The following is a 72,089-nucleotide window of genomic DNA, read 5'->3' as shown; positions in this document are numbered from 1 at the left end:
CTCCGTCTTCTTCTTCCTTCTCCTCTTCCATGCTTGGCCTTGGTCCTTGGATCCTCCATGGTCATCACGGTTGTTCCTGAGTATATGCAAGGTCCATGCATGAGGTAGTAACCATGTCTCATATGTGGAAAGTGTCGGTTCGAAGAGGACTGAGTTCACCTTGTGTCCCATGGCGTATGGTCGAGGTCTTATCGTATGTCCTTTTGGGGCTTGGGGAGTAGTCGAAGTGTACATGGGGATGATCGTGGGATGCACCGCATCATCTCCGCCCCCTTGGGAAAGATCCGACCTCAGATCGTGATCCTCATCACCATGGAAACGGTTGTTGTGGACGGACTTGTAGTTGGACGGAGTTGAAGACATTGCGCAATCCAAGTACTCCAAGGTGTCGCCGGAGTGGTATACATGCAAGAAGAGCAAACACAAACGACACTCGGAAATACAATGGTTAGCGCACACAAGGTGTCCATCAAATAAGCATGAGTTCGTCCAAAGGAATTGTTCATGAAAATGCATGAGATGCTTATCCAAATGATGTAAAATGACATGTAAAGCATTCATGGGAGCAAAAGCATTCATTGTGCACACAAATGTATTGTGGATGTGATCAATGCAACCACGGTGCAAAATGATGTCATAGTGAGACGGTTTATCAATAGCATGAATATGGCAATGTATGCTCAATAAGATTATGTTATCATGCAATTGATGGTAGGCAATGTGATCATTATGTATGAATATGCCATCAAGAAAGATCACGACAAATTTGCTATGGAAATGCACAAGCTCATATATCATGGATGACATAGAAATACAAGATGCAACAAGGCAATCATAAGGTGAGTCAATCCATGCATAAGATGCAAATTTGCTATGGGTATGATATGTCCATCGAGCATGACATAGGGAACACAATCAACAAATATGTATGTGTTGGTGCAATGTGTCAAAGGAGTGTTGATGTACCAATGCTCAATGTCGTGGCACTCCTCAACGTGAAGGTCCATAGGGTCCATCTCCAATGTTGGTCCTCCATCCAATATATGTAGCATGTAGACAAGAAGAAGGAGACAACAATGAAAGCATGGCCCATCCAATATGCATATTTTAAGATGGCTCAAAGAGAAGGAATTCACCTTTAGGAGTTTCTCAAGGATGATGGAGTTGCGCATCTTGAATGCCTTCACATAACCTATATGTCTCGTTATGGTACCGCCTTGTGAATCCTTCAAAATGAAAGAACATGACAAACACTCGGAAAAACAAATGAGGTTGGTGCAAACGCAACACCTATCATTCGTGTGGTAAGATACCCAACAAGTGTATGCATCATGCTCATCATAAGAAAGGACAAGGGAGCATTTCATAGTATGGAGGCATATGATGCGATAACAACCAAATACAATAGGCTCAATGAAACAAGTATTCTTCACAAGTAATATGTTCAAGTCTCCACGATCAATAAGCATAGCAAGTTGGCACTCAATACAGGTGATATGAGAGATGCAACTAATGGAGGCAAGCGACAAATATCAAGATATATCACGTGAGAGGCATGAATATATATGTCATCAACCCAAGAAAGCGAGTAAGAGTGGAACATGGGTGATGCATCATAGCAAGTAATCGTAGTGATGAAGTCAAGCAAGCTAGTAGTGCGAAGATGCAATGTACTAGGAGGAATCATGGCAAGCATGTCATGTGTGCAAATAGTGGGCATGAATAAAGCACATGACATATCACAAGTATGGAAGTAAGATATGAGCAAAATAGCATCAATGTATTGGCGAGAAGCCATAGGTAAATAGCAATGGGACATCATGACTCTCCCAACACAACAAGCATGAATAGCATGAGGCACATGATAAACATGGTAATAGCAACAAGGATCTCCACCAAGCATGCAAATACACATAGGAGTAGCATAATGGTGAATCATGGGTAAGTGCAAGCAAGGGTCACAATTGCATGGCAAAGGCATAGAAGCAAGCATAACATGCAAAGTGAACACGGGAAAATGAGCATAAGATGACAAATGGTAAATAGCCCATAGCCGTGTGAGAGCCAAGTAAAAGAAATGCGCGTAATCCTTGTGCGAAAGGAATGGCGGGGATGATAGTCCACGGGATCCCAAATCATCGTTGCTCTCAAGAGCTCGTTTCGTCAACTCATGGGATTGTGAGGTTGACGGTTGTTCATGAGTACCTACACAAAACAAAAGCAAAGGGAAAATTGTGTGTGTGTGGTATATGTACACATCATCCATCATGATGCATACGTGCATGTGTTGGTTAGCACAAAATAGCCAATGCTCAAATAAATGAGATGCGTGATATAGAAACATGTCATCCATCATGATAGGTTTGTTGTTATGTATAGCATAATGGATACTCAAATTGTGTAATGCATCATGAAAAATATCTAGAGCATTGTTATTCATGGAATGCATATGGTGCACGCAATTATGGGAATCATGCAAAGTATGGAATGTATCAAAATCTCCTAATATGTATGAGGAAACTATGGGGGTCTCCTCATGAGCATTAGTAGAAACATCACATGGGGAACATTGACAACATCCAAAACAATGCATATTTGGAATAATGTGATCATGGCATGGCATAGTAGATGAATTGCGCAAATCATGTAAAGGAAGCATGGCAATATCATCACATGAAAAACAAAAGCCAATGACCATCATCTCGTCATCTATGCCATAAGTGCAAATGGGATTTATTTTGATGGGGCATGCATAGTTACTATGTTGAGCTTGAAATGATGCGATATGGGAGATCTCACTCATAGCATATGACAAGTTCAATGGATTGTCAAACAGGATGTGACCAATAGAATTTTCACTTGATATCCTATGGAGCATAGCATCACAACTAGGCAACTCAACATGCTCATCATCATAGTCATCATAAATTGGTAAGTCATGACATGAAGGAGTCGCACTAGCATGAAGCATGGGAATAGGTGTGTCAACATCATGCAAGCAATCACTGGTGAGATAGTCCACTAGTGGGACAAGAAAAACATTGTCACCTATGTTACCTTTGGAGCGTTGCTCATGTGTTGTAGGTCAGGTTGCAACTTGATGGTACCATGTGGGGGGTGCATCTTCTTCCACCATGGCCATCGTCGTCTCCATTGGAGGTATGGACTCGTCGAGGGTAGGCATGTTGTCATGTAGGAGACCTAGCACCAAAGAAGAAAACACACTAGGAGTAGAGGTTAAGTCGTTAGAAATCATAGTGGCTTCACGTGCCGTGTCAACTACCTCACTCACTAAGTGTTGTGGCTCACTCACTCCCAATATGATGCTCTCACTCATATGGTTGGTGGAGTCACTCAAAAGGCTCTCAACCTCACATAGGATGCGTGGCATGCTCTCAAGTGTGGGGCTAGTGGTGGTCACACTCATCCACTCATAGGAAATGCACTCAATGTCACATATGGTGGAGTCACTCATATCACTCATGATGGGGTGGCTCTCCTCACATGGCAATTGGGGCATTTCTTCATTTGTGGGTGTCGGAGAGGTGTAGGTGCAAACGTCTCCATGCTCAACTCCTATCGCTGCCTTGGTTGAAGGGATAGTCCCATGCTCAACCTTCTTGTCACCGTCTTGTGGTTGGAGGCCCATATGATGTGGCACCTCGTAGCTCGTCTCCATGACCGAAGGGAATTTCCCATGCTCGGCCATCTTCCTTGAGGGGCTTCCGAAGATGGAAGAGTCACCCTCGCTCGTAGGTGGTCGCCTTGTTGTTGAAGATGTCAATGTAGGCGAACTCACGGGAAGTAGGCGAAGATGCCGTACGTCCAAAGGCGAAGATGCCTTGAGAACACTTGGCGAAGATGCTGAAGTGGTTGGTGTAGCCGTAGCTCCGTCGCGGTGGTGCTCGTCTCGCGGTCTTCTCTTTTGCTCATGAAGCTTGGACTTGCCGTGAAGTAGGGCTTGTTCGGACTTGTGTGTTTGCGCTTGTGGAGCATCTTCATGTTGATGGTGTCGTTGTCGCACTTGAGCTCGTAGTAGATGTCGTTCGTCGTCGTCGTGCACATGATGCTTGGAGGTGACTTGCCCTTCATGACGATGTGGATCACGAACGTGATGGTGGTCGCCATGGAGATGTGGACGTGGACGACTTGCGCTTACATCTTGTTTGCGCTCCGAAGATGATCGAGTTGCTCGCCGCCGCCTTGAGGATGATGAAGGGGAAGAAGACTTGTAGTCGGCCACCATGTCTCGTAGTTGATCCTTTAGCTCGCCCAACTTGGTGTCGATGTAGTCCCTTTTCCTTGCTTCGGAGTGGTGTATGTCGATGGCGAGGTTGTCGAGGCGCTCTCGCAAGGTAGATTGTGTGCCTTGCATTTGTCGTTGTAGATCGAAGATAGACGCTTTGGTGATGTAGTTGTTCACTCCGTCGTTGTTGTCGAAGACCGGGGATGAAATGCCTTGCCTATCCATCACAAGACTCGAGCAAATATGAGTGGGAGAAAGAGAAGAACTTATATCAAATGTACCTTGACCGATGTTGAAAATGAATCAATGATCAGGCAATGTGTAACAAGGAAATAGCACAATTGGTACTAATTCTTGTCGGTTTCTCACACCTACACAAATAAGGCTTATGGTGGAGCTCGGTGAGGATAGTGGCACAAAAATTTGATGCAAAATGTTAGCAAGAGTCAATAATGTTGAAAGAGATTCACAAATTCACAAGCGAAACAAGTAGACCAATAGCAATGAAAGGCACACGGAAACACACACACGGATAGATAAATGGGGTCGTGCAACCAAGGAATGAGCTCAAAATGTGGAATCCACGGAAAACGCTCGTGTTGCACAACTCAAGAGAGACGCTAGCACAATTGCTCTATAGGCGGATACGACACTTGTGCACAACCTATAAGATGCAAAATGTATCAACTTGTTATCCCAAGTATGATATATATGTATGATGTTCCAGTGGTATGATCCAAGATGATCGGATATGACAATCTTATACAATGTGGTATGATGCTATGGCACTTGCTTACAAGCTTCTTTGCTCTCTCTTTTTGCTTAAAAGCTTATTTTTTTTCTTTTTTTTGATTTGGCCACAATGCGAAATGCACAAACCAAGATAGCAATTGTGTATATGCGGGAACAATCTTGCGACACAAGGGATGATATGATACCAAGACGATATGGTATGTATGCAATGGAAGGGTGGATCACTAATGTGCACAAGTAACGTTGCCGGCAATACTCAAATGGCTAGTCTCGATAGGCAAGTGACGCAAAATGGCTAGGGGTTATCAATGCAATTGCAAGGGGAATATACAATGATGTCGTCGAGGTTACCGTCCGTGTCGATGATGAGAGGCGGTGTTGTCGATGTCGACCCGTTCCTAATTAGCCGAAACACCTTAGGAAACGGAAAAAAACCGCGAACTCAAAATCTCAATGACAAAAGTCAAATGGTGGTAGCAGAAAGCGGTGGTAGTTATTGCACTTGGCAATGCGGAAGTGGAATGATGGGTGATGCGAGTCAATGTTGAAGTGACTCTCCCTAAGTAGCCGAAACACCTTAGGAGACACAAGCCACCACTCAAACAAGCTCAAACAAATTCATGTTAAGTTGGGGCGGGAGTGTATGGTGGGTAAGCCTATGCGGCAGTGGCGGTGGTGGTTGATGAAGAAGCAACCGTCCCTAAGTAGCTGAAACACCTTAGGAGACTCGAATCACTACTCAAGCAACCACATATACAATGAGGAACAAAATGGGTTAGGTTGCGGAAGTCGGTGATGGTAATGCAGATGATATGGTGGTGGCCCTAGGCAAAGATGCCAAAATTCAGAAAATTTGATGGAGTCAAATGATGTTGGTGGTATTTTTGTGGGAAGGGGGATGTCAATAGCTTCAAAACGAGCTAAAGAACGTAAAACGGAGTTCGGATGAATTAGATATGGCCAAAACAAAATTTCAGCCGAGTCAGTGTCAGGGTTAACCGGACATCCGGGAGGAGGTCCGGATGATCCGGGTGTTTGGCCGGATGATCCGGGTTCGTCAAGTCCGGTTCTGTTTTTCGGGTGCGTGGGTTATCCGGACGTCCGGGGGGCGTCCAGCTGATCCGGGGGATGTCTGGATGATCCGAGCAAGTCAAACTGCTCGGGATTTCCTCTCGGGGATGAATTTTTGGGCGGAAATGGGGTGACTTTCGGGGCAAAATTGAGGAGATTTCGTGGATGGAAGGTGGGGAAACTTGGGGACATGCTAGATCCACTCGAAACCAAGCAAATCCATGGATCAAAATCAACAAAACTTCATCAAAACCAACAAATCACAAAAAAATTTGGGGCTATTTTTGGTGGGGATTTTCGAATTTAGGACGAAATCAAGCAAAAGAAGGCTAGAAAAAAATGGGGGAGGCTCCGAAATCGTGATCAACGTGGCTCATGATACCAAGATGATGTAGGGTGGAACCCTAGATGGACGATCTTTCACGAAAGGAGCGGATCCCTACAAAGAACGTGATGAACACGAGGGAAAACACGGGGGAAACACGAGGGGAACACGAGATAAATCACTCGACCAACAAGAATAGATCACACATGCGCTAGATCGATGAACACAAAGGTAAGATACAAGGTCCAAGGTCAACAAAGGACGATACAAAGGTAACCGGTTCTTCTCCTAGAGGAGGTCTTGATGGGGCCACCCAAGAGGGGGTCTTGAATCCGCTTGGAAGGATCTTCTCCGATGGAGGCACGTCTCCGAGGAGAAGCTAACCAAGTGGATGAGCAAAGCTCTCACACAAACATGAGCTAATCCTTTGCTGACCCTCAAATGGAGGAGGAGGGGGTCTATATATAGTGCTAAGCCACGAAGGGGTAAGTGAGAGGCGAAGGGGTACACGGGCCTCGGCCCAAGTCATGCGCGCAGGCAAGGTCCGGATGATCCGGGTGGTGGCCCGGATGATCCGGGTGTCGGGGGTACGGATGATCCGGGTGGCCGTCCGGATGATCCGGCTTCATCGAGCATGCTTCGGGTGTCTTCGGGCACATTACCCGGATCATCCAGGTGGGGGTCCGGATCGTCCGGGCTTGGTCCGGATCGTCCGGCTGGGGATCCGGATGATCCGGGCAAGTCCTGTCTTGCTCCGTCTTCTTCTTCCTTCTCCTCTTCCATGCTTGGCCTTGGTCCTTGGATCCTCCATGGTCATCACGGTTGTTCCTGAGTATATGCAAGGTCCATGCATGAGGTAGTAACCATGTCTCATATGTGGAAAGTGTAGGTTCGAAGAGGACTGAGTTCACCTTGTGTCCCATGGTGTATGGTCGAGGTCTTATCGTATGTCCTTTTGGGGCTTGGGGAATAGTCGAAGTGTACATGGGGATGATCGTGGGATGCACCGCATCACCAACTCCGGCGCCAGCTCCGGCAGCGAGCCGGATCTCTTAGACTGGGATGGCCTCGTCAAGGAGGAGGACGTCAGATCTAGCAATGACACGCCCGATGGTGAGGAGTTCGCCCTCCGCATCTCCATCGAGCGGTCGCGCATCGAAACTAAAGAAGCACGAGCTCTGTCGCATCTGCCAGCTCCTCCGTATCCCGCCGACGTAATGCCGGCGGCGACAAACCGTCCCGCGCCCGCCTAGCCCATTCCACGCCGCTCCAGATCCGAAGCAGGGCAGGCGTGTCCCCTTCCCCTCTAGCGGCTGCACCGCGCAGGCAGCTTTGGGCGCACGTGGCCGCAGCTCTCGTGTGCATGTGCATGCCGGAGTCGGAGGCGAAGGCGGCTCGACGCGAGCGGCAGCACGAGGCGACGATGGAGCTCGACTCTTCCGGCCAACGCGTACGGCCCATCCCCCTCGACCCGGAGGAGGCCCTCCTCCGCGAGGTCATGTGGTGCTCGCTGACCACGGCGGAGACCAGCGCGCGACCCCTCCAGCGCAAGAACGCGAAGGCGCTCCGCCTCGACATCGAGGCATCCAAGCGCCTCGCGAGGAAGAAGGACTCCGCCAAGGCGAAGGCGGCCCGACACGCGGAGGAATAGTAGCGCCTCCTCCGCCGCCTCTCCAGCTACATCTCCTCTTCGGAGGAGAGCGGCACCACCACGGACGACGACGATGGTCCTCCCGCCGCAAAAGCCTACATGCAGGAGATGGATTGCCGCGCCGCCGACCGCAAGGGCGAGGGCTCGGTTAGGAAGTGGTGAATTCCGGCCACCCCACACTGCTATGTTAATATTTGTAGGGTTTTTTATGTTTTAGGTTGAATTTGAACTCCGTCAACCCTTTTGGATGAACTTTGTGGGTGTCCGAAAACCGAAATGGTATGTTCTGTGCTATCTCGTATGATCTATTCCCTCCGTTCCTAAATATTTGTCTTTCTAGATATTTCAACAAGTGACTACATGCAGAGCAAAATGAGTGAATCTACACTCTAAAATATGTTTATATACATCCGTATGTGGTAGTCCATTTCAAATCTCTAAAAAGATAAATATTTAGGAACGGAGGGAGTAGGTAATTTGCATGTATTTGTATTAAAAAGGGGGCGGCTGCACCGCCCACGCAGCTTTGGGCGCACGTGCCCGCAGCTCTCTTGTGCATGTGCATGCCGGAGTCGGAGGCGAAGGCGGCTCGACGCGAGCGGCAGCGGGAGGCGACGATGGAGCTCGACTCTTCCAGCCAACACGTACGGCCCATCCCCCTCGACCCGGAGGAGGCCCTCCTCCGCGAGGTCATGTGGTGCTCGCTGACCACGGCAGAGACCGGCGCGCGACGCCTCCAGCGCAAGAACACGAAGGCGCTCTGCCTCGACATCGAGGCATCCAAGCGCCTCGCGAGGAAGAAGGACTCCGCCAAGGCGAAGGCGGCCCGACACGCGAAGGAATAGTAGCGCCTCCTCCGCCGCCTCTCCAGCTACATCTCCTCGTCGGAGGAGAGCGGCACCACCACAGACGACGACGACGACGGTCCTCCCGCCGCGGAAGCCTACATGGAGGAGATGGACTGCCGCGCCGCCGACCGCAAGGGCGAGGGCCCGGTTAGGAAGTGGTGAATTCCGGCCACCCCGCACTGCTATGTTAATATTTGTAGGGGTTTTTTATGTTTTAGGTTGAATTTGAACTCCGTCAACCCTTTTGGATGAACTTTGTGGGTGTCCGGAAACCGAAATGATATGTTCTATGCTATCTCGTATGATCTATTCCCTCCGTTCCTAAATATTTTTCTTTCTAGAGATTTCAACAAGTGACTACATGCGAAGCAAAATGAGTGAATCTACACTCTAAAATATGTCTATATACATCCGTATGTGGTAGTCCATTTCAAATCTCTAAAAAGACAAATATTTAGGAATGGAGGGAGTACGTAATTTGCATGTATTTGTATGAAAAAGGGGCGGCTGCACCGCCCAGGCAGCTTTGGGCGCACGTGCCCGCAGCTCTCGTGTGCATGTGCATGCCGGAGTCGGAGGTGAAGGCGGATCGACGCGAGCGGCAGCGGGAGGCGACGATGGAGCTCAACTCTTCCCGCCAACGCGTACGGCCCATCCCCCTCGACCCGGAGGAAGCCCTCCTCCGCGAGGTCATGTGGTGCTCGCTGACCACGGCGGAGACCGGCGCGCGACGCCTCCAACGCAAGAACGCGAAGGCGCTCCGCCTCGACATCGAGGCATCCAAGCGCCTCGCGAGGAAGAAGGACTTTGCCAAGGCGAAGGCGGCCCGACACGCGAAGGAATAGTAGCGCCTCCTCCACCGCCTCTCCAGCTACATCTCCTCGTCGGAGGAGAGCGGCACCACCACGGACGACGACGACGGTCCTCCCGCCGCGGAAGCCTACATGGAGGAGATGGACTGCCGCGCCGCCGACCGCAAGGGCGAGGGCCGGTTAGGAAGTGGTGAATTCCGGCCACCCCGCACTGCTATGTTAATATTTGTAGCTTTTTTAAAATGTTTTAGGTTGAATTTGAACTCCGTCAACCCTTTTGGATGAACTTTGTGGGTGTCCGAAAACCGAAATGATATGTTCTATGCTATCTCGTATGATCTATTCCCTCTGTTCCTAAATATTTGTCTTTCTAGAGATTTTAACAAGTGACTACATGCGGAGCAAAATGAGTGAGTCTACATTCTAAAATATGTCTATATACATCCGTATGTGGTAGTCCATTTCAAATCTCTAAAAAGACAAATATTTAAGAACGGTAGGTAATTTGCATGTATTTGTATGAAAAAGGGGTAGAACATTTGAGGTCCGTGATTGTGGGGAGTACAAAATTATAACTGCCCAGGTACTGCCAGCGGACATGCCCGGATGAGCCCGCGGGCGTTTGAGAGCCGCAATTTGCCAATCCTGATTGTAGATGCTCTTAGTGAACCAATAATTAACTGGCACAGGTACATATCCATGTTTAAACAAGAATCAACCCAGCTAGAGACAACTTACAGTCTACACAACTTTAGATTTGTAGGTGGCCAGTCAGATAGACCTAGGTAGCACGCGGTCTACTAGTATCGATTCCCATGCACTAGTAGCAGTTAACCTTGATTAAAAGAGAATCATTCAAGTGTCACCCTAATCTAATCCATGTGCATCTAATCGATCCATGGGGAGGTGCTCAGTTCATGCCTGTTAACAACATTTTGTAGTAGTATACGGTTAGCTGCTTCGTGTCAAACCGCTGGCTGGCTGTCGACGGCATAAACAACCCCCTCCAATCACTTCCATCCATCTTCTTCCCCTCCGCTGTAAATTCCATTCCATATAGGGCGCAGCACAAACTGGATCCAAACAAGATTCCTTCCACATCCAAAAGGCTGCGAGGGCTATATATAAAAAGCGCGGCACCCACCGGAGCTCTCGCCTTGCCTCAATCACTTTACCAAGATAACCCACCACCGGCCGTACCCAATCGGTAATGGAGCACCACCAGCGGCTGCTGCATTTGTCGCCACACCAAGAGCACCTCATGATCGGCCCGGGGTTCTTCGACGTTGACCCGATGCACTTCCACGGCGACGACGCCGGCTTCGCGGTGCAGCCGGCCGCTGACGATGGCGCCTGGATGGAGGACCTCATGCATCTCGGCGACGAGCTGTTCGGCGGTGGAGGTGGCGGCGGCGCCGGGGACGACAACGACATGGTGGGCGCTGCTGCTGCTGACCAGGCATGGCGGCAGGAATGCGAGGGCGCGTCCCCGGACGACCACCCCTGCAGCTACGACGACGTGATCAGCCCTGTCTCCGGGGAGCAAGGCGCGGGCTTCGAGCCCAGCCGCGACGACAGCGACCTGTCGGGGACGAGGAAGAGGCGGGACCGCTCCAAGACCATCGTGTCGGAGCGCAAGAGGAGGTTCCGGATGAAGGAGAAGCTATACGAGCTCAGGGCTCTCGTCCCCAACATCACAAAGGTTAGTACTACTCTAGTTCCTACTGTACTTCTAATTTGTATCCTCTCATGTCGTGATCGATAGAAACAGTTTGTTACACGAGATGCCAATTCTTACTGGGAGCGCGCGTCTCTTTCCTCTGTACGTACGTGCAGATGGACAAGGCTTCCATCATCGCCGACGCAGTGGCGTACGTCAAGAACCTGCAGTCGCACGCCAGGAAGCTCAAGGAGGACGTGGCGACGCTCGAGGCGCGGCCGGGGTTGGCCGGCCGGCGGCAGCAGCAGCAGCAGCAGAAGCAGGGCCGGCGGCAGGGGCAGCACGGCCGCAACGGCGGCGACGACGAGGGGAACAGCGGCAGCTCCAGAGGGGGCGGCGGCGCGCGGGTGACGCTAGTGAGCGCGGCCCAGGTGGGCGAGGGCCGGTTCTTCGTGACGGTGGAGTGCGAGCGGCGGGACGGCGTGGCGGCGCCTCTGTGCGCGGCCGTCGAGGCCCTGGCCGGCTTCCTGGTGGAGAGCTCCAACCTCGGCTGCTCGTCGGACCGCGTCGTGTCAACTCTCACACTCAAGGTACTACTCCTTAGTTACAAGCAACGACTCCCATGAAATAATCATTATTCATTTCTGCGACAAGTAATTTCGAACAGAGAAAGTATTTCTATACTACTTGCATAGGAACTTGCTCTCGATTGATTCCTCCAGAAACTGTGGCGCTCTCTCTGTGCATTGGAATTAATTCCAGAGCTCCAAACGAGTGATACTTAGTTGTACTGATGTGGTATCGCCGTGCGTGTGTGCAGGTTTGTGAAACAAGGGAGGACGTGATGATCAGCGATCGCACGGTGAAGCTGTGGGTGATGGCGGCGCTGCTCAGCGAGGGCTTCCGGCCAGAAGCCACGTCGGAGATCTGCTAAGCCAGCCAGCCAGCTGTCGTCATTCCATGTGTTGTTAGTAGTGTGGCGTGTGGCGTGTCCTCTGGTTTGTCCCTGTCCGTCCGATCCGTAACAGATGGCTGCTCAAGGTCAAGGATACAGAAAGTGGCCGAGTTGTGTACCGCTGCTGTGCTTCAGTCGACCAGGGCCGTCGCCCGGCCCGCATGGCTGCTCAAACGGCGCCGTTAAATGTATGAAGCAATTGACGGTAACAAACGCTAGCTATGGCCGCCTGTGATGCACTATCTTTCAACTATGCCGTGCCATGAACAGACACTCGTACACATTTTTGCCCGTGGTATATATGCAGTGCACGCAAGAAGAATTAGCACTGGCATATACCACTACTACTACTGTACCCAGTTACACTCACTCTGTAACTCGTTTGCTCGCATTCAAGCACGTACGCATCGTCAAGTACTCGATCGAGACTGTGACACAGATTATAAACTAGGACTGCAAAGTTCACTTTGGTAGGGACTCAATAGTAAGGGTAAGCGAATAAGTAGGTTCTGTCTTTTATAATTTCCATGTTGTAACTTCCTGGTTCTGACTTCTGAGTTATATTAGCCCTTGTATAATGCAGAGCATTTTTTAACACGGTATAAACACAGACGCTTGTATTTATGCACATACACTTATTCATATGAACGCACGCATGCACACCCTACCCCTGTAAGAACCTCTAAGCCGGTACATTATCTTCAGATTGACAAAGTCGCTGTAGACCCCTTCATGAACGCACGTCACAGAAGAACTGAAATAAATGCAGGAAAATATGGCCATCGATGCCAAGTCTAGGACTTGAACCCTGATGAGTTGGTCCCACCACAAGGAACCTAACGAACTGAGTTACGCTCAGTTCGCACAATGCAAGGTATCTAGAGAGGTGTCTCCGAAAGGGAAAAAATGGTTTATTTTTCAAGCACCTGTCTAAGCACCTTGCATTCTTCGGATGCTCCGGTCACTTAGCTTGTAGTAGGACCAATCTAGCTAGGGCTGTTTTTGGTGCTACTACTATTTGACATATCTTTAATTTACTCTAATGTTATGTGTGTTTCTATCGAGAAGCTACATGAAGCTTGAAGGACAGAAGTCATTATTATACCCCATCCCATAGGGGATCAAACATAATGTCTGAAGCTATTTGTATCTAACTGAACCCAAATATTTTTTCAACGGAAAGCGGCAATCTCACCTATGTCTAGGCATATATGATGACTTTGTTAATCTTGAAATACCTAACTCGGGTCTTCAATTGGCGTTGTGTGAGTATCACTATTATAGAATCGCTTATCAATGACGGACCCAAAACGTTCATTACTGAAAAGCAAGCAACTCGTCGCTAATAATTTGTCATTGATAACTTGTTACCAGTGACGATTGGCTTCTTATCGAGGAATAATGATTCGTCAATCTTATGATCTGAGTTAGTCATGGAGAAAAAAGGGGAGGGGCGGATGTGGTCTGAAGGGATCTCCTATGCGATGATGTTTTTTAGAGCATGCAAACTGTATGCCATGGCTTTAGAGCAACTCCAACGCACCGATCAATTTTGTCCACACGCGTCCATTTGGGTCGCGGCAGACAGAAAAGTCGGTCCAACGCGCCGGCCCAAACAGACGTGTGTCCGCTTTTCGTCCGCCTGCCAACCCATTTGTGGTCCACTTTTTAGCCTGATTTGCGTCGACGCGGACATGAGACAGACGCGCGCGCCGCACGCCAACTACTCCCCCTAGCCCGCCATTCGGTGACAAAGCATCCATCATTCCCTCCACTTTCCCAAAAACCCTCCCGCCCGCGCGCGCTCCCGGCCACTCGCCATGGACGACGCCCTCGATGCCGCCGCCGGCCTCGCCTCGTCCGGCCTTGCCTCTGCCCCCTCCGGCAAAAGCAAGCCCCGCGCCCCTCACAAGATCCTCGTTCCGCCCAAGAAGAAGAAGCAGCTGACACCGGAGGAGCGGGCTGTGCAGTCGGCCAAGATGAAGGGCCGGAGGCACGCGGCGGACGCAAGGGGCGAAGCAGCGGCCGCCACCGCCGCGCAGCAGGAGGACACCAACGCCCGCGTCGCAGCGGCAACGAGGGAGGCCCTGATCTACCTAAGGTTAAACTCTGGCCAACACGGGCTCGTCAACTCCGCCGTGGCCGCTACCAGCACCGGCTCGTCCGCTTTCCTCAGATGGTGCTGTCGGAGTCGCCCCGCATGTCGGCGACGCACCCGATTCCCGGTTTCCACGTCTACCCGCAAGCCTCCCGACTCTCCGGGAAATGCTCTGTTGGGGAACGTTGCATGGAAAACAAAAAACATATACGCACACGCAAGATCTATCCATGGAGATGTATAGCTACGAGAGGGGGAGAGCATCTACATACCCTTGTAGATCGCTAAGCGGAAGCGTTTATCAACGCGGTTGATGTAGTCGTACACCTTCAAGATCCATCCCGATCAAGTACCGAACGTACGGCACCTCCGTGTTCAGCATACGTTCAACTCGATGACGTCCTCCCCTTCTCGATCCAGCAAGAGAGGCGAAGTAGTAGATGAGTTCCGGCAACACAACGGGGTAGTGACGGTGGTGGTGAAAACTATTTCCGCAGGGCTTCGCCAAGCACAACGGATGTAGAATGGAGGACGAACTAGAACTAGAGGGAGAGGGGGCGCCGACACACGGCTTGGTGAATTGTGGTGTCCCCCAGGGGCTAGCCCTGCTCCTCTATTTATATGTTGAGCCCTGGGGTCGTTTCTTGGAGAAAGAGCCTCCTGAAAGTCGGTTTGAAATGCAAGGAAGAGTTCTTCTCGGTTTCCAGTACCAGACACCATGGGCCTTGGCTTCTGGCCCAAAGCCAGACGCCAGGGTCCCTAGCGTCTGGTCCCTGACCTCCGCAAAACTTCCTTTTGCACCGACCTAAAGCCCCGTGAGCCTTACCCCTTAGCCCAACCATATCGTCGTATATATCAATCTTTACCTTCGGACCATTCCGGAGCTCCTCGTCATGTCCGTGATCTCATCCGGGACTCCGAACAACATTCGGTCACCAACATACATAACTCATATAATATTATATCCTGAACGAACGTTAAGCGTGCAGGCTCTACGGGTTCGAGAATGATGTCGACATGACCGATACGCTTCTCCGGTCAATAACCAATAGTGGGACCTGGATGCCCATATTGGTTCCTACATATTCTACGAAGATCTTTATCGGTTGAACCTTTATGACAACATACGTAGTTCCCCTTTGTCCGTCGGTATGTTACTTGCCCGAAATTCGATCGCCGGTATCTCCATACCTAGTTCAATCTCGTTACCGGCAAGTCTCTTTACTCGTTTCATAATACATCATCTCGTAACTAACTCCTTAGTCACTTTGCTTGCAAGCTTCTTGTGATGTTGTATTACCGAGAGGGCCCAGAGATACCTCTCTGTCATACGGAGTGACAAATCCCAATCTTGATTCACACCAACTCAGCAGACACCTTCGGAGATACCTGTAGAGCATCTTTATGATCACCTATTTACGTTGTGACGTTTGATAGCACACAAGGTATTCCTCCGGTATTCAGGAGTTGCATGATCTCATGGTCGAAGGAATATGTATTTGACATTAAGAAAGCAGTAGCAATAAACTGAACGATCATATGCTAAGCTAACGGATGGGTCTTGTCCATCACATCATTCTTCTAATGATGTGGTCCCGTTATCAAATGACAACTCATGTCTATGGTCACAAAACCTTAACCATCTTTTGATCAACGAGCTAGTCTAGTAGAGGCTTACTAGGGACTTGGTATTTGCTTATGTATTCACACATGTAGTTAAGTTTTCGGTCAATACAATTCTAGCATGAATAATAAACCATTACCATGATTAAGGAAATATAATAATGACCACTTTATTATTGCCTCTAGGGCATATTTCCAACATGCTCGCCGGAGGTGAGCGTGGTGACTCCTTCCACGCCTACGCCAGTGCCCATTGACCTCAGTGCCACGCCGGTGGCCGGTGCCTCGTAATCCGGAGGGACCAGGAAATGCACGCGGGAGATGCCAGCCGACGTGCTCCCGGCATGCAACCTGTTCGACACAATGCCGGTGGCCGCCGACGACGACACGGCCAACCGTTTCATGCGGAGCATCATCTTCGAGGGTGGTGCGGTGGCCGCTAGCGCCGCTGGCAGTGCCGCCGCGGTTGGCTACGATCTCGATGAGACCCAAAGTCAGGACGGCCGAGGGCCGTTCACGCCGGCGACCTATGATCACGTCGGCGACCTATGATCAAGCAGGCATGAACTTTGGGCGGCGGCATGGCCGGCCGCTGGCATGATCTATGGTCGCGGACCTTTTAAATTTGTACGCGGACATGAAATGGGTCGCTTGCTTTGGGCGCACGGCCAACCCAAAAAGAAAGGGCAGACGTCGAGCGAGCGGTCAACCCAAACGGACAAAAAGCGGATAAAATCACCATCCGTTTGGGTCGGCGCGTTGGAGTTGCTCTTATAGAAGGCAGAGGTCAAAATACGAATATCAGTCTTTTTTTGCGAAAAAGCGTCCGATCTATTCATCTTCAATCATGGCAATACAACGAACACCAGAAATAAAAATTACATTCAGATCCGTAGACCACCTAGCGATGACTACATGCACTGAACCGAGCCGAAGACGCGCCGCCGTCATCACCCCTCCATCGCCGGAGTCGGGCACAACTTGTTGTAGTAGACAGTCGGGAAGTCGTCGTGCTAAGACCCCATAGGACCAACGCACCAGAACAGCAACCGCCGCCGATGAAGAATAACGTAGGTCGGAAGAATCCATCCCTAAGACACACGAACATAGATGAACAACGATGAGATCCGAGCAAATCCACCAAACATAGATCCACCGGAGACACACCTCCACACGCCCACCAACGATACTGGATGCACCGCCGGAACGGGGGCTACACGAGGAGACCTTTATTCCATCTTCAGGGAGCCGCCGCCATCTCGCCTTCCTGAGCAGGACACAAGCCCTAACAAGACTGAAAAAACGACTAAAACGAAGCCCTCCCGCCGGCCCTTGGCAGGATCCACCGCGCCACCATGGCCCTAGGGCCAACGGAGATGAGGCGGCACCGGCGAGAGGCAGAAACCCTAGCTTTCTTTCTTGGAGGGGGAGCGATTTCGTGCTGGACACATCTATCTACTCCCTTTGTCGGCGAGTATCAGTCTTTAGGGCCACTTGCCGATCCGAGTGAAAACCTGGGGTGTTATGTTGTCGTCGTTCGCTTTTTTTCTCTTTTAATAATTTGATTGTATGCATCCTTGATATCCTAAGTAGCTCTTGAGACCATGTTAATGGATAAATTGGATGTAACTGGTATCTTCCTTTTTATATTAATATATTTCTTTTTTATCCAAAAGAAGAAGAAAAGGCAGGCAGTGTGGCTGACATAGTTTGTACTATAACACATCCAATGCGTAGCGCATCGAGTCTTTGTTTAACGCCAGTTGAACTCTACAAATCCTCCTTTTTCCCCCGAAAACATAGGTACAATATGTATGCACAGCCCTACAAAAATTCAACAAAATTTTACCCGCAGCTCCAAGAAACAAAAAAAAAACAGACTATGAATGCTAACTAATTTGGGCTGGAGTATTCATTTTGCCCATTAACACTGCCAGCCCTGCCTTTGTACTTTTGGTTTCTAGAGTTCTGGACTGGATTTGGATTTGAGTTTTCGTAAAATGTCAAATACATGTTGTATCTATATTACGTCAGGCGCACCGATTATGTTTTGTAGTTAGCACAGAAGACCCATACAACAATGTTCAAAAGCGCTGATTATTCCCACGAGCGATCACTTATTATCAGCTTCTCAGTATGTCAATTTGTGAATTGATAAAATTCCAAGATTACTCAAATCTGAAAAGAACTCCAAAAAAATAAAAACAGTTTAATCTGATTAATCGAACACAAATTTAAATTATACTCCCTGACATCTTATATTATGGGACGGAGGGACTAGCATTTTATTTGTGTTATAATAATACCAATGTACACCATTAAAACATTTCTAGTGCTTTTGAGCCTTTCACCAATGTAAACCATTAAAATACACTGTACACATTCAATCTTTGTGAAGAGAAGGCTTCGAATTAAGTTTTAGAAAAAGAAGAATTCGAATTAGATCTACAACATGCTCTGCTACACATGACACATAACAACTTCAGAGCAATAACTAGCAACTGCCTTTACGCTACAAATAACCAAGATTGACAAGGTCTCCAAGATATCAAATCTATCAGATGAAGAAAATAAATACTAGGCTGATCTTGGTGCCAGTTTATCTAACCAAGATAGGATTATCGCAGCTCCTTTCTCCCACGAGCAATCTAACATCATATCATGTGCTACCCCTTTCACACAGACAGGTTGCACGTTGTAAAATCTTGCAGTTTCAGAAAGCCCTTCCGCATCCTAGATAAAGGAAATGTTTAGAGCATGAGAAACGAAATATTTCTTTTGTATGTGCGAGAGATTTGTTTGGGGGTTGGGTTCACTCACAACAATGAAATCATTGCTTGCACCCATGACAAGGATTTCTAATGTACCATCTGTGGCAGAAGGTACAGGCAATGATGCATTGAGCTTCCTCAAGTCAAATAGTGGCAACTTTGAGCTTTCCTTCATTAGATTTTGGTACCTAAAACATGATGTCGTAGATTGTTGATGAAAGGAAAGAGGCATTTAGACTGCAAATTGCTTATGTAAGCTGGAGATGGTATGCGAACAATAAATACCTCAGGACAAGTTCATCATCCATTTGTGATGAGAAAAATGTTTCTTTGCAGAGAGGCAATGAATTTGCATATGCTTTTGCGGCCAAGCTGAGTGTAACCTGATAGCAAGATGAATAAAACTTCATGTATGCGCATGAACAAATTCACGTGACACAAACAAAGTATTCAATACTGATGGCTTGAAGAGAGACATGAATAGGTCATTCATAGTTTGAAGCAAAGAAATGGTTGCATGTAGTACATGAAGTGTATGATACGTACATGCAGAAGCAAAGAAAGTCAACAAGTATGGATGGGGTAATTCAGGTCTAATAAACAGTGGATCAGCAAACGTATCCAGACTCCACCAAGGAGAATTGGGAGAGTTAGAATAGGCATAAGGAGTTCAAGCCAATTGTACAAGGAGAAGAAATGACTGCCAACAAGCATGGTGATTCATAGAGCATTGCGAAAGTGAAACTTCACTAAGTTTGTTCAGTGCTTGATGCTATAATTAGCAAGCCCTCCATATTAAGAAAAAATTGGATTTGCTCAAAAGGGAATTGATTGATGATTGCATGATAAGTGAATGTTCAAGCCTTCAAGGCATTTCACACCTGGCAAGTGAAAACAAAGTATAACACCCACCACAGGTGATAGAGTAAATGCTAAACTAAAAAAATGTAGATACAAGGCATCTCAGTATCGCACTGAAATTCAGATGGCTGAATGATAAAACTCGAAGGAAAAGGATAAATTATAGTTCAGTTTTACCTTGATAGCAGCAATTGGTTTAGTCAAAAGGTAACGCCATACTAATCCACTGGAGAATGATACAAAGGAGTTAGATCACAATGATAGTAAGTTATAAATAAGATGGTAAATGTGTAGCAAACAACAATAGGAACACCTGTTTCCCGAGGGAGGTACAGAACAGACAAGAACAGCGCCAGAAAGCTTTGGATGAAAAGGTTCTGAACCTATAATAGAAAAGGTGGCATGTAGTGACTTTACCATAGATGAAGACAAACATTACTTTTTCCTTCAGAATAATGAGACTAATTATTCATTAGCAAAATGTGGATGCTAATATACTGAACATCCAAAAAAGAGTGAAATCAGATATGCTGTTGGGCTGATAAAGGACTAAACTTTACTCTACCAATTAACATGAATACTATGACCAATGAGTAGTTGTAAGAAAACACAACATTGATACATACAAGGTCCTCAAAGAAAATAACTTTTGCACGTCTCAAGGAAGACCAGAAGGTCAGAAAAGTGCATCCATTTTGCTATTATTACGACTTAGCATGCAAAAAAGGATATTTGGAAATTAAAATAATAGTATTTGAAAATGAATGTGGCACTTCAAGATAAAAGTTCACAGAAATTTTGATAAATGGATGAATATTTCTTTCCTTAAAATCATAACAAATTAATAGCTGAAGTTAATTTGGAAGTGCTAAAAGTGTTAAGGTTATTATGTTTGAAGTTAAACAGTGTGTTTGGACTCTCCAGGATACATGCTAACTCAACTTATGCGCTCCACCTCTTAGTTTAACAAAAATGGCGTATCATATTAGATGAAAAATACTACTCCTCTGATTCATATTACTTGTCGCTCAAACGGATGTATCTAGACGTATTTTAGTGCTAGATACATCCATTTGAGCGACAAGTAATATGGATCGGAGGGAGTATCAATACTTTGGAATGGATAAATTCATTCCAAAGGCTTATTTTTACACAGATAAAATTTGGCACAACCAAGGACCCATGGTTTCCATCCTTCTCAGCAATCAGACTTCTTGAGATTCGTGACATCAATCACAGTTAAACCACGTCCTTCTAATCATTGGACAAGAATAATTTCAAGGTGACTCGCTGTTCATCCAGAGAAATCCCTAACCCCTATCAGAGCCAGAGCATGATTAAACAATCTATGGTCCTCTCTCCTTTCCATCTCCCTCTTATGCTTATGTCACGCAACCTGGTAAGAAAATAGAACACAACTAGTCCTTTGGCAGAACATTGTACACATGTTCACTGTTTAGCCATTCAAAAAACAGTACCCCAACATACAGTAATTAACTTTCAGACTGCTGCAAAATCTGCTAATGTCCATGTGGTTTGATGATCCACCACAGGTACCGTGGCAGATAAGAAATGAAGCAAGCTTCTGCTGCGCCCTATAGAACTGAGAATCACACCCCCTTACCCACTAAGGAGCAAGACTAGAGTTATGGAGATGCAGAAATAATACTTGGATTGAAGAAGGATAACAGCACTTGGTTGAAATCCTTTTTGATTTGGTATTTTCAGGGAAAAGGTTATCTGTTTGTGTGCTAGGCTCAACTCGAGAACTTGTGTACTAGAATTTTTATTTTTTTTTTAGAAAAGAACTTTATGTAAAAAAAATCATCTATGCCAAAGGATCGGTTCTTTATGTAATACCCCCTCTGTTGATTTGTGTAAGGTGTCCAGTTTTTTCCAGCTTTACCTTTGATCAGCAATTAACAATTGGTTCAACAGTATGCGCATTATGTGATACATAATTGGTACCTTTGGATTTGTATTCAAAAGTATTTTCATATAGCTGTATTTCGTAACTATGAACAAAGTATTTACAAGAAGTTTATGGTGAAGGTTCAACTTTGCAAAGCATGGGCACCTTATATTTTCTGGTAGAGGGAGTAAGACCTAGCTTTTGTTAGCATGTCTAAACCATGGGTATGGATCGTGGTATCATGTAATACTACGACTCTACCAGCACCCTATAATACTGATCTTAAGATGGACCACAATCTGAAAGGATCTTGATCGGACTGTGATCCAACTCGTGACATTGTTAGAATCATGACACGGTTCGAATTGTGCATAACCCACACTGAGGACAAAAACAACCTTGACAACGGCTCAAAAGCGGCATTGAGCCCTCCCCAAATGGGCCATCGTCTTTGGTTCTGCAGAAAATGCTTGTAAACAAGTTGTCATCTTTGTATGTGGCAATGTTACTTAAACTTTTGAAGTCTATTACTCCAGTTGTCCTGCCTCAGCATGTTATCTGGCTGCATGAAGCAGTGGGATGCATGCATGCATAAATTGATGTTCAAAGCCGAATGAGCTTCTAGTAGCACAGATGCTCAATGGTGCACTCGATGATGCGACCTAACTTAACATGAAATCCCAGAGGCCTTCTAATACACTATAGTTGCCAGTTTATGCTATCTTCCCATGTGCATGCTTTTGAATTAATTATTACTTTCAGCATCAGTAATCACATATTATATTAGGAAGTTACTCCGTTTGTCTACATAATTGGGTTGGATAATCCACTTTAGGTATTGTCTTACAATATTTCAATTGGTTATACTTACAAATAAAACACCATAATATTGTGATAATATGGTACAGTCTATGATCCAATACTGCTGGTAAGAAAACCATACTACCCAGTATGCTTTAACTTATAACCTTGAACCTTGGTTGAAAGTACATCTTTATGCGGTTAACAATTCTACGAATGTTAGCAAAGAAGATAGTCGTTCACTTGGTCAATTCCTTTCCAAGCATCACATTTATTTGTTAACACGAGGTTGGGAAGAAGTACAAACATGCTGAGCATGGCAAGAACGCTCCAGAGTAACATCCATAATGCAAGAGTTTTCCTGAGATCTTCGGCGCTGTGCACGGTTCACCGTGACGAGGTACAAGCGGCGGCGCCACCACATCGCACTATCCGCCTCGTCGGCAGGGATCTAACGGAGGTGGGCATGTCATTATGGAGCGAAGGCCAGAGGCTCTACGCACTCATATTGTATGAAACTTCTTGGTAATGGCGGTGATGTATGAAGACTGGATGGGCTAGATCGGAAGAAGTTTGCGTGTCGGACGATTGGAGCTTAGCAGCAGTAATCTCGGCGAGTGGGCGGCGACACTGACAGACTTTGTTCTTGGTGGTCTCAGTTCCGGGATGAAAGCCCTAGGTCTTGTACCTGGCAATGGCGGCCTCATAGTCGTTTCCTTGTTGAAGGCATTGTTTGGAGATTGGACCTTCTTCAGGGTGAAAACCCAGGATCTGACTAGGATGGTCGGACCGGACGATGATGGTGTTTGTGCACTATAACCTTCCTGAAGGCGTCGTTTTTGGAGAATCTTTTTCGGAGTCTAGGTGTTGCCACCATTGGTGGTGCTCTTGTTGTTGCGAGTCTCTCTTTGTTTTGACGAAGCTTTCGTTTTTTCCTTTTTTTTTCATTTTTTTGCTGTGTGCATCCATCATGTCTAGACTTGCTCTGTATATGATGTTGTTGCAGAGGCCGGGTGTAATTGATATCATCTTGATATTAATATATTCCCTTTATCGAAAAAATAATGCAAGAGTTTACCATTGGTGAGAGCATACCTTGTAGGCATGATATATATTGCTGCACAATCAAGCCTCCAAATGAATGTCCAATTAGTATGGGTGGGACAGGAACCTCCTTTCGGATGAAATCAGCAATATCGCCAGTATGTGTCTACTGCAAGTCAATCACACACTGGGCTGACTCTTGTGAGATAATAAAGAAATGCAGTATGATACAACCATTGCTGAAGTGTTACAGTGAGCAATGCTGTTAGTTGCAGGAAGTGCTGCATTACTTGCAACTTTGTGGATGATTTATGTTACACATACAGGGTCGCAGAATAACATAAATTACTCTGAATGCACCTCAGTTTCGCCAAATTACCTCAAGCGTGCCAGCCACTGTGTCAGATGGAATGCTGCTTTCACCCTGCAAGAGATCATAAGTCAATTAAAGTGTGATACCTCAGTAAGAAATACTACATTATATATGTCTTGTAAAATGCTCACAATTGCTGCAAGTCCACTTCATAAAATCATCACCACTGTTTGACAACCCAAACACACTATGTTGCGTAGGTTATAGAGCATTTTAATTGGCTATGCAACAGCATTCATCATCAAATTGTCTTTTTTTTTGCGGAACATCATCAAATTATCTGAATTCATCTCCAGCCACATTTGCTTTTCCGAAAACTTGTTGCATTTTTGGTTTCTGGAATGCGCAGGCTCACTAGCGTTAGCCCCACCAGCACCGGGGCAATTCAACAAGAAGCCCAGATGCATGCCTGACTAAATACCTGTGCGCGGAGGCTGAGGGCGAAGCAGGGGAATCCGGCGTGCGAGAAGAAGGGCAGCCAGCGCTCCGCCCAGCACCAGGCCGCGTGGAAGCTCCCATGCACGAACACCAGCGGCGGCCGCTCGCTCCTTCCCGGGGTCGGGGGCGGAGAAGGCGGTTGCTGGGCTATGACCTCGAGGTCGAGGCCGCAGGGCAGGCGGTGGGAGCGGCGGGACTGGCCCTCCTGGAGCGTGTAGGTGCACGCCGCGCGGAGAGGCCTGGTCCTCCTCGTCATCGTCGTGGTTGGCGACGCCCGCGCTGGCATTGTTGGCGAGATGGAGAGGCGGGGAAGGGTGAGCACGGACGCGGAGGTGGCCATGGGTGGCATTTGGTGAGGATTGGGATGATGCAAGGAAAAAATCTATTTTTAGCCCGGAATTGGTAGAGGTCAGCGGAAATGAACCCCAAACTGAAAATTCCTGTGTTTGCACCCTAATCTATTTGATCTCAGTCCAAATCAAACCTTGGGATCTTGTGTCAAACAGGGATTGTCGACGTGGCAAAGCGTTGCCAGGATTGGTTGGCGCGCGAGATAGAATTGAACTGGGTCGGCCCACTGAGGCCCGTCCGGCGGCCCTTTGGAGGCCCAGGAGGCAGAGCACCCCTACATCGACCATTTCAACAGGCCCCTCGGCAGTCCACCTTGAGCTCTCTGTGTCCTCCTGCCTTCCACTTCTCTCGCGCGGCAACAATGAAGACTGGCGACTGATCGACGGGACGGCGACGGTCGTGACGGCGCGACGGCGCGAACAACTGAAGGTAATCACCTCGGTGCCCTCCTCGTTTGATGTCCGTATTTTAGCCTGTGATTGCACCACTATGGTTAGGATTTTACCAAGATTTTGGGTGGTTTTGCGGGCCAAAGGATATGATTTTTGTGTGATTTAGCTGTAGATTTTGTTCGTACACGGCAAAGATAGGTTAATTTGGTTCGCCTTATTTGTGTATTTCAGTGAAATCATGGACCCAGGTGAGATTTTGAATGTCCGTTTCCATTTGGGTGGCCAGTTCGTCCGAATTGGTCCTAATTTGCAATATGTTGGGGGAGAAGAAGCTATGTCAGAGATAGAAAGGAACAAATTGTCGCCGCAGGAAGTGAAGGGCTATGGCACTGAAGGAATGAAGTTCTATTTTCTGGTTCCTCGTTCAGAACTTCTCAATGGCCTGATGTTTCTGAATGATGACAGCAAGTGTGTGCAGATGGCAAATTTTGATGTGTTGGTGTAGTTGCAGATGTGTTTGTGGAGTACCATGGAGAAGAAGATAGTGCTCACAGTAGCAGTGGGAGTGACTTTGAGGATGAGATTGTGGCATTGACAGATTCTAAACCTGATCTTGTCATCACTGTTGCTGAACCTGCTGAGTCTGAGAATGATGTGCTCATCACTGATGAAACAGGTGTGGTCACAGAAGTTATGAGCAGCCCATTGAAGCATAGAACAATCAGTGCAAGGCCAAGTGAAAATGCAGTTGCTGCAGGGCATGAAAATGTCGATCTACATCCAAATGTCAGTCAAATTGCAGTTTCTCAAGTGTTTGATCCAACTCAACATACAGTTGATGCACTAAATCAAAACCAGGTTGGAGGTGCAGTTGCTAGTGGTAACAAATCAGGTTTCGATTCAGAGAGTGATTTTGAGTGCATTCCACATACTGATGACAGTGGATAAGATTCAGAGGTGGTGGAGCTAAGGAGGCATGCTAGAAAGTTCAAGAAAAGAATGAAACAGAGCAAGAGCTGGATTGGAAGAGATGCATCAGGTCCAGTACCAATTGAGCTTGTTGCCAACATGGAGCAACAAAAAGCAGGAGAAGAAGAGGATTGGAAGTATGATTCTTCTGATGAGGATTACAGTTATGAGGAAGTTCCAATGGAGAGGTGGTTAAGAGAAAGAGCAAGTTTTCAAGGTATAACAATGACAATGAGATACCACATGTTGCATTATCCATGGTTTTCAGAAGCAAGAACCATCTTTGCAAAGCTTTGAGAAGGTATGGTCTTGTTACTAAGAGGAGTATCAGGTTCATGAAATCAGAAAGTGGCGGAGTTAGGGCCAAGTGTGGATGGGATGGATGCCCTTGGCTCATCTATGCAACAAAAAGATCAAGAACATCCAGATTCCAAGTGAGTACTTTCAATGATGAGCATGAATGTGCACAGAATAGGTGCAACAAGCTTGTGGCTGCTAAGTTGATTGCACAGAGGTATGCTCACTTCACACTAGCTAATCCTATGCGGAAAATAGAAAGCATGAAAGTCATTGTATTGCAAGACATGTTTGTTGATGTTTTAACCTCAAAGTGCAAACATGCAAAGTCAATTGTGATGGGCAGATTGATGAGTAGTATGAAGAATGAGTATACCAGAGTGTTTGATTACCAATTGGAGTTTCTTAGGAGCAATCCTGGAAGTGTTGTTGTTCTGTGTCTGGATCAACAAACATGGACCAAAATATATTTCAGAGTTTCTATGTTTGCTTCAATGCAATGAAGTGAGGATTCAAGGCTAGATGCAGGAAAGTGATAGGCCTTGATGGATGCTTCTTGAAAGCGGCAGTGAAGGGTGAGCTCTTGTGTGCCATAGGTAGGCATGCTAACAATTGGATGTATCCACTAGCTTGGGTTGTATTTGAGCAGGAAACCAAAGAAACTTGGAAATGGTTTGTTGGGCTACTCATCAAGGATCTTGACATCAACAACAATGGAGCTGGTTGGGTGTTTATCTCTGATCAACAAAAGGGCCTAATCAATGCCATGAAGGACTATCTTCCAGCTGTAGAGCACAAGATGTGCGCTAGGCACGTATATGCTAACTGGAGGAAGAAGCACAAAGCTCATGACTGGCAGAAAAAATTGGGTTGTTGCCAAAGCTTCCAATAAGCAAGATTTCAGCTATTACAGCGCCAAGCTTGCACAAGAGACACCTGAAGGGGATAAGGACATGATGAGGACATAACTAGTGCATTGAGCAAGGGCTTTTTTCTAGTGGATCAAATTATGAGTCAGTTGACAATAATCTCTGTGAGTCATTCAACCATGCCATTGATGATGCTAAATTCTATCCAATTATTTCTATGCAAGAGAAGATTAGGAAGAAAATATTGGTGAGAATTCAAGAACAGAGGGAGAAGGGTGAGAATATGACATGGAAAATATGCCCTCGCATCTTTAAAAAGATCAAGAAGTCTATTGCTTGGACACAATATCTTGAGGTGATCTGGAATGGGGAAAATGGGTTTGAAGTGAAGCATATCAATGGAAAGGGAAGACAGTACACTGTTGATCTTGTAAAAAGGATATGCTCCTGTGGCTATTTCGCTGGTTGATGGTAGCTGGAACTACGTCGGTATTTCCCCGGAGAGGGAGGGATGATGTAGCACAGCGACAGTAGAGTATTTCCCTCAGTTATGAAACCAAGGTATCGAACCAGTAGGAGAACCAAGCAACACAACGTAAACAGCACCTGCACACAAATAACAACACCTCGCAACCCGATGTGTAAAAGGGGTTGTCAATCCCTTTCTGGTAACGGCGCCAGAAATTGGCAATTTGACGGGAGAAAGTTGTAATAGATTGAAATAATAGATCGCAAATAAATAAAAGTGCTGCAAAGTATTTTTGTATTTTTGGTTTAATAGATCTGAATAAAAATGCAAAGGAAAAGTAGATCGCAAGGCAAATATATGAGAAGAAATACCCGGGGGCCGTAGGTTTCACTAGTGGCTTCTCTCGAGAAAAATAGCAAATGGTGGGTAAACAAATTACTGTTGGGCAATTGATAGAACTTCAAATACTCATGACGATATCCAGGCAATAATCATTACATAGGCATCACGTCCAAGATTAGTAGACCGACTCCTGCATGCATCTACTACTATTACTCCACACATCGACCGCTATCCAGCATGCATCTAGTGTATTAAGTTCATGGAAAACGGAGTAATGCAATAAGAACGATGACATGATGTAGAAAATATCTGTTTATGGCGGTAGATATAGATCCCGTCTTTTTATCCTTAGTAGCAACGATACATACGTGTCGTTTCCCCTTCTGTCACTGGGATCGAGCACCGTAAGATCGAACCCACTACCGGGCACCTCTTCCCATTGCAAGACAAATAGATCAAGTTGGCCAAACAAAACCCAAATATCGGAGAAGAAATACGAGGCTATAAGAGATCATGCATATAAGAGATCAAAGAAACTCAAATAACTTTCATGGATATAAAAAGATATGACTGACCATAAACTCAAAGTTCATCAGATCCCAACAAACACACCGCAAAAGAGTTACATCATATGGATCTCCAAGAGACCACTCACGCATCATCGGAGAGGCACCAATGGAAGTGGTGAACCCCTCTGTGATGGTGTCTAGATTGGATCTCGTGGTTCTGGACTCTGCGGCGGCTGGATGAATATTTCGACGCCTCTTCTAGGGTTTCTGGAATATTGTGGTATTTATAGAGCAAAGAGGCGGTCCGGGGGGCACCCGAGGTGGGCACAACCCACCAGGGCGCGCCTGGGCCTCCTGGCGCGCCCTGGTGGGTTGTGCCCCCCTCGGGGCACCCCCCAGGTGCAACCAGGGCCCATTGCCTTCCTTCTGGCCCATAAAAAATCATCGTCGAGTTTCGTGGCATTTGGACTCCGTTTGATATTGATTTCCTGCGATGTAAAAAACATGGGAAAACAGCAACTGGCACTTGGCACTATGTCAATAGGTTAGTACCAAAAAATGATATAAAATGATTATAAAATAATTATAAAACCTCCAAGATTGATAATAAAACAGCATGGAACAATCAAAAATTATAGACACATTGCAGACGTATCAGCATCCCCAAGCTTAACTCCTACTCGTCCTCGAGTAGGTAAGTGATAAAAACAGAATTTTTGATGTGGAGTGTTGTTCATCAAGTCACATCATATTCTTTTCTTTGTAGCATGGACATTTGGACTTTTATGTGATTCAAAGCAATAGTCTAGTTTTGACATAATAATTTAGATACTCAAGCATATCAACAAGCAACCATGTCTTTCAAAATATCAATGCTAAAATAAGTTATCCCTAGCCCATCATGCTCAAACATTGATCCATTCATGAAACACACTCGAATATTAGCTACACCCAATACTTAAGCATGATCATATTGCCTCCTAGTTGGTGCTTTTTGTAAGAGAAGATGGAGACTCAAAATAAAAATAAAAATTGCATAAAGTAAAAGAAAGGCCCTTCGCAGAGGGAAGTAGGGATTTGTAGAGGTGCCAGAGCTCAAAGCGAAAAAAATTGAGATAAAAACATTTTGGAAGGTGTATCCATCCCACCAACGAAAATGACTTAGAGCTACGAACACTTTCCATGCTGGATATGCCATAGGCGGTTCCCAAACAGAAAATAAAGGTTATTCCTTTTTCCACCATTCTTCCACTTTCCATGGCTAGCCGTATCCACGGGTGCCCTCCATACCAACACTTTCCAAGGAATTTATTATTTGACAACATAAAGTAAATAGTTTTTTTTTGCATTTCGGGACTGGGCATCCCTAAGACCTTTGCCTTACTCTCGTGCAATGACAAGTGAATAAACACTCATCTTGAGAATAACACATCTAGCATGGAAAATATTAGCCACCCGTTACCGTTCCGCGAGCGAAACAAACACACAAAAGAGAAGTTCATTTTGAAAATTAGAGATGGCACATGCAAATTTGCTTAGAACGGCAAAAGAATACCTCATATAGGTAGATATAGTGGACTCATGTGGCAAAACTGGTTTAAAGGATTTTGGATGCACAAGTAGAGGTCATACTTAGTGCAAAATGAAGGCTAGCAAAAGATTGGGAAGCGACCAACCAAGAAACGAATAATATCATAAGCAAGCATTAAGCATAATTAACACCGAATAATGCACCACAAGTAGGATATAATTTTCACTTCATGATTATTGACTTTCGTGCATGCATAGGGAATCACAAACCTTACACCAATGTTCTTACTAGAGCACAATTACTCATCAACATAACTCACATATCACATCATCATATCTCAAAACTATTGCTAAGAATCAAGTTTATTTTGTACAATGATCTTCATGACATTTTCTTTATCTTTATCCTTCTTGGATATCTATCACTTTGGGACTAATTTTTATGTGTTGCTTTTCATAAGCTCAAACAAATATAAGTGAAGATCATGAGCATAACAAATTTTTCTTTCTCTCAAAATAATTTAAGTGAAGCAAGAGATAATTTCTTCAAGATTTACTAACTCTCAAATAAATCTAAGTGAAGCAAGAGTGCATTTCTTCAAAAATACTAAGCACACCGTGCTCAAAAAGATATAAGTGAAGCACTAGAGCAAGTCCTAGCTCATAAAAGATTTAAGTGAAGCATAGAGAGCAATTCTAACAAGTCATGATATAATTTTGGCTCTCTCAAATAGGCGTGTCCAGCAAGGATTGATGACTTAAAACACAAAATAAAACAAGCAAAGACACATATCATACAAGACGCTCCAAGCAAAACACATATCATGTGACGAATAAAAATATAGCCTCGAGTAAAATACCGATAGTTTTTGGAAGAAAGTGGGGATGCCAATCGGGGGCATCCCCAAGCTTAGTTGGTTGATCATTCTTGGATATAGCTTGGGATGCTGGGGCATCCCCAAGCTTAGGCTCTTACATCCTTCCTTCATCCATCGTAAGATAACCCAAAACTTGAAAACTTCAATCACACAAAACTCAACAAAACCTTCGTGAGATCCGTTAGTGTAAGAAAAATAAATCACTACTATAAGTGTTGTATCAAACCAATTCATATTTTGCTTTTGTATTATATATACTGTATTCCAGCTTTTCTATGGAAAAAACTCATCGAAGAAAACCATAGAGCCATCAAAATAAGCACACAACACAAAGAAAACAGAATCTGTCAAAACAGAACAGTCTGTAGCAATCTGACTTTAGCGAATACTTATGGAACTCGAAAAATTCTACCAAATTAGGAAGACCAGGGTAATTTGTATATTAATCTTCTGCAAAAAGAATCAGGGCAAAATCTATTTTCTGTGATTTATGAAAATTATTTTCGTGAGCGCAAAGTTTCTGTCTTTTTCAGCAAGATCAAACAACTATCACCCAAGAAGATCCTAAAAGCTTTACTTGGCACAAACACTAATTAAAACATAAAGAACACAATCATAACAGTATTATAATTGTGTAAACACTCAAGAACAGAAAGCAAAAAGCAAAAAAGAAATTTTATTCATTGGGTTGCCTCCCAACAAGCGCTATAGTTTTACGCCCTTAGCTAGGCATAAAGCTAGGATCTAAGTTTTGTCAACCGAAGTTTTGGCAACTTCTGTAAGGGTTTTCTCAAACCCGGGAGGCTCTTTACTCTTCCCTAAATTCTCTGAAAAAGAAACCATCTTAAGATCCAAAATATCCAATCGCTTGTTGCAAAGAGTAATCAAGGTATTCATGCGATTGATACTACCATTGAGGTGCTTGAGGGGTTCATTATATTTCTGTATTTCAACCATATGTTTATGCAAATCACCAAGTTTGTCCAACATTTGAACTCCCTCAGGGGTAAAAGAAAACCCCTTCTTTTGAGGAGGAATTCCCAAAATTCACTCTAAGATTTCATAGGCAACATTAGTATCAGGCTCAATAAAATTTCCTTTAGCGGCAAAGTCCAGAAGTTGTCTATGATGCAAAGCCAATCCTATGTAAAAATTACGAAGCAAAACTTTAGCACCCCCCTTTAGATTGGAAACACGATATTATTCCATAAGCCTATACTAGGCATCTTTCAAATTTTCTCCTTGTCTTTGCTTGAAGTAAAGGACTTCAAAATCTGGTGACAAAGGATGAGTAGGGACGCTAGCCATCGGGACTAGAGATAAGAGATCGGTGAAAAAGAGAGGCGAATAAAACGGAATTTTTTTGTGAAGTGGGGGAGAGGAAAACAAGAGGGAAATGGTAAATAATGTAAATTGCAAGGAGATGAGATTTGTGATTAGGAACCTGGTTATGTTGAAGATCCTCCCTGGCAACGGCGCCAGAAATTCTCCTTGATGGTAGCTGGAACTATGTCGGTATTTCCCCGAAGAGGGAGGGATGATGTAGCACAGCGACGGTAGAGTATTTCCCTCAGTTATGAAACCAAGGTATCGAACCAGTAGGAGAACCAAGCAACACAACATAAACAGCACCTGCACACAAATAACAACACCTCGCAACCCGACGTGTAAAAGGGGTTGTCAATCCCTTTCGGGTAACGGCGCCAGAAATTGGCAAGTTGACGGGAGAAAGTTGTAATAGATTGAAATAATAGATCGCAAATAAATAAAAGTGCAGCAAAGTATTTTTGTATTTTTGGTTTAATAGATCTGAATAAAAATGCAAAGGAAAAGTAGATCGCAAGGCAAATATATGAGAAGAAAGACCCAGGGGCCGTAGGTTTCACTAGTGGCTTCTCTCGAGAAAAATAGCAAATGGTGGGTAAACAAATTACTGTTGGGCAATTGATAGAACTTCCAATACTCATGACGATATCCAGGCAATGATCATTACATAGGCATCACGCCCAATATTAATAGACCGACTCCCGCCTGCATCTACTACTATTACTCCACACATCGACCGCTATCCAGCGAGCATCTAGTGTATTAAGTTCATGGAAAACGGAGTAATGCAATAAGAACGATGACATGATGTAGACAAGATCCGTTTATGGCGGTAGATATAGATCCCGTCTTTTTATCCTTAGTAGCAACGATACATACGTGTCGTTTCCCCTTCTGTCACTGGGATCGAGCACCGTAAGATCGAACCCACTACCGGACACCTCTTCCCATTGCAAGACAAATAGATCAAGTTGGCCAAACAAAACCCAAATATCGGAGAAGAAATACAAGGCTATAAGAGATCATGCATATAAGAGATCAAAGAAACTCAAATAACTTTCATGGATATAAAAAGATATGACTGATCATAAACTCAAAGTTCATCAGATCCCAACAAACACACCGCAAAAGAGTTACATCATATGGATCTCCAAGATACCACTGTATTGAGAATTCAGCGAGAGAGAGAGAGAGAGAGAGAGAGAGAGAGAGAGAGAGAAAACCATCAAGATACTAACTAAGGACCCCGAAGGTCTACAAAGAACTACTCACGCATCATCAGAGAGGCACCAATGGAAGTGGTGAACCCCTCCGTGATGGTGTCTAGATTGGATCTGGTGGTTCTGGACTCTGCGGCGGCTGGATGAATATTTTGACGCCTCTTCTATTGTTTCTGGAATATTGTGGTATTTATAGAGCAAAGAGGCGGTCCGGGGGGCACCCGAGGTGGGCACAACCCACCAGGGCGCGCCTGGGCCTCCTGGCGTGCCTTGGTGGGTTGTGCCCCCCCTCGGGGCACCCCCCAGGTGCAACCAGGGCCCATTGCCTTCCTTCTGGCCCATAAAAAATCATCGTGGAGTTTCGTGGCATTTGGACTCCGTTTGATATTGATTTCCTGCGGTGTAAAAAACATTGAAAAAGAGCAATTGGCACTTGGCACTATGTCAATAGGTTAGTACCAAAAATGATATAAAATGACTATAAAATGATTATAAAACATCCAAGATTTATAATAAAATAGCATGGAACAATAAAAAATTATAGATACGTTGGAGACGTATCACTGGTCTCCCTTGGCACCATGCCATTAGCGCTATCTACAAGTGTAAGAAGAAAATTGAATATTACATTCATCCTTGCTACTCTGTTGAGGTGTTCAAAAAAAATGAGCCTTGCTTGCAGCCTATAGAAGGGAAGGAGATGTGGCCTGTGTCTGCAAATCCTAGGCCTGAAGCTCCTGGATATGTGAGAATGCCAGGAAGGTCTAAGAAAAATGATAGGAAAAGAAAAGAAACAAAAGCTCCTAAGGGGAAGCAAATGAGCAAGCATGGAACCATAATAAAATGCTCTATGTGTGGAAATCCTTGACACAACAAGTTAGGATGCAAGAAGAATCTTGAGAAAGGCAAGAAGAATGCACATCTCACCAAAACCAGCAAGAAAAAGAGCACAACTTAGGTATTCCATGCTTTCACATGATTTCATATTTTAAATGCTTTTAGATTATTACAGATGATTTTCAATGCTTTTAGATGATTACAAGTGCTCTCAGTTGATTTACATGATTACTGGATGATTGTAGTTGATTTTAAATGCTTACACATGATTACTTGGTATATTTCCTCACTAGTCTCTCTATTTTATGTCTTCAAAAAATTCCAGCAAGCATCTGGCTCTGGCTTTGCATCTCAACCACAACCACAACCAGCAGCTAGAACTAGTGCATCTGGCACGGCATCTCAAGCTCAAGCACAAGCACCAGCTAGAACCACTTCAGTTCCACAAGTCTCTACACCTGGTGCCAATGCCAATAGGTTCAAGCCTCCAAGAAAGAGAGCTGCAACAGCTGAAGTCGGATCATCTTCTTTAGTGAGAGGAACTAGAACAAAGAGGGGAATAAGAAAGGCTGCATCCTAAGTGCCAAGCTACCAATACTTCACTTGTAGTGGAAACTACTAGTTATGGCTCCAACTTGCCTGTTCTAGTACTTTTGTTGATGTTGTAGTGTTGAAAACACTTTTAATGTAATGGTGCAAACATCTATTTTGTGAATGCCTGGAAACAGACATGTGTCAGGTTTTCCTACATGCTGCAAACTCTTTTGCTGTGAACATGCCCAGTTTTATGTGTGCGATTCATTTGGTATGGATGATATATGCCCAGATTTATGTGTCTACTTTGTTAAGTTCGTATCTGTGTCTATGAATAACATATGCCAGCTTTTGTTTGCCTGTTTGATTTGAGTTAGATGGATCTAGCAAACAAATGCATAAGATCCAGTAAACATTAACTAAGAAAGCACTAACTTAAGACAAACTCATTTGCAATGATTACATAATTCAAACTATTTGAAAAGATTCAAACCATTTAGCACAAACTCAAACTCATTGCATACATCAGATAACTTAACTGATCCATTACACATTAACCAAGCACTAACTTAACTTGTCCAGTACACATTGCAACTAAACCAAGCACTCCATTGCAACTAGATTGCTTACAAAGTCATCACTGCATTAATATCTTGCCTATAACTAAACCAAGCACAAATATAGTGAAAACAAGCAGCACATTCTCATATTTGGCCCTAATCCCAGATATCTCTTCATTCTTCTCTCTCAGTTGATCTTGCAGAGATAGAAGCATGGCCTCCCTTGTTGCTTGATCTTCACTAGGAGCCACCATTGCAAATTGATCTTCAAATCGAGCAATAGTTGCAGAGCCTTTAAGCCTACAGACTTCATCATGCAGATCCCCAGTCAAATCACTCCAAAATTTTGGCAAAGCATCATCAGACCACTCGACAAATCCACAGCCACCATGTTGTTAAAATGCACAAAAAGAATTCCAAGATAAATCATTTCATAGAGGCAAAGAAATATGAAAAGAACTCAATTTACAAAGAAGAAAAATTGGGCAAAATTGAGTCTTACCATAGCATCCACGCAGCTATAGTACCTCCTGCCAGGGTTGTGCCGGCTCTAGGAGATCCATCTTGGCGCCTTCTTTGAAGGATCGCAGTGGCATATCTTTGCAGGCTCATATGCCATTGGGGTCCTCCCAGTAGTGCACCAGCGACCGTGGTTCCTCCCTCCTCCTTCCCGTGGCTCGATGGAATCCGAGAGCGGACGCAGCACTCGATGATCACGACATCCCCCTTTCTGCCACTAGTGCCAGTCACCGCCGACCCGCTCAAATTTCTCCTCAGTCTCTGATCTAATTTCTCACCGCGAGGACGAACCCTAGTTTCGTTCCCCACTTGCTCGATAGCTGCGGGGCAGTACTGTTAAGAGATGGTCTCCATCAATGGTAGCGGCCCCACCAGTCAGAATCCTGGTTGACTATTGACACGTCAGCGCATGTTAGCCTAAAACGAACCCAACGTTTGATTTAGACTGGGATCAAATATATTAGGGTGCAAACATTAGGGATTTGGACGTTATGGTTCATTTCTCCTGACCTCTACCAATTTAGGGTTTAAAATAGACTTTTTCCATGATGTAATAGTGTTGGCCGTCCGATTTAGGTTGCACGGACTTCAGACATCCCGGGGCACCTGAGGTTAAGCTCGGAGCAACTCCAGCAGATCCCCAAATTGCCTTTCCCCTAAAATAATACTAGATGTTTTACGATCAATTCTCGTAAAACGGCCCGTCCCATAATATTTATTGACGGGCCTGCATATTTCGGCCTGCACCAGGCAATTTTTCAGTCCCCCTGTTTTGCCGCTCCCTCTATCCCACGCACGACTTGGTGGGAAGGAAACTTCTGCCCCTTCCATGCCGCCCCTCCACCCCGCCACCACCGCCAATCTCTCTGGCCCTGTGCCGTCTCACCTCGTTGCGCCTTCAATCGCCGCATGGAGTTCCCTGAGCCACCGGCAGGCGCATTTCATGTACCGTCGGCCCCATTGGCGTCGCCTTGTCCTCCCTCGCCCCCACGGTTGTGTTCCCTGTCCGGTGTCAAGCGAAAGTGGCAAGGAACCACGTTGTCCATGGAGTTGTGCATGTCATAGCGCCAACTTCTTTCGCCGTGGCCGTGCTTCCTCCCGTCGCGATCGCCGGCTCGAGGACGGCTAGCTCCTCCACCCGCTTCGGCAGACTTTGCTTTGCTCTAGTGAACTTTGATTCAACTTTGCTTTGGTTCCTTAGTGTTTCATGTTGGAAATATGCCCTAGAGGCAATAATAAATGGTTATTATTATATTTCTTTGTTCATGATAATCGTCTATTGTTCATGCTATAATTGTATTGTCCGGAAATCGTAATACATGTGTGAATGCATAGACCACAACGTGTCCCTAGTAAGCCTCTAGTTGACTAGCTCGTTGATCAACAGATAGTCATGGTTTCCTGACTATGGACATTGGATGTCATTGATAACGGGATCACATCATTAGGAGAATGATGTGATGGACAAAGACCCAATCCTAAGCTTAGCATAAAAGATCGTGTAGTTTCGTTTGCTAGAGCTTTTCCAATGTCAAGTATCTTTTCCTTATACCATGAGATCGTGCAACTCCCGGATATCGTAGGAGTGCTTTGGGTGTGCCAAACATCACAACGTAACTGGGTGACTATAAAGGTGCACTACGGGTATCTCCGAAAGTGTCTGTTGGGTTGGCACGGATCAAGACTGGGATTTGTCACTCCGTGTGACGGAGAGGTATCTCTGGGCCCACTCGGTAATGCATCATCATAATGAGCTCTATGTGACTAATGCATTGGTCACGGGATCATGCATTGCGGTACGAGTAAAGAGACTTGCCGGAAACGAGATTGAACAAGGTATTGGGATACCGACGATCGAATCTCGGGCAAGTAACATACCGATTGACAAAGGGAATTGCATACGGGATTGATTGAATCCTCGACACCGTGGTTCATCCGATGAGATCATCGTGGAACATGTGGGAGCCAACATGGGTATCCAGATCCCGCTGTTGGTTATTGACCGGAGAGGCGTCTCGGTCATGTCTGCATGTCTCCCGAACCCGTAGGGTCTACACACTTAAGGTTCGGTGACGCTAGGGTTGTAGAGATATGTGTATGCGGAAACCCGAAAGTTGTTCGGAGTCCCGGATGAGATCCCGGACGTCACGAGAGGTTCCGGAATGGTCCGGAGGTGAAGAATTATATATAGGAAGTCAAGTTTCGGCCACCGGGAAAGTTTCGGGGGTTACCGATATTGTACCGGGACCACCGGAAGGGTCCCGGGGGTCCACCGGGTGGGGCCACCTATCCCGGAGGGCCACGTGGGCTGAAAGTGGAAGGGAACCAGCCCTTAGTGGGCTGGGCGCCCCCCTTGGGCCTCCCCCCATGCGCCTAGGGTTGGGAACCCTAGGGTGGGGGGACTTCCCCCTTGCCTTGGGGGGCAAGGCAACCCCTTCCCCCCTTGGCCGCCGCCCCCCCTTGGAGATCCCATCTCCCAGGGCTGGCGCACCCCCCCAGGGACCTATATAAAGGGGGGGAGGGAGGGCAGCAACCTACAGCCTTGGGCGCCTCCCTCCTCCCCTGCAACACCTCTCTCTCTCTCGCAGAAGCTTGGCAAAGCCCTGCCGGAGACCCGCTACATCCACCACCACGCCGTCGTGCTGTTGGATCTCCATCAACCTCTCCTCCCCCTTGCTGGATCAAGAAGGAGGAGACGTCGCTGCACTGTACGTGTGTTGAACGTGGAGGTGCCGTCCGTTCGGCACTCGGTCATCGGTGATTTGGATCACGGCGAGTACGACTCCGTCATCCACGTTCATTGGAACGCTTCCGCTCGCGATCTACAAGGGTATGTAGATGCACTCCTTTCCCCTCGTTGCTAGTAGACTCCATAGATGCATCTTGGTGAGCGTAGGAAAATTTTAAATTATGCTACGATTCCCAACAGTGGCATCATGAGCCAGGCCTATGCGTAGTTACTATGCACGAGTAGAACACAAAGCAGTTGTGGGCGTTGAGTTTGCCAATTCTTCTTGCCGCTACTAGTCGTTTCTTGTTTCGGCGGCATTGTAGGATGAAGCGGCCCGGACCGACCTTACACGTACGCTTACGTGAGACAGGTTCCACCGACTGACATGCACTAGTTGCATAAGGTGGCTAGCGGGTGTCCGTCTCTCCTACTTTAGTCGGAACGGATTCGATGAAAAGGGTCCTTATGAAGGGTAAATAGAAATTGGCAAATCACGTTGTGGTCATACGTAGGTAAGAAAACGTTCTTGCTAGAAACCTACAAACCACGTAAAAACTTGCAACAACAATTAGAGGACGTCTAACTTGTTTTTGCAGCAAGTGCTATGTGATGTGATATGGCCAGAAGATGTGATGAATGATATAGGTGATGTATGAGATTGATCATATTCTTGTAATAGGAATCACGACTTGCATGTCGATGAGTATGACAACCGGCAGGAGCCATAGGAGTTTTCTTTATTATTTTGCATGACCTGCGTGTCATTGAATAACGCCATGTAATTTACTTTACTTTGTTGCTAAACGCGTTAGCCATACAAGTAGAAGTAATCGTTGGCGTGACGACTTCATGAAGACACAATGATGGAGATCATGATGATGGAGATCATGGTGTCATGCCGGTGACGAAGATGATCATGGTGCCCCGAAGATGGAGATCAAAGGAGCATGATGATATTGGCCATATCATGTCACTATTTGATTGCATGTGATGTTTATCATGTTTTTGCATCTTATTTGCTTAGAACGACGATAGTACGTAAGATGATCCCTTATAATAATTTCAAGAAAGTGTTCACCCTAATTGTGCACCGTTGCGAAGGTTCGTTGTTTCGAAGCACCACGTGATGATCGGGTGTGATAGATTCTAACGTTCGAATACAACGGGTGTTGACGAGCCTTGCATGTACAGACATGGCCTCGGAACACACGCAATACACTTAGGTTGACTTGACGAGCCTAGCATGTACAGACATGGCCTCGGAACACGGAGGACCGAAAGGTCGAGCATGAGTCGTATAGAAGATACGATCAACATGGAGATGTTCACCGATCTTGACTAGTCCGTCTCACGTGATGATCGGACACGGCCTAGTTAAACTCGGATCATGTTTCACTTAGATGACTAGAGGGATGTCTATTTGAGTGGGAGTTCATTAAATAATTTGATTAGATTAACTCAATTATCATGAACTTAGTCTAAAATCTTTACACTATGTCTTGTAGATCAAATGGCCAACGTTGTCCTCAATTTCAACGCGTTCCTAGAGAAAACCAAGCTGAAAGATGATGGCAGCAATTATACGGACTGAGTCCGGAACCTGAGGCTCATCCTCATAGTAGCCAAGAAAGATTATGTCTTAGAAGCACCGCTAGGTGATGCACCAATCCCATAGAACCAAGACGTTATGAACGCTTGGCAATCACGTGCTGATGATTACTCCCTCGTTCAGTGCGGCATGCTTTACAGCTTAGAACCGGGTCTCCAAAAGCGTTTTGAGAAACATGGAGCATATGAGATGTTCGAGGAGCTGAAACTGGTTTTTCAAGCTCATGCCCGGGTCGAGAGATATGATGTCTCCGACAAGTTCTTCAGCTGTAAAATGGAGGAGAACAGTTCTGTTAGTGAGCACATACTCAGAATGTCTGGGTTGCACAACCACTTGTCTCAGCTGGGAGTTAATCTCCCGGATGACGCGGTCATTGACAGAATCCTCCAGCCGCTTCCACCAAGCTACAAGAGCTTTGTGATGAACTACAATATGCAGGGGATGGAAAAGACCATTCCCGAGGTATATTCAATGCTGAAATCAGCGGAAGGGGAGATCAGAAAAGAACATCAAGTGTTGATGGTGAATAAAACCACCAAGTTCAAGAAGGGCAAGGGTAAGAAGAACTTCAAGAAGGACGGCAAGGGAGTTGCCGCGCCCGGTAAACCAGTTACTGGGAAGAAGTCAAAGAATGGACCCAAGCCCGGGACTGAGTGCTTTTATTGCAAGGGAAGTGGTCACTGGAAGCGGAACTGCCCCAAATATTTAGCGGACAAGAAGAAGGCCGGCAACACCCAAGGTATATGTGATATACAAGTAATTGATGTGTACCTTACCAGTACTCGTAGTAGCTCCTGGGTATTTGATACCGGTGCGTTTGCTCATATATGTAACTCAAAGCAGGCACTACGGAATAAACGGAGACTGGCAAAGGACGAGGTGACGATGCGCGTCGGGAATGGTTCCAAGGTCGATGTGATCGCCGTCGGCACGCTACCTCTGCATCTACCCACGGGATTAGTTTTAAACCTCAATAATTGTTATTTAGTGCCAGCTTTGAGCATGAACATTGTGTTTGGATCTCGTTTAATTCGAGATGGCTACTCATTTAAATCCGAGAATAATGGTTGTTCTATTTATTTGAGAGATATGTTTTATGGTCATGCCCCGCTGGTCAATGGTTTATTTTTGATGAATCTCGAACGTGATGTTACACATGTTCATAGTGTGAATACCAAAAGATGTAAAGTTGATAACGATAGTCCCACATACTTGTGGCACTGCCCCCTTGGTCACATTGGTGTCAAGCGCATGAAGAAGCTCCATGCAGATGGACTTTTGGAGTCTCTTGATTACGAATCATTTGACACGTGCGAACCATGCCTCATGGGTAAGATGACCAAGACTCCGTTCTCCGGAACAATGGAGCGAGCAACCAACTTATTGGAAATCATACATACCGATGTGTGCGGTCCAATGAGTGTTGAGGCTCGCGGAGGATATCGTTATGTTCTCACTCTCACTGATGATTTAAGTAGATATGGATATGTCTACCTGATGAAACACAAGTCTGAAACCTTTGAAAAGTTCACAGAATTTCAGAGTGAGGTTGAGAATCAACGTGACAGGAGAATAAAATTCCTACGATCAGATCGTGGTGGAGAATATTTAAGTCACAAGTTTGGTGCACACTTAAGGAAATGTGGAATAGTTTCACAACTCACGCCGCCTGGAACACCTCAGAGAAATGGTGTGTCCGAACATCGTAATCGCACTCTATTGGATATGGTGCGATCTATGATGTCTCTTACCGATTTACCGCTCTCATTTTGGGGTTATGCTTTAGAGACTGCCGCATTCACTTTAAATAGGGCTCCGTCGAAATCCGTTGAGACGACACCGTATGAATTATGGTTTGGGAAGAAACCTAAGCTGTCGTTTCTAAAAGTTTGGGGATGCGATGCTTATGTCAAGAAACTTCAACCTGAAAAGCTCGAACCCAAGTCGGAAAAATGCGTCTTCATAGGATACCCTAAGGAAACTATTGGGTATACCTTCTACCTCAGATCCGAAGGCAAGATCTTCGTTGCCAAGAACGGGTCCTTTCTAGAGAAGGAGTTTCTCTCGAAAGAATTGAGTGGGAGGAAAGTGGAACTTGATGAGGTGACAGTCACCCCTTCCGAACCGGAAAGTAGCGCAGCGCGGGAAAGTGTTCTTGTGGTGCCTACACCGACTGGGGAGGAAGTTAATGATGATGATCATGAAGCTTCGGATCAAGTTACTGAACTTCGTAGGTCCACAAGGACACGTTCCGCACCAGAGTGGTACGGCAACCCTGTCCTGGAAATCATGTTGTTAGACAACGGTGAACCTTCGAACTATGAAGAAGCGATGGCGGGCCCGGATTCCGACAAATGGCTGGAAGCCATGAAATCCGAGATAGAATCCATGTATGAAAACAAAGTATGGACTTTGACTGACTTGCCCAATGAGCGGCGAGCCATAGAAAACAAATGGATCTTTAAGAAGAAGACGAACGCAGATGGTAATGTGACCATCTACAAAGCTCGACTTGTCGCTAAGGGTTATCGACAAGTTCAAGGGGTTGACTACGATGAGACTTTCTCACCCGTAGCGAAGCTGAAGTCCGTCCGAATCATGTTAGCAATTGCCGCATACTATGATTATGAGATATGGCAGATGGACGTCAAAACGGCATTCCTTAATGGCTTCCTTAAGGAAGAGTTGTATATGATGCAGCCGGAAGGTTTTGTCGATCCTAAGAATGCTAACAAAGTATGCAAGCTCCAGCGCTCAATCTATGGGCTGGTGCAAGCATCTCGGAGTTGGAACATTCGCTTTGATGAGATGATCAAAGCGTTTGGGTTTACACAGACTTATGGAGAAGCCTGTGTTTACAAGAAAGTGAGTGGGAGCTCTGTAGCATTTCTCATATTATATGTGGATGACATACTATTGATGGGAAATGATATAGAATTCTTGGAAAGTATTAAGGCCTATTTGAATAAGTGTTTTTCAATGAAGGACCTTGGAGAAGCTGCTTATATATTAGGCATCAAGATCTATAGAGATAGATCAGGACGCCTCATTGGTCTTTCACAGAGTACATACCTTGACAAGATATTGAAGAAGTTCAGTATGGATCAGTCCAAGAAGGGGTTCTTGCCTGTATTGCAAGGTGTGCAATTGAGCACGGCTCAATGCTCGACCACGGCAGAAGATATAGAAGAGATGAGTGTCATCCCCTATGCCTCAGCCATAGGGTCTATTATGTATGCCATGCTGTGTACCAGACCTGATGTAAACCTTGCCGTAAGTTTGGTAGGAAGGTACCAAAGTAATCCCGGCATGGAACACTGGACAGCGGTCAAGAATATCCTGAAGTACCTGAAGAGGACGAAGGATATGTTTCTCGTTTATGGAGGTGACGAAGAGCTCGTCGTAAAGGGTTACGTCGACGCTAGCTTCGACACAGATCTGGATGACTCGAAGTCACAAACCGGATACGTGTATATTTTGAATGGAGGAGCAGTAAGTTGGTGCAGTTGCAAGCAAAGCGTCGTGGCGGGATCTACATGTGAAGCGGAGTACATGGCAGCCTCGGAGGCAGCACAGGAAGCAGTCTGGATGAAGGAGTTCATTACCGACCTAGGGGTGATTCCCAATGCGTCGAGCCCGATGACTCTCTTCTGTGACAACACTGGAGCTATTGCCCTTGCGAAGGAGCCCAGGTTTCACAGGAAGACCAGGCATATCAAGCGTCGCTTCAACTCCATTCGTGAAAGTGTTCAAAATGGAGACATAGATATTTGTAAAGTACATACGGACCTGAATGTAGCAGATCCGTTGACTAAACCTCTCCCTAGAGACAAACATGATCAACACCAGGACGCAATGGGTGTTCGATTCATCACAATGTAACTAGATTATTGAGACTAGTGCAAGTGGGAGACTGTTGGAAATATGCCCTAGAGGCAATAATAAATGGTTATTATTATATTTCTTTGTTCATGATAATCGTCTATTGTTCATGCTATAATTTTATTGTCCGGAAATCGTAATACATGTGTGAATGCATAGACCACAACGTGTCCCTAGTAAGCCTCTAGTTGACTAGCTCGTTGATCAACAGATAGTCATGGTTTCCTGACTATGGACATTGGATGTCATTGATAACGGGATCACATCATTAAGAGAATGATGTGATGGACAAAGACCCAATCCTAAGCTTAGCATAAAAGATCGTGTAGTTTCGTTTGCTAGAGCTTTTCCAATGTCAAGTATCTTTTCCTTAGACGATGAGATCGTGCAACTCCCGGATACCGTAGGAGTGCTTTGGGTGTGCCAAACGTCACAACGTAACTGGGTGACTATAAAGGTGCACTACGGGTATCTCCGAAAGTGTCTGTTGGGTTGGCACGGATCAAGACTGGGATTTGTCACTCCGTGTGACGGAGAGGTATCTCTGGGCCCACTCGGTAATGCATCATCATAATGAGCTCTATGTGACTAAGGCATTGGTCACGGGATCATGCATTGCGGTACGAGTAAAGAGACTTGCCGGTAACGAGATTGAACAAGGTATTGGGATACCGACGATCGAATCTCGGGCAAGTAACATACCGATTGACAAAGGGAATTGCATACGGGATTGATTGAATCCTCGACACCGTGGTTCATCCGATGAGATCATCGTGGAACATGTGGGAGCCAACATGGGTATCCAGATCCCGCTGTTGGTTATTGACCGGAGAGGCATCTCGGTCATGTCTGCATGTCTCCCGAACCCGTAGGGTCTACACACTTAAGGTTCGGTGACGCTAGGGTTGTAGAGATATGTGTATGCGGAAACCCGAAAGTTGTTCGGAGTCCCGGATGAGATCCCGGACGTCACGATAGGTTCCGGAATGGTCCGGAGGTGAAGAATTATATATAGGAAGTCAAGTTTCGGCCACCGGGAAAGTTTCGGGGGTTACCGGTATTGTACCGGGACCACCGGAAGGGTCCCGGGGGTCCACCAGGTGGGGCCACCTATCCCGGAGGGCCAAGTGGGCTGAAAGTGGAAGGGAACCAGCCCTTAGTGGGCTGGGCGCCCCCCTTTGGGCCTCCCCCCATGCGCCTAGGGTTGGGAACCCTAGGGTGGGGGGACTTCCCCCTTGCCTTGGGGGGCAAGGCAACCCCTTCCCCCCTTGGCCGCCGCCGCCCCTTGGAGATCCCATCTCCCAGGGCTGGCGCACCCCCCCAAGGGCCTATATAAAGGGGGGGGGAGGGAGGGCAGCAACCTACAGCCTTGGGCGCCTCCCTCCTCCCCTGCAACACCTCTCTCTCTCTCTCGCAGAAGCTTGGCGAAGCCCTGCCGGAGACCCGCTACATCCACCACCACGCCGTCGTGCTGTTGGATCTCCATCAACCTCTCCCCCCCCCTTGCTGGATCAAGAAGGAGGAGACGTCGCTGCACCGTACGTGTGTTGAACGCGGAGGTGCCGTCCGTTCGGCACTCGGTCATCGGTGATTTGGATCACGGCGAGTATGACTCCGTCATCCACGTTCATTGGAACGCTTCCGCTCGCGATCTACAAGGGTATGTAGATGCACTCCTTTCCCCTCGTTGCTAGTAGACTCCATAGATGCATCTTGGTGAGCGTAGGAAAATTTTAAATTATGCTACGATTCCCAACAGTGGCATCATGAGCCAGGCCTATGCGTAGTTACTATGCACGAGTAGAACACAAAGCAGTTGTGGGCGTTGAGTTTGCCAATTCTTCTTGCCGCTACTAGTCGTTTCTTGTTTCGGCGTCATTGTAGGATGAAGCGGCCCGGACCGACCTTACACGTACGCTTACGTGAGACAGGTTCCACCGACTAACATGCACTAGATGCATAAGGTGGCTAGCGGGTGTCTGTCTCTCCTACTTTAGTCGGAACGGATTCGATGAAAAGGGTCCTTATTAAGGGCAAATAGAAATTGGCAAATCACGTTGTGGTCATACGTAGGTAAGAAACGTTCTTGCTAGAAACCTACAAACCACGTAAAAAACTTGCAACAACAATTAGAGGACGTCTAACTTGTTTTTGCAGCAAGTGATATATGTGATATGATATGGCCAGAAGATGTGATGAATGATATATGTGATGTATGAGATTGATCATATTCTTGTAATCGGAATCACGACTTGCATGTCGATGAGTATGACAACCGGCAGGAGCCATAGGAGTTGTCTTTATTATTTTGCATGACCTGCGTGTCATTGAATAACGCCATGTAAATTACTTTACTTTGTTGCTAAACGAGTTAGCCATAGAAGTAGAAGTAATCGTTGGCGTGACGACTTCATGAAGACACAATGATGGAGATCATGATGATGGAGATCATGGTGTCATGCCGGTGACGAAGATGATCATGGTGCCCCGAAGATGGAGATCAAAGGAGCATAATGATATTGGCCATATCATGTCACTATTTGATTGCATGTGATGTTTATCATGTTTTTGCATCTTATTTGCTTAGAACGACGGTAGTAAGTAAGATGATCCCTTATAATAATTTCAAGAAAGTGTTCACCCTAACTGTGCACCGTTGCGAAGGTTCGTTGTTTCGAAGCACCACGTGATGATCGGGTGTGATAGATTCTAACGTTCGAATACAACGGGTGTTGACGAGCCTAGCATGTACAGACATGGCCTCGGAACACACGCAATACACTTAGGTTGACTTGACGAGCCTAGCATGTACAGACATGGCCTCGGAACACGGAGGACCGAAAGGTCGAGCATGAGTCGTATAGAAGATACGATCAACATGAAGATGTTCACCGATCTTGACTAGTCTGTCTCACGTGATGATCGGACACGGCCTAGTTAAACTCGGATCATGTTTCACTTAGATGACGAGAGGGATGCCTATCTGAGTGGGAGTTCATTAAATAATTTGATTAGATGAACTCAATTATCATGAACTTAGTCTAAAATCTTTACACTATGTCTTGTAGATCAAATGGCCAACGTTGTCCTCAATTTCAACGCGTTCCTAGAGAAAACCAAGCTGAAAGATGATGGCAGCAACTATACGGACTGGGTCCGGAACCTGAGATTCATCCTCATAGTAGCCAAGAAAGATTATGTCTTAGAAGCTCCGCTAGGTGATGCACCAATCCCACAGAACCAAGACGTTATGAACGCTTGGCAATCACGTGCTGATGATTACTCCCTCGTTCAGTGCGGCATGCTTTACAGCTTAGAACCGGGTCTCCAAAAGCGTTTTGAGAAACATGGAGCATATGAGATGTTCGAGGAGCTGAAACTGGTTTTTCAAGCTCATGCCCGGGTCGAGAGATATGATGTCTCCGACAAGTTCTTCAGCTGTAAAATGGAGGAGAACAGTTCTGTTAGTGAGCACATACTCAGAATGTCTGGGTTGCATAACCGCTTGTCTCAGCTGGGAGTTAATCTTCCGGATGACGCGGTCTTTGACAGAATCCTCCAGTCGCTTCCACCAAGCTACAAGAGCTTTGTGATGAACTACAATGTGCAGGGGATGGAAAAGACCATTCCTGAGGTGTATTCAATGCTGAAATCAGCGGAAGGGGAGATCAGAAAAGAACATCAAGTGTTGATGGTGAATAAAACCACTAAGTTCAAGAAGGGCAAGGGTAAGAAGAACTTCAAGAAGGACGGCAAAGGAGTTGCCGCGCCCGGTAAACCAGTTACTGGGAAGAAGTCAAAGAATGGACCCAAGCCTGAAACTGAGTGCTTTTATTGCAAGGGAAGTGGTCACTAGAAGCGGAACTGCCCCAAATACTTAGCGGACAAGAAGAAGGCCGGCAACACCAAAGGTATATGTGATATACATGTAATTGATGTGTACCTTACCAGTACTCGTAGTAGCTCCAGGGTATTTGATACCGGTGCGGTTGCTCATATTTGTAACTCAAAACAGGAACTACGGAATAAACGGAGACTGGCGAAGGACGAGGTTACGATGCGCGTCGGGAATGGTTCCAAGGTCGATGTGATCGCCGTCGGCACGCTACCTCTGCATCTACCCACGAGATTATTTTAAACCTCAATAATTGTTATTTAGTGCCAGCTTTGAGCATGAACATTGTATCTGGATCTCGTTTAATTCAAGATGGCTACTCATTTAAATCCGAGAATAATGGTTGTTCTGTTTATTTGAGAAATATGTTTTATGGTCATGCCCTGCTGGTCAATGGTTTATTTTTGATGAATCTCGAACGTGATGTTACACATGTTCATAGTGTGAATACCAAAAGATGTAAAGTTGATAACGATAGTCCCACATACTTGTGGCACTGCCGCCTTGGTCACATTGGTGTCAAGCGCATGAAGAAGCTCCATGCAGATGGACTTTTGGAGTCTCTTGATTATGAATCATTTGACACGTGCGAACCATGCCTCATGGGTAAGATGACCAAGACTCCGTTCTCCGGAACAATGGAGCGAGCAACCAACTTATTGGAAATCATACATACCGATGTGTGCGGTCCAATGAGTGTTGAGGCTCGCGGAGGATATCGTTATGTTCTCACTCTCACTGATGATTTAAGTAGATATGGATATGTCTACCTGATGAAACACAAGTCTGAAACATTTGAAAAGTTCAAAGAATTTCAGAGTGAGGTTGAGAATCAACGTGACAGGAGAATAAAATTCCTACGATCAGATCGTGGTGGAGAATATTTAAGTCACGAGTTTGGTGCACACTTAAGGAAATGTGGAATAGTTTCACAACTCACGCCGCCTGGAACACCTCAGAGAAATGGTGTGTCCGAACGTCGTAATCGCACTCTATTGGATATGGTGCGATCTATGATGTCTCTTACCGATTACCGCTCTCATTTTGGGGTTATGCTTTAGAGACTGCCGCATTCACTTTAAATAGGGCTCCGTCGAAATCCGTTGAGACGACACCGTATGAATTATGGTTTGTGAAGAAACCTAAGCTGTCGTTTCTAAAAGTTTGGGGATGCGATGCTTGTGTCAAGAAACTTCAACCTGAAAAGCTTGAACCCAAATCGGAAAAATGCGTCTTCATAGGATACCCTAAGGAAACCATTGGGTATACCTTCTACCTCAGATCCGAAGGCAAGATCTTCATTGCCAAGAACGAGTCCTTTCTGGAGAAGGAGTTTCTCTCGAAATAATTGAGTGGGAGGAAAGTGGAACTTGATGAGGTGATAGTCACCCCTTCCGAACCGGAAAGTAGCACAGCGCGGGAAAATGTTCCTGTGGTGCCTACACCGACTGGGGAGGAAGTTGATGATGATGATCATGAAGCTTCAGATCAAGTTACTGAACTTCGTAGGTCCACAAGGACACGTTCCGCACCAGAGTGGTACGGCAACCCTGTCCTGGAAATCATGTTGTTAGACAACGGTGAACCTTCGAACTATGAAGAAGCGATGGCGGGCCCGGATTCTGACAAATGGCTAGAAGCCATGAAATCCGAGATAGGATCCATGTATGAGAACGAAGTATGGACTTTGACTGACTTGCCCGATGATCGGCGAGCCATAGAAAACAAATGGATCTTTAAGAAGAAGACGAACGCAGATGGTAATGTGACCATCTACAAAGCTCGACTTGTCGCTAAGGGTTATCGACAAGTTTAAGGGGTTGACTACGATGAGACTTTCTCACCCGTAGCGAAGCTGAAGTCCGTCCGAATTATGTTAGCAATTGCCGCATACTATGTTTATGAGATATGGCAGATGGACGTCAAAACGGCATTCCTTAAGGAAGAGTTGTATATGATGCAGCCAGAAGGTTTTGTCGATCCTAAGAATGCTAACAAAGTATGCAAGCTCCAGCGCTCAATCTATGGGCTGGTGCAAGCATCTCGGAGTTGGAACATTCGCTTTGATGAGATGATCAAAGCGTTTGGGTTTACACAGACTTATGGAGAAGCCTGTGTTTACAAGAAAGTGAGTGGGAGCTCTGTAGCATTTCTCATATTATATGTGGATGACATACTATTGATGGGAAATGATATAGAATTCTTGGAAAGTATTAAGGCCTATTTGAATAAGTGTTTTTCAATGAAGGACCTTGGAGAAGCTGCTTATATATTAGGCATCAAGATCTATAGAGATAGATCAAGACGCCTCATTGGTCTTTCACAGAGTACATACCTTGACAAGATATTGAAGAAGTTCAGTATGGATCAGTCCAAGAAGGGGTTCTTGCCTGTATTGCAAGGTGTGCAATTGAGCACGGCTCAATGCCCGACCACGGCAGAAGATATAGAAAAGATGAGTGTCATCCCCTATGCCTCGGCCATAGGGTCTATTGTGTATGCCATGCTGTGTACCAGACCTGATGTAAACCTTGCCGTAAGTTTGGTAGGAAGATACCAAAGTAATCCCGGCATGGAACACTGGACAGCGGTCAAGAATATCCTGAAGTACCTAAAAAGGACTAAGGATATGTTTCTCGTGTATGGAGGTGACGAAGAGCTCGTCGTAAAGGGTTACGTCAACGCTAGCTTCGACACAGATCTGGATGACTCGAAGTCACAAACCGGATACGTGTATATTTTGAATGGAGGAGCAGTAAGCTGGTGCAGTTGCAAGCAAAGCGTCGTGGCGGGATCTACATGTGAAGCGGAATACATGGCAGCCTCGGAGGCAGCACAAGAAGCAGTCTGGATGAAGGAGTTCATTACCGACCTAGGGGTGATTCCCAATGCGTCGGGCCCGATGACTCTCTTCTGTGACAACACTGGAGCTATTGCCCTTGCGAAGGAGCTCAGGTTTCACAGGAAGACCAGGCATATCAAGCGTCGCTTCAACTCCATTCGTGAAAGTGTTCAAAATGGAGACATAGATATTTGTAAAGTACATACGGACCTGAATGTAGCAGATCCGTTGACTAAACCTCTCCCTACGGCAAAACATGATCAACACCAGGACGCAATGGGTGTTCGATTCATCACAATGTAACTAGATTATTGACTCTAGTGCAAGTGGGAGACTGTTGGAAATATGCCCTAGAGGCAATAATAAATGGTTATTATTATATTTCTTTGTTCATGATAATCGTCTATTTATTCATGCTATCATTGTATTGTCCGGAAATCGTAATACATGTGTGAATACATAGACTACAACGTGTCCCTAGTAAGCCTCTAGTTGACTAGCTCGTTGATCAACAGATAGTCATGGTTTCCTGACTATGGACATTGGATGTCATTGATAATGGGATCACATCATTAGGAGAATGATGTGATGGACAAGACCCAATCCTAAGCATAGCATAAAAGATCGTGTAGTTTCGTTTGCTAGAGCTTTTCCAATGTCAAGTATCTTTTCCTTAGACCATGAGATCGTGCAACTCCCGGATACCGTAGGAGTGCTTTGGGTGTGCCAAACGCCACAACGTAACTGGGTGACTATAAAGGTGCACTACAGGTATCTCCGAAAGTGTCTGTTGGGTTGGCACGGATCGAGACTGGGATTTGTCACTCCGTGTGACAGAGAGGTATCTCTGGGCCCACTCGGTAATGCATCATCATAATGAGCTCAATGTGACTAAGGCGTTAGTCACGGGATCATGCATTGCGGTACGAGTAAAGAGACTTGCCGGTAACGAGATTGAACAAGGTATTGGGATACCGACGATCGAATCTCGGGCAAGTAACATACCGATTGACAAAGGGAATTGTATACGGGATTGATTGAATCCTCGACATCGTGGTTCATCGGATGAGATCATCATGGAACATGTGGGAGCCAACATGGGTATCCAGATCCCGCTGTTGGTTATTGACCGGAGAGGCGTCTCGGTCATGTCTGCATGTCTCCCGAACCCGTAGGGTCTACACACTTAAGGTTCGGTGACGCTAGGGTTGTAGAGATATATGTATGCGGAAACCCGAAAGTTGTTCGGAGTCCTGGATGAGATCCCGGACGTCACGAGAGGTTCCGGAATGGTCCGGAGGTGAAGAATTATATATAGGAAGTCCAGTTTCGGCCACCGGGAAAGTTTCGGGGGTTACCGGTATTGTACCGGGACCACCGGAAGGGTCCCGGGGGTTCACCGGGTGGGGCCACCTATCCCGGAGGGCCCCATGGGCTGAAAGTGGAAGGGAACCAGCCCCTAGTGGGCTGGGCGCCCCCCCATGGGCCTCCCCCCATGCGCCTAGGGTTGGGAACCCTAGGGTGGGGGGCTTCCCCCTTGCCTTGGGGGGCAAGGCAACCCCTTCCCCCCTTTGGCCGCCCCCCCTTGAGATCCCATCTCTAGGGCCGGCGCCCCCCCAGGGGGCCTATATAAAGGGGGGGGAGGGAGGGCAGCAACCTACAGCCTTGGGCGCCTCCCTCCTCCCCTGCAACACCTCTCTCTCTCTCTCGCAGAAGCTCGGCGAAGCCCTGCCGGAGACCCGCTACATCCACCACCACGCCGTCGTGCTGTTGGATCTCCATCAACCTCTCCTTCCCCCTTGCTGGATCAAGAAGGAGGAGACGTCGCTGCACCGTACGTGTGTTGAACGCGGAGGTGCCGTCCGTTCGGCACTCGGTCATCGGTGATTTGGATCACGGCGAGTACGACTCCGTCATCCACGTTCATTGGAACGCTTCCGCTCGCGATCTACAAGGGTATGTAGATGCACTCCTTTCCCCTCGTTGCTAGTAGACTCCATAGATGCATCTTGGTGAGCGTAGGAAAATTCATACATCATATGCCGACTTGTTGGAGGAGGCGAGGTGGACTTGAATGCTTCACTTTATGCATTTGATTCGGGCATGAAACCGGAGGCCAAAACGAAGGTAGACGAGAGGGGTGAGGTTGTGATGAAGTAGAAGAGCTTGAGGACGGGGGGTTCAATGGTAGCCAAGAAAAGTTTGAAAAAAGAACTGGCAATTACACGGAGACGGAGGATGCTTGCTTGATTAGAGCATGGGAGAGTGAGAAACCTGATGCGGTGACTGGCAAAGATCAAAGCGAGAAGAAGTATTGGCAACTCATGGAGGAAAAATATCACAAGCTCTTACCTTTCCCCTCCAGCCGTTTGTTGAAATCATTCCAAGGCCAGTGGGATGTGATCAAGAAAACATGTAGTCATTGGAGTGGTTGTTTGGCGCAAGTGAGGAATGCACCTCCAAATGGATGCATGATTGATCATTACGTAAGTTTGTTGTGTTCTTGTTTTACACGTTTTATGATCTTGTTTTTGTTGATGACAAGTTGAGCTCATTTTTGCCTCTTATTCAAATGTAGGACCACATTGCCCATGAAAGATTCAAGCAAAGCCCGGGTTTCAAAGGCAAGTCAATATCCGTGCTTAAACATTGTTGGCTCTTGCTTAAAGATAATGAGAAATGAAGGTTGAGCGATTGATACGTCTCCAACGTATCTATAATTTATGAAGTATTCATGTCATGTTTACAACAATTTTATATGGTTTTGGTATGATTTGATCAGAACTAACCCAGACTGACGCTGTTTTCAGCAGAACTACCGTGATGTCGTTTTTTGTGCAGAAATAAAAGTTCTCGGAATGGGCTGAAAATTTATGGTGATTTTTTATGGACCAAAAGAGAACCCCGAAGCACAAGATTTGGACCAGAAGATCCCTGAGGCGATGACAAGGTACGGGGCGCACCCTACCCCCTGGGAGGGTGCTCCTACCTTGTCGCTGCCTCGTGGACCCCCTTGACGTGAGACCGACGCCAAGAATTCCTATAAATACCAAAACCCCCAGAAATAAACCTAGATCGGGAGTTCCGCCGCCGCAAGCCTCTATAGCCACGAAAAATCAATCTAGGCCCTCTCCGGCACCCTGCCGGAGGGGGCCATCATCACTGGAGGCCATGGAGGAGGATCCCGGAGGGGGCCATCATCACCATGGAGGCCAAGGACCAGAGGGAGAACCTCTCCCATCTAGGGGGAGGCCATGGAGGAGGAAGCACAAGGGGGAGACCCCCTCCCTCTCTCTCTCAGTGGCGCCAGAGTGCCATCGGGGGAACCATCACCGCGGTGATCGTCTTCATCAACATCACCATCTTCATCACGTTCCTCATCTCCTTTCGGCGGTCCACTCTCCCGCATCCCGCTGTAACCACCTACTTGAACATTGTGCTTTATGCCACATATTATAATCCAATGATGTGTTGTCATCCTATGATGTTTTGAGTAGATTTCCTTTGTCTTTTGGGTTGATTGATGATCTAGATTGGTTTGAGTTGTATGTTTTACTTTGGTGATGTCCTATGGTGCCTTCCGTGCCGCACACACGTGAAGGATTCCCGCTGTAGGGTGTTGCAATACGTTCATGATTCGCTTTTAGTGCGTTGCTTGAGTGACAGAAGCATAAACCCGAGTAAGGGGGTTGTTACGTATGGGATAAAGGGGACTTGATACTTTAATGCTATGGTTGGGTTTTACCTTAATGATCTTTAGTAGTTGCGGATGCTTGCTAGAGTTCCAATCATAAGTGCATATGATCCAAGGAGAGAAAGTATGTTAGCTTATGCCTCTCCCTCATATAAAATTGCAATGACGACTACCGATCTTGTTAACAGTTGCCTAGGACATTTCCGCACACCGATCCATCATTATTCCACACTCGCTATTTATAATATATAGTAATATATTCTAACTTTATGATAACAGCACCTATTTTTATATTTTAGTTCTCCGATATCATGCAAAGCTATCCTCTTCATACCCACAACGTAGTTTTATTTCTGGTTTCTAGATGGAAGCAAACGTTCGGTGTACGTAGAGTCGTATTAGTGGTAGATAGGACTTGAGAGAATATTGATCTAACCTTTAGTTCCTTGTGGGTTCGAAATTCCATACTTATCACTTCCACCTTTGAAAATTGCTACGATGATTCCTTGCACTTGGGGATTATCAAGCTCTTTTCTGGCGCCATTGCCGGGGAGCAATAGCGTGGGGGTTGATATTCTCGTGTGTGCTTGTTTGCTTTCTTCACTAAGTAGATTTTGTTTTCCCTTTTGTTTTTGTTTTCTTTAGTTGTGGGTGAAACATACAAAAAAATAAAAGAATGAAAATACAAAAAAAAATTACTTGCCTCTTATGCCTAAATACTTTTTCAAAAAGAGAAGTGATTGGAAGGTTATGCATTGGAGAAGTGAGGGTCGACCTTGAACACTTGTGTTCATGCTCATGGAAACAATGTTGAATTTTTCATGGAAGTTTCTCTAAAATAATTATCCCCTTGTATATATCCATTGTATTATAAAAATACTGTGCCAAGATTTGCTTTTAGGTTGTTTATATTGCTTGTTTGGTGTGTGCAGCAGAAAAAATAGAAACTTTTGTTGTAGTAATTGAATTTACATTTTTTACCGGAGCATGATAAAATCTTGAATTCTTTATAAAGTACTGCTATGCAAAAAATTTAGGTTGTCCTAATTTTTTAGAATTTTTGGAGTTACAGAAGTATACAAAGTTTCCAGATTACTATAGACTGCCCTGTTTTTGACAGATTCTGTTTTCTATGTGTTGTTCGCTTATTTTGATGAATCTATGGGTAGTATCGGGGGGTATGAACCATGGTGAAGTTGGAATACAATAGATATAATGCTAATATGAAATTGTAATGAGTTTACAACAGTACCTAAAGGTAGTGATTTGCTTTGTTATACTAACGGATCTCACGAGGGTTTTGTTAAGTTTTGTGTGGATGAAGTGTTCGAAGATCGAGGAATTATCAATATGAGAAGAATAAGGAGAGGCAAGAGTTCAAGCTTGGGGATGCCCAAGGCACACCAAGTAAATATTTCAAGGATACTCAAGAATCTAAGCTTGGGGATGCCCTGGTTGGCATCCCATCTTTCTTCTTCAACCATCATCGGTACACCTCGGTTTTTATTTTGTTCACATGATATGCGTCTTTTGTTTTTATTTTTCCTTTCTTTTCCTTTATGCACCATGCTAGTATGAGATAGTCCTTCACTGATTTATAGAATGCTTCATGCGCTTCACTTAAATATTTTGAGTATGGCTTTATAGAATGCTCTTTGTGCTTCACTTAAATCTTTTGAGTATGCCTTTATAGAATGCTTCGTGTGCTTCACTTATATATTTTGAGCTTGGATGTTGGTAAATCTATATTAATTGTAGAATTCTCCATGAAATTCACTTATATCTTTTGGAGTATGAATAAAATTATCATCAAAATTGGGCTTGGAAGAGTATCATTAAAATGTGATGCCTAGCTAAAAAAAGGCATTAAATAAAAGCGCTTGTTGGGAGGCAACCCAATATTTACCCCTACTGTTTTTGTGTGTTCTCATGATTATGCTAGTATAGTAATCATGTTTTATAGATTTTGTTTCAATAAAGTGCCAAGTAAGACCTTTGGGATGATCTATGGTGGTAGTTGATTTGATCTTGCTGAAAAACAGAAACTTTTGCGCTCATTGCTAGAATTTTAAAAAACCACAGAAGCGTGCTTTTGATCTGAATTTTTTACACAAGATTGATATACACATTCCTACGTTGTCCTAATTTTTCAGAATTTTTGGAGTAGCAGAAGTATGGTTGTTTTTCAGATCATTACAGAATGTTCTGCTTCTGACAGGTTCTGTTTTCAATGCATAGTTTGCTTGTTTTCTAGTTTCTATGGCTTATATTGCTCAATATAAATTGTAGAAATGGTATGTTACAGTAGGAATTGTGTGAAAAAAAATTATGAATCTTATCTTCACAGTACCAAAGTGAATGATTTATCTTTATCATACTAACCCATCTCACGAAGTTCCGTTAAGTTTTGTGTGATTGAAGTTTTCAAGTTTTGAGTGAGATGTCGATATGAGGAGAATAAGGAGTGGAAAAACCCTAAGCTTGGGGATGCCTAAGGTACCCCAAGGTAATATTCAAGGAAGAATCAAGCTCCTAAGCCCGGGGATGCCCCGGAAGGCATCCCCTCTTTCGTCTTCAAAACTATCGGTATACCTTACTCGGAGCTATATTTTTATTCGTCACATAATATGTGTTTTTCTTGGAGCATGTTTTCATTTTACTTGATGTTTGAATAAAATCATTGGATCTGAAATCTTCAATGAGAGAGAGTCCTCCCATGGCTATTTAACTATTTGACTACTCATCGTTCTTCACTTATATCTTTTTGGAGTAGTTTGTCATTTACTCACGTGCTTCACTTATATCCTATGAGTAAATGGTTGAATAAATTGAATATCATAAACCTGAAATTATATATGTTTCATATGCTTATCCCAATGGGAGTAATGACTTCACATATAAGAAGTATATATGGTAAAATTTATTGAAAGTTAGCAAACATAGCATTGGTCACTTGAACAATTCATGAAAGAATATTTAAGGAAGAGAGAATTCACATATAAATATACTATCTTGGACATATTCTATGATTGTAAGCCCCATTAATTATTTTCAAACTTGAGCAAATTAGTTGAAGTTGGACAAGGAAGACAACGTAATGAGTTATGTTTGGGTATATTTGCGTAGAAGTTATATTGTTATGGATCCTCCAACATGTGGTGCTTGCTTAGGATCTTTTGCTAGCCAAAATTTTGTACTAAGTAGAGATACTACTTGTGCATCCAAAACCCTTAAACCCCATTTCATGCCATGAGTGTCCACCATATCTACCTATGGATTGAATAAGATCCTTCAAGTAAGTTGTCGTCGGTGCAAAAAGCAATAAAATTTGCTCCTAAATATGTATGATCTTTTATTGTAAGGGAAAATAAGCGTTGTACAAACTTGTGATGGTAAAGAAATAAAATTGATGGACTGCATAATAAAGGTTGCTATCACAAAGGGTAATACAACGTGATGTTCCTTTGCATTAAGGGTTTGCACATCCAAAACTAAAAAGCGCATGACAACCTCCGCTTCCCTCTGCGAAGGGCCTATCTTTTACTTTTATGCAAGAGTCAATAGTATTCCTTCTTATTTCAGCCTCAATTATTCTTTAGTTGGCAAGCATCATGTGGTGGGGAAAGATCCAAGCATATATGGCCATTCAAATATATTTGATCATAAATTATTATTGTTGACAATTATCTATATGATAAATAAGTTGGGAGGCGCAACATTAAGCCCCCATCTTTCTCTGTGTTCAACGGATGTTATTTGTTCTAAAAATATGCTTTGAGTGTTAGCAATCATGGAAGACTATATGATAGTTGAGTATGTGGGATTTGCTAAATCAAAGCTCTTACATAGACCCTTCCTGAAAATAAGATGAATTGCAATAGTTTGGTGACCGAGAACATGGTTTGTTAGTTTTCAAGAAACTTTATGGTCTATACTTTAACATGTGAATAGCTTGCTACTTGATCATGAGAAGTTTTATGAGATGAGCTACTGTTTATGATAAAGAATAATGCTAGAAAAAGTGTTTGAACTATCATTGATTAAATTTATGCACTATGCTAGCATTCACAATTCATAAATTATTTCTTTTATCATTTACCTACTCGAGGACGAGCAGGAATTAAGCATGGGGATGCTGATATGCCCCCGATGTATCTATAATTTATGAAGTATTCATGCCATGTTTACAACAATTTTATATGGTTTTGGTATGATTTGATTAGAACTAACCCAGACTGACGTTGTTTTCAGCAGAACTACCATGGTGTCTTTTTTGTGCAGAAATAAGAGTTCTCAGAATGGGCTGAAAATTTACGGTGATTTTTGATGGACCATAAGAGAACCCCGATGCACAAGAGTTGGACCAGAAGAGTCCTGAGGCGATGACAAGGTAGGGGGCACGCCCTACCCCCGGGAGGGTGCTCCTACCTTGTGGCTGCCTCGTGGACCCCCTTGACGTGAGACCGACGCCAAAAATTTCTATAAATACCAAAACCCCCAGAAATAAACCTAGATCAGGAGTTCCGCTGCCGCAAGCCTCTGTAGCCACGAAAAATCAATCTAGGCCCTCTCCGGCACCCTGTCAAAGGGGGCCATCATCACCGGAGGCCATGGAGGAGGATCCTGGAGGGGGCCATCATCACCATGGAGGCCAAGGAACAGAGGGAGAACCTCTCCCCATCTAGGGGGGAGGCCATGGAGGATGAAGCACAAGGGGGAGACCCTCTCCCTCTCTCTCTCGATGGCGTCGGAGTGCCACCGGGGGAACCATCGCCGCGGTGATCGTCTTAATCAACATCACCATCTTCGTCACGTTCCTCATCTCTTTTCGGCGGTCCACTCTCCCTCACCCCGCTGTAATCACCTACTTGAACATGGTGCTTTATGACACATATTATGATCCAATGATGTGTTGCCATCCTATGATGTTTTGAGTAGATTTCCTTTGTCTTTTGGGTTGATTAATGATCTAGATTGGTTTGAGTTGTATGTTTTACTTTGGTGCTGTCCTATGGTGCCTTTCGTGCCGTGCACACATGAAGGATTCCCGCTGTAGGGTGTTGCAATACGTTCATGATTCTCTTATAGTGGGTTGGTTGAGTGACAGAAGCATAAACCCGAGTAAGGGGGTTGTTGCGTATGGGATAAAGGGGACTTGATACTTTAAAGCTATGGTTGGGTTTTACCTTAATGATCTTTAGTAGTTGCGGATGCTTGCTAGAGTTCCAATCATAAGTGCATATGATCCAAGGAGAGAAAGTATGTTAGCTTATGCCTCTCCCTCATATAAAATTGCAATGACGACTACCGATCTTGTTAACAATTGCTTAGGATATTTCCGCACACCGATCCATCATTATTCCACACTCACTATTTATAATATATAGTAATAATTCTAACTTTATGATAATAACACCTATTTTTATATTTTAGTTCTCCGATATCATGCAAAGCTATCCTCTTCATACCCACAACGTAGTTTTATTTCTGGTTTCTAGATGGAAGCAAACGTTCGGTGTACGTAGAGTCGTATTAGTGGTAGATAGGACTTGAGAGAATATTGATCTTACTTTAGCTACTTGTGGGTTCGGCACTCCATACTTATCACTTCCACCTTTGGAAATTGCTATGATGATTCCTTGCACTTAGGGATTATCAACGATAACGAAGCTCCTCCAAAGAAAAGTGCACTTGTTAACTTGGAAATGATGATGATAGTGATGATGCACCAAAGGGGAGAAGTAATAAGAAGGGCAAGCCCAAAGCAACTAAAAAGTACAAGGAGAGGGTGGAGAGGTCGACTGAGGAATCTAGTTTGAGGAGAAAATTAGTGACATGTTTGATGGTGCAATACACCGGGGGTACCCGACCTCCGGGGTACAAGGTCGCCAGGCCGACCTCAAAGCCCGGCCATAACCTAGGCCCCTCGCTTCGCTAGTGGGCCTCCTCTAGAAGTATACCTATTACTTGTACTACAAGACATGTACTCTAGTGGGATACTTGGGCGTCAAGCCATGTATACCGACTTGGGCACATGTAACCCTACCCCTCATCCATTTGTATAAGGGGGGGTCAGGGCCTTCCAAGCCGGCATCCAAGAAATCTCCATCAGATCCAATCTCTCCACGAGAGAAGCACAACCAATACAATAAGACATGCAGGACATAGGGTATTACCTCACCATGAGGGCCTGAACCTGGGTAAATCCTTGTCCCATGTGCACACAATCTGGTCCTCTATGCGCACTCCACCCCATGAGGAACCCTATGCAGGGATCTGACGGATTTTCGCTCCGTTAGTTGGCACTCCAGGTAGGGGCTGATGTATGATAATTGTAAGTGCATCTAGTGCCACCCCTAGTTGGTTTTGGAGTATTGACGACAAACTTGGTTGAGGGACTAATGTGTTTGTGAGAATTGCAGGATAACATAGGTAGTAGTCCCTCATTTATCCGGTTTACCTACCGGAGATGACCCCTAAAAATGTGTGAAGACATTGAAGACAATGGTGGTATGTGAAGACATTCACAACAAAGATTATGACTCGAGAAGACATTCACGTGAAGACTATGGAGTGCAAAGACATAGTTGTTTCGTAGTTTCCTTTTCTTCTTTGTTGAGTCATAGGAACCACCGCACTGTTAAGTGGGGTCCAAGTAAACAAAGTCAGAGTGACTGAAGTGATGCTCAACCAAATCCTATGTCTTCGAGCGAAGACAATGAGAACAAATCTTATCCAGAGCTGGATGAGTCAGCTTTACTTGTAGCCCAAGTCAAGCTGTCGTGTGTGTTTGAAATCTAACCATTGGACACGTGTCAGTTCCTTAGTGACCCAGGGTCATTTCGGACAAATCAGGTCGGGTTGCCTCCTGGCTATAAATAGCCCACCCCCTGCACCATAAATTGGTGGCTGCTCAGAGTTAGTGCACGGCTTTTGTCGTTTGAGAGGAACCCACCTCCGAAGCATTTGAGAGAGAGATCCTTGCGAGGAAAAAACCCAAAACACCCAGAGCCAAAGAGTGTTACACATCACTGAAGTCTTTCTGCTCGCGTGATCTAAAGACTTACTACACTTGAGGACTGTGAATCCTCCAGCCGGTTAGGCGTCGCGTTCTGAGCATCCAAGAGTCATTGTGGATTGCCGGTGAACGAAGTGTGTGAAGGTTTGGAAGTCTACCTTGAAGACTTACCAGAGTGATTGGGCGAGGACTAAGTGTCCTTAGCTCAAGGGGAATAAGGTGAAGACACGGTCTTCTGAGTTGAATCTCAGCCTCCCTAACCAGACGTACAGTTGTCACAGCAACTGGAACTGGTCCAACAAATCCCTGTCCTCCCCAAGCAACTGGTTCTATCTCCTATCTCTCTTTACTTACAGTTTGTCTTCGTGAAGTCATTGCCTGCCTGCATTATCTGTTTGACTTCACTGTGTGAAGATTGTTGTTGTTTGGCTTCATACTATCTTCCATCCCGATCTATACTACCTAGCTGCTAATAGTCTTCGTGCTTTCACTTCATTACTTACTTGACTATGGCTTGTCTAGTGTAGTCTACCTTCGCTGCATATCAATAGGTTCATTTCTATCGTCTATCTTCAAAACTCCCATGTTTTGAAGACTTTCATAAAAATCGCCTATTCACCCCCCTCTAGTCGATAACTAGCACTTTCAATTGGTATCAGAGCAAGGTGCTCCCTTGTTCTGTGTGATTCGGTTTAACCACCTGGAGTTTTAGCTATGTCGACTGCAGGGATAATCAAAGTCTCCACTACGTGCCCTGTCTTCGATGGCATTGATTACCCCTACTGGAAGAATAAGATGCGCATGCATCTTGAAGCCATTGATGTCGACCTCTGGTATGTCATCAAGAACGGCGTTCCTAAGGCCGGTGAAGGTGTCACCCCTGCTGATGTCAAGAAGTTCATTCAACTGGATTCTACTACCAAGAACATCATCTGTGGTCATCTAACCAAAGGACAGTATGGCCGTGTGAGTGCTCTGGAAACTTCGAAGCTAGTCTCGGACTGGCTCTCCAAAGTCAGCGAAGGTGTCGGGGGAAATCGACACCTATGGAATCACTGGGATCCCTTCTACGGTTGTCGGGAGCGGAGTTGTGCAAAGAGCGGGTCTGACAGGAAGCACATGGATCGTTTACCCAGGTTCGGACCTCGGAGATGCATAATACCCTAGTCCTGCTTTGGTGGATGTATTTGAGTGTTCGTGTGTTCTTAAGCTAGCTATGGGGTGTAACTTGCCCAATAGATCTGAATCCTTCTCCTGGACGCCTCAGGCCTCCTTTTATAGACAAAAGGGGTTGCCACAGTGGCACACAGGAGGTGGAAAGGTGTACAGTGGATGAGTCTATCCTCTGGCACCGTCGGACAAACGCATTTAATGCGCTGCCGACGTGCCCCTCTTGCTTTATCGGGGACGGCAAGGAAGCACGTCCCAGCTATCGCCGCCTCGCCTGGCTTCGACACGCGTCCGAGCTGACGAGGCGTCGTGGTGCCACGTTGGCTGGCTGCTGGGCTGGCGCGGTGGTGGACCCTTCAGGAAGATCTACATGCCACCACGCAGGTGCTTGCTGGGTCGGCGTAGAGGCCGCTCGTCGCCATGCAGGTGCCTGCCCAGCTGGTTGAGCTAGCAGCTGCACGGGGGCGGCGGTGGAGTCTTGGCAGGTGCGGCCCTGGCTGTGGCCCCGCTGATGCCCTCGGCAAGTGTTGAGGATATAGACCTGGGAGTCACCCGCCAGGAGGGCCGGGTTAAACTAAGGGTCATTGCCAGAAGCCCGGAGCTAAAATTCAGATAATGGGCCAGAGATGGGCTGAGACCCGGCGATGGCTTAAAGCTCGTAGTACAATCTTTATTGTTATAATAGAACTTGTAGTGTAAGGCAGGTATTGTTTAGAGTCCGAGCCGGACACTCTTATGAGCCGGCCGGGACTCTAAGGGCTGCTGGGCGTCAGCCTTCCTATATAAAGGGACGACCCGGCAGCGGTTTAAGGGCGACAACGATCTCTCCGAGAGCCGGGCATAGCTGTTTAGCTCCCTGGCGATCGTAACCCTAATCAATAACACCCCGAACTGGACGTAGGCTTTTACCTTCACCGTAAGGGGCCGAACCAGTATAAACCCTCGTGTTCCTTGTCCCGCATAACCCCTTCAAGCTTCCTAGTTGCGATGGCTCCACGACTAAGTCCTAGCCCAAGGACATCTGCCGTGACAATTCAACGACAGTTGGCGCCCACCGTGGGGCTGGCGCACGGTGGATTTGAGTTCTTGAAGGGCAACTTCGAAGGGCTCAAGGGCTGTGGGCCGGATGACCAAGAGTCGTCGCGGCAAGCTCTACATCGACGATGCGGACTGGGGCCCCGACGCCGGCTCAGTAGAGTACGGGTACCGGGTCCCCTTTGGCGGAATTCATGTCTTCATTGGCAAGGTTGGTGAGTCGGGCCCCGAGCCGGATCTCTGCGCCGATCTCGTCAAAACGGCTCAGCGCGCACGACCCGCCCGGGCCCGGCCTGCCTTAAAGCGCGCTTTTGTGGGATGCATCCATGGAAGGCCCTCCGATCCATCTGGGTCTGGGGATGAGGCGGCCGCCGGCTCTGACGGCGAGTCGGCCGCTGATGAGTCAAACTCGTTGTACCAACTTCAGGATGGCAGGCTCATGAGTTATTCCGATGGCAACAGTATTCCGGACCTTTTTGAGCCGCCAAGTCAGGTCGGAGTTTTTATGGCTGGTGCGCAGCCTGTTCAGAACCCCGCTACCGGATCAGAAAACCCGGAGCCTTCCCCGGCTCAGGTGCTGATGGATCTCACAGATAAGATGACGGCCCTATTAACTGCCACGGTTGACCCGGCAGATCAAGCCCAGCATGACGCGGAGGTGGCGCAGTTAAAATTGGATCTGATGAAAGCTAAGGAGGATCTTGCAGCAGAAGGGATCAGGCTGGCGGCGGAGCGGGCGGCTCTCGACGCCCGGACTTATTTGATTCAGGCGCAGTCCTTCCAACTCACGATGGATCAGAACGCGGCCAACGAGGTCATGAGAAGGAGGCATCAGAAGGCCCAGTCTCGACTCCCGCCGGTTTACGATCCGCGCAATCTCTTCAACACGCCGGGTGCGGGATCCAGTAACCCACCAGGGGTCATTGCGCCCGGGTCGGGACCCCTCATTCAGCCACTAGTAATGGGGCCTCCCCAGGTGCCCCCTGCCCCGCCTCAGTATGTGCCAATACCCCCGGGTCATTACGATAACCCGCTGGAGAACATGGTAGCTGCGGCAGCACGACTGGCGGCTCTTCCCGTTGACGGCAATTCTCGGCAGCCGTCGAAACCCGCCGGGTCAGGGAACTCCTGCAGATGGCTCTAGCACAGCAAGAGGCGTACTCCTACAGCCGGGACAGGATCCACTCAACTCCTCGCCCAGGCCAGAGCCCGAGTTACAGCCGGCACATGGTCTCAGCAACCGGCTCAAGTAATGTCCGACGCCATGACCCACCGCCTGGCCATGGCCCGGCTCATGTTGGAGCCTTCTACGCAGCAGACCAAGCACGGCAAGAGGCGGAGCAGGTGCCGCAATTGACGGCTTATCAGACCCCCCGGCTTATCCGACGGCGTCCGTTGATGTGGGTATTTCTACCAGGACCCGGGGTGTCCCTTGTTTGGTGCCGGCCATCCGTAATGAACGTCTACCTAAGGATTTCAAGGGCCCTAGGAAGGTGCCTAACTATACAGCTGACTTACAGCCTGCGGCCTGGATTGAGAGTTATGAGATGGCTATGGAACTGCTAGAGGTCAGCGAGGCGGCCATGGCCAAATATTTCACCATGATGTTAGATGGAACTGCCCGCACGTGGTTAAAAGGGCTGCCATCGAACTCCATCGGGTCTTGGGCTGAGCTGAAGGCCCGGTTCATTCAAAACTTCAAGGATACCTGTAGGCAGTCTATGTCAATTGTGGATTTGACTAACTGTAAGCAGCAGGAGGGTGAATCCACGACCCATTGGGTTTGCCGGGTCAAGGAGATCATACATTCATCAGATAAGATGGACGCCGGCTCTGCAGTCTTGATGTTAGAACAGAACTGTCGTTTTGTGCCCCTAAAGATGAAACTTGGGCGGCTTAAACGCGACTGCACGGATATGGGTACACTAATGGCGGCTCTTGTCAAGCACGCTGATTCTGATGGTACCAAGGATCCCCCTTCAGACGATGAAAGGACAGGGAAGGGAAAGAAGAACGGCAATGGCAAGGGTCCTCAGTTTAACCCGGGGAATCAGGGAGGAGGCAAGCGCAAGGCCGATGGCAGCCTGGAGTTCGTAGCCAACGCCCAAGGCAACAACCAGCGACGCAAGGGGAGGCCCCCTCCCCGAGGCGGCGGGTCAGGACCTTCTCTGGAGCAGCTGTTGAATGAACCTTGTCCGAGACACGGCTCTAGAGAGAAGCCAGCGACTCACCTGTGGAAGGATTGTGCTATCATGAAGGCATTTAAAAACTACAATGGCCCGGGCGGCGGCTCAGGCGCTGGCGGCTTTCATGGCCCGGGCGGCGGATCAAATTCCGGTCCTCAGAACGGTCAAGGGGGCTTTAATCAACAGTCTGGTCAGGGTCATCAACAGCAACAGGGGGGCTATCAGACCAACCCAAAGCAGCTTAGCGGTGGACAATATCACGTGTTCACCACTAGTTTGTGCAAATGAGACGAAAAGCTTCACAAGAGGGCTGTTAATGCTGTCGCGCCCGCAGTTCCACGCTACTTACGGTGGTCGGAGCAGCCCATAGTGTGGAGTAGGGAGGATCACCCTCCCCGGGTGGATAACCCGGGCCACCTGGCCTTAGTGGTGGCTCCTCAAGTGGGAGGCTATAAGTTCACAAAGGTACTCATGGATGGAGGCAACATCATCAACATCCTCTATTATGAGACTTTCCGTCGTATGGGGCTAGTTGATAAGAACCTCAGCCAGTCAAATACTATCTTCCATGGTGTGGTACCCGGTAAATCGGCTTATCCAGTCGGCAAGATCAAACTGGAAGTGGCCTTCGGTGATGAGAACAACTACAGGGTGGAAAAGTTGACCTTTGAGGTGGTCAAAATAAGAAGTCCATACCATGCTATATTCGGACGGCCGGCTTACGCCAAGTTCATGGCACGGCCGTGTTATGTGTACTTACAACTCAAGATGCCGGGTCACAACGGGACCATTACGGTTCACGGCAGCCGGAAAGTGGCTCTGGAGTGTGAGGAAGGTGACGCGGCTTATGCAGAGTCTGTTTGTGCCACAGAAGAGTTGAAATTTTATAAAGACAATGTTGACCCAACTGATATGACCTCTCTGAAAAAGCCAGCCACGGAGAATGAACCAGCAATGAAGTTTAAATCAGCTGATGAGACTAAACTTGTTGATTTTGTTCCAGGTGACTCGTCTCAGCAGTTCAGCATCAGTGCAAATCTGGACCCGAAATAGGAAGGCGCGCTCATCGAGTTCATCCGTGAGAATAGGGACATCTTTGCATGGAAACCTTCTGACATGCCAGGTGTACCTAGAGAACTCGCTGAGCACACTCTCAATGTTGATCCAAAATTTAAGCCGGTCAGACAGTTCCTTCGACGGTTTAATGAAGAGAGGCGGAAGGCTATTGGTGAAGAAGTGGCCCGGCTTTTGGCGGCCGGGTTCATTGTTGAGGTTCTTCACCCAGAGTGGTTGGCTAACCCGGTGCTTGTACTTAAAAAGAACGGCACCTGGCGGATGTGTGTGGATTACACGGATTTGAACAAGGCGTGTCCGGCTGATCCTTTTGCTCTCCCCCGTATCGATCAGATCATTGATGCTACGGCAGATTGTGCACGCTTAAGTTTCTTGGATGCTTATTCCGGGTATCATCAGATTAAGATGGCAGTTAAGGACCAGGAGAAGACGGCGTTCATCACTCCCTTTGGAGCCTTCTGCTATGTATCTATGCCCTTTGGACTCAAGTGTGCACAGGCGACTTACCAGCGTTGTGTGCAGAATTGTCTTCATAAACAGATCGGGCGCAATGTTCACGCTTATGGACGACATTGTGGTTAAATCCATCAAGGAGGAAACCCTGATAGATGACTTAAGGGAAACCTTCGACAATCTCCGGGTCTATAAGATGATGCTTAACCCGGCCAAATGTGTTTTTGGTGTTCCTGCAGGCAAACTATTGGGTTTCTTGGTTTCTGACAGAGGCATTGAGGCTAACCCGGAGAAGATCAAGGCCATCACTTCCTTGGCTAGGCCGGCGTGCGTAAATGACGTTCAACGTTTGGCGGGTCGCATCGCTGCTTTAAGCCGGTTTATAAGTCGTTTGGGTGAGAAGGCTATGCCCTTATATCAGTTGATGAAGAAAACTGACAACTTCATCTGGAATGATGCAGCTAATACCGCTTTTGAGGATTTGAAAAAGCAACTGGCAGAGCCCCCTGTCCTTGCTGCTCCGGTTGATAAGGAGCCCTTGCTACTGTATGTGGCAGCAAACGCACGAGCCGTCAGCGTGGCCATTGTGGTGGAGCGCAAGGAGGCGGGTAAGGAGCATCCGGTTCAGCGGCCGGTTTATTATATCAGTGAGGTGCTCATTGAGTCCAAGCAGAGGTATCCACATTGGCAGAAGCTTGTGTATGGGGTGTTTATGGCGAGCCGGAAGCTTAAGCATTATTTTCAGGGTCATCCCATCACTGTGGTCAGTTCCGCCCCTCTTGGTGATATTATCCAAAACAGAGAGGCTACAGGGAGAATTGCTAAGTGGGCTATAGAACTTGGACCTCATGATCTTAAATATGTGCCACGCACTGCTGTCAAGTCTCAGGCCTTGGTGGATTTCATCAATGATTGGACAGAGTCACAAGTACCCGAGCAAAAGCCGGATAACACTTATTGGACTATTCACTTTGATGGGTCCAGGCAGCTGGAGGGCTCGGGGGCTGGTGTTGTCTTGGCTTCCCCTAAAGGTGACAAGTTCCATTATGTGCTACGGTTGATGTTTCCTTGCACTAACAATGTGGCTGAATACGAGGCTTTGCTCCACGGTCTTCGGGTGGCTAAGGAGATGAGCTTAAGCCGGGTGAGGTGTTTTGGTGACTCAGACTTGGTGGCTCAACAAGTATCAGGCACCTGGGATTCTAAGGATCCTCTAATGGCGGCTTATCGCCGTGAGGTTGATGCCATTGCCGGGCACTTTCAGGGATATCAAGTGGAGCACATTGACCGCAGGAAGAATGAGGCGGCTGATGCTTTAAGCCGGCTCGGCTCTCAGCGAAAGCCGGTGCCGCCTAACACTTTCCTGGATGTCCTATATAACCCTTCGGTTAAGTTGCCTACAGAGGAGGACTTGGCTATCCCTGACCCGGAGGCCCGACTGGTGGCGGCTCTGCATATCATACCAGACTGGACAATGCCATATCTGGCTTATATAACCCGGGGAGAGTTGCCTGAGGATGAAATTCTGGCCAGGCAAATAACCCGGCGGGCTAAGTCAATGATTGTTATCGATGGCGAGTTGCATCATCGCAGTATTTCAGGGGCATTCCAGCATTGTATCTCCCCTGAGGAAGGTCAAGAGATCTTGCGCGAGATCCATGAAGGGGATTGTGGCCATCATGCCGGTTCAAAATCTCTTGTGGCCAAGGCTTTTCGTCATGGTTTTTATTGGCTGACGGCTCACGCTGATGCAGAGGACTTGGTCAGTAAATGTGATGGCTGCCAAAGGTTCTCCCGACGGGCTCATGTGCCAGCTCAGGAATTGAGGATGATCCCGATCACTTGGCCCTTTGCGGTCTGGGGGCTTGATATGGTCGGGCCTTTTAAACGGTCCAAGGATAAGAAGACCCACCTCTTGGTGGCAGTGGACAAATTCACGAAGTGGGTGGAAGCTGAGCCAGTTAGCAAGTGTGATGCAGCCACGGCGGTTCAATTTATGAAAAAGGTGATCTTCCGCTTCGGCTTTCCACACAGCATCATAACAGACAATGGCACTAATCTGTCCAAAGGCGCTATGGAGGAGTTTTGTCAAAGAGAGCATATCCGGCTTGATGTCTCTTCAGTGGCACACCCCCAATCCAATGGTCAAGCTGAGAGAGCTAACCAGGAGATTCTGAAGGGCATTAAACCCCGGCTCTTGGTCCCTTTGCAACGGACGCCGGGTTGTTGGGTGGAGGAATTGCCCTCCGTTTTATGGAGCATCAACACTACTCCTAACAGGTCTACAGGCTTCACGCCTTTCTTCATGGTTTATGGAGCAGAAGCAGTTCTCCCCAGCGACATCCGTCATGATTCACCTCGTGTGGCGGCTTATGTTGAGACGGATAATGAACAGGCGCGCCAAGATGCTCTGGACTTGTTGGACGAACAGCGTGATGTGGCAGCCGCCCGTTCAGCGATTTACCAACAAGACCTGCGCCGTTATCATAGCCGCCGGGTCAAGTCACGGGTCTTTCAGGAAGGCGACCTGGTGCTCCGGCTCATCCAGGATCAAACGGATGCGCACAAGTTATCCCCACCTTGGGAAGGGCCTTTTGTGGTCAGTAAGAACTTGCACAACGGGTCATATTACCTCATTGATATCCGGGAGCATAAGGACTCGCGTAAATCTGAGGAGGAGACCCGTCGGCCATGGAACATAGCTCAGCTTCGGCCTTACTACACTTGAGCTACCGGCTCTTGTGACGTACATATTTATCTCAGCCATGTATATATTATGATAAAGCAATAAAGCAGGACCTCTATCCTTTGCTCTCTTCCAAGTATGTGTGTTGTTTTTTACATGCTGACTTACAGAAGATCCGGCTTATGATCATCTTCAAATCTAGCTGTAAGCAATAAAGTCACTTGGGGGCTTCCTGTTCACACATGGGTCGTATTCGAACCAAATAGAACATAGCTGTCGATACCCATTTGATTGGCAAAGTGCCGAGCTCATTGGGAGGTGGCCTTTGGTCATATTTGAATCATAGTGTAACCCCTCTGAGAACCGACGTGGATCGTATTCGAATCAGCGTCGTTAAACAATTTTCAGAATCACTTGGGGGCTTCCTGTTCAAACATGGGTCGTATTCGAACCCAAGAGAACATAGCTGTCGATACCCTCTTGATTGGCATCGCCGAACCCACTGGGGGCTATATGATCGTATCCGAATCTTAGCTTAACCCCTTTGGACCGAGGTTCTAGTCGTATTTGAACCGGAAGCCCTTAAATTTTTACATTTTACCACAAGTTTACTCTGATCATGTCAAAGTATGTGCTGCCGGGTTTCACTTGCCGGCTTAATTTTGGTTTATCTTGTTAGTTGAGCATCATGGATGTCATCAAGACAAGTAAATTCGAGTTCAGATAATAACCGTGCTACCCGGGTTATTTAACCCGGAAGTATGCTTACAAGCTGTTGAGTGTGTTATCACGACTATGTTCAGAATATAGTGAAGGACCAGTCTTTTTGGTTTGAATTTCCGGGTTATCCATCTCAGACACCTGATTCTCAGGGCGGTAAGCCGCCTTGTGACTTGCGGTTTGCCTTCTTATGCAGATAATTAAAGGTACTTTTTTAAAAAGGTTGAGAAGCACGAAGGATAATTATAACCCGGAGGAGCATCAAAAAAAGAATGACTTCAAAGGATTTCAGCATTCATTGCGTGCACGATGGCACGGCAGAGATAAATTGTTGCACCTATTCTATTACAAAAATCTTTCAAAGTTCCAAGGGTGGAGCGTTGTTTGGTGAGCCGCTAGCCGGTTTATGACGCCTGCTGAGTCGAAGTCCCCGGCTCATCTTCTGCTCCGGCTGATCCCAAGGCTTCGAAGGTCGACGACTTCCAGTTGATGCCACTGAGAGCTTCGAACTGAGCTTCTTCGTCAATTAACCCGGCCGGGTTAATCTCCGGGGCGAAGGTGTGCTGGCGAGCCGGAGGAATCAGATTGATAGCTTCATAGCGAGGGGTTGGAATCCTCTGATTCTCCGCGTTGTATCCTGGCTGATACTTGGTTAAATCGGTGTCGTTCCCGATGATGGTGGCCACCGGGCGCACAGCCTTCACACAAGCCGCGAAGTACTTTTGGTCGAACGCTGAGCCGTCTTCTTTCAGGCTGGGGTAACCCAGGGCGATGTCTGCCGGGTCTAGCTCCGGCAAGAAGGCTTTGGCCCGGCTCAGTGCGGCGATTGCTCCGGATCTCGCGGATGCTCGTCGTAGCTCCTGGATCCGCTGCGGCAGAGCTGTGAGCCGGCGCAGGACTTCAGCCAGATGAGTCGGCACTTCATTCGACAGGGCCACCACAGCTAACGCCCGCTGTGACCCAGTGTAGAGCTATTCCACCAGGGTGTACACGGCCTTTAACTTGGTGACCACGCTCTGGTTCAAGTTGGCGCTTCTGGAACCTGTTTAACAACATCAGATGACCCGGTGATAAGGATGAGTTAAGAGATGTAAACATTCCAACGTGAATGAAAGCCGGTGAGGCGACTTACCGAAGATGGCAGCTACCATTTGGGACACTTGGCGCTTTAGACCGGAGAGCTCAGCGGTCTTCTCAGTAAGGGCCTTCTCCGCCTGTTCTGCCCGGGTCACCAGTGCAGCTTTCTCCTT

At 46.3% G+C, this 72,089-nt stretch overlaps 2 protein-coding genes across 2 annotated transcripts; one reads left to right on the top strand and one right to left on the bottom strand.

The window, feature by feature from the left end:
* The first annotated feature begins 10,849 nt into the window (after nt 1-10,849).
* On the top strand, nt 10,850-12,931 carry LOC123049327 (transcription factor BHLH156). The gene is made up of 3 exons (XM_044472259.1): nt 10,850-11,408; nt 11,543-11,956; nt 12,187-12,931. Exons 1-3 carry the CDS (start codon nt 10,917-10,919, stop codon nt 12,298-12,300), a joined length of 1,020 nt encoding a protein of 339 aa, XP_044328194.1. The 5' UTR covers nt 10,850-10,916; the 3' UTR covers nt 12,301-12,931.
* Nucleotides 12,932-18,357: 5,426 nt separating this feature from the next.
* LOC123053124 (uncharacterized) lies at nt 18,358-24,662 on the bottom strand. Its single transcript, XM_044476527.1, has 8 exons — nt 24,226-24,662; nt 23,811-23,855; nt 23,483-23,597; nt 19,988-20,057; nt 19,852-19,900; nt 19,099-19,196; nt 18,863-19,001; nt 18,358-18,775 (listed from the first exon to the last, which is right to left on the bottom strand). Exons 1-8 carry the CDS (start codon nt 24,589-24,591, stop codon nt 18,620-18,622), a joined length of 1,038 nt encoding a protein of 345 aa, XP_044332462.1. The 5' UTR covers nt 24,592-24,662; the 3' UTR covers nt 18,358-18,619.
* Between the last annotated feature and the right edge of the window lie 47,427 nt (nt 24,663-72,089).

This window comes from Triticum aestivum, chromosome 2D, assembly GCF_018294505.1.
Source record: "Triticum aestivum cultivar Chinese Spring chromosome 2D, IWGSC CS RefSeq v2.1, whole genome shotgun sequence".
NCBI lineage: Eukaryota > Viridiplantae > Streptophyta > Magnoliopsida > Poales > Poaceae > Triticum > Triticum aestivum.
This window is presented reverse-complemented; position numbering and strand designations above follow the sequence as displayed.

Bases quoted from the DNA above. Each gene is read 5' to 3' on its own strand.
- LOC123049327 (XM_044472259.1), top strand. From the start codon at position 10,917: ATGGAGCACCACCAGCGGCTGCTGCATTTGTCGCCACACCAAGAGCAC. The intron at 11,409-11,542 runs GTTAGTACTACT...ACGTACGTGCAG, and splicing joins TCGTCCCCAACATCACAAAG to ATGGACAAGGCTTCCATCAT. The intron at 11,957-12,186 runs GTACTACTCCTT...GCGTGTGTGCAG, and splicing joins TGTCAACTCTCACACTCAAG to GTTTGTGAAACAAGGGAGGA.
- LOC123053124 (XM_044476527.1), bottom strand. From the start codon at position 24,591: ATGCCACCCATGGCCACCTCCGCGTCCGTGCTCACCCTTCCCCGCCTC. The intron at 23,598-23,810 runs GTAATTTGGCGA...GACTTGCAGTAG, and splicing joins CAGTGGCTGGCACGCTTGAG to ACACATACTGGCGATATTGC. The intron at 20,058-23,482 runs GTATGCTCTCAC...TTTCTATTATAG, and splicing joins ATATATATCATGCCTACAAG to GTTCAGAACCTTTTCATCCA.